Source organism: Mus musculus, chromosome 1 (genome assembly GCF_000001635.26).
Source record: "Mus musculus strain C57BL/6J chromosome 1, GRCm38.p6 C57BL/6J".
Taxonomy (NCBI): Eukaryota; Metazoa; Chordata; class Mammalia; order Rodentia; family Muridae; genus Mus; species Mus musculus.
In genome coordinates this window covers 93884874-93956962 of record NC_000067.6, presented here as the reverse complement: position 1 = coordinate 93956962, position 72089 = coordinate 93884874, and the positions used below count along the sequence as shown (strand labels likewise).

Sequence of the window (72089 nt, the reverse complement as noted above, 5' to 3'; positions counted from 1 at the left end):
CGCCAGTCCCGAGTTTTTTCTCGTCCCGGAATTCGGCACCAATTGTTATTAGACGCGTTCTCACGACCGGCCAGGAAAGACGCAACAGACCAGAATCTTCTGCGGCAAAACTTTATTGCTTACATCTTCAGGAGCAGGAGTGCAAGAAGCAAGAGCGAGAGAAAACGAAACCCCGTCCCTATTAAGGAGAATTCTCCTTCGCCTAGGACGTGTCACTCCCTGATTGGCTGCAGCCCATCGGCCGAGTTGACGTCACGGGGAAGGCAGAGCACATGGAGTAGAGAACCACCCTCGGCATATGCGCAGATTATTTGTTTACCACTTAGAACACAGCTGTCAGCGCCATCTTGTAACGGCGAATGTGGGCGCGGCTCCCAACAAACATGGTGTTCAGGGTCTATTTCTTTCACTTCTCTTCCAGAGGACTCAAGTTTATTAAGAGCAATTTTGTCTAAATTCAGTGGGTTGAATTTTTGTTTGATTGGGCTTTTAGTTTGTTTGTTTGTTTGTAGTTTGTAGCCACCCACAGCTACACAAACTGGGTTCCTGAAAGGGAGGCTGGGGCTGCATGGGAGAAAATGTTGAGAGAAATAAGGAGGCAAAGACAAAGATACTGATAAAGGCCCAAAGTTTACTTAAGAGCCTGAACTTATAAAGGGGGGCATCCCATCCTCCACCAAGCCAGGATCTTGAGTCATTGGGATAGTGTCAGGAGAACAGGTTCAGCCTCTCAGGTGGTGGCGTCTTGGAGAAAACAGCAGAGGTGGCAAAACAATAGACCTATCTAGGTCAGAAGACTCCACCCTGGATGGTCTTGTTCACAATGGCGGAACAGGTCTGAGTCAGCCTTCTCAAGGCTGGGGGGAAGCTACAATTCCTCCCTAATTATATAATAAAAATTAGCTGGACTGAGACATAAAAATTTACTTATGCTCCATTGTCCTGTCTGGGAATTATGGTGGCTGGTGGCCCTATCTGTCTTAGACTGCGGGTCTTCAGTTAACTTATTCTTATCCATCCTGAGGAACACATGCAGCTTGTTTGTGGTTAAGTGCACAAACACAGCTCTATGGTGTTATTAAGAACAAACCATGGCCTCTTAGCACAAGCCTCTGTCTTAGATTGAAAATAAGTCATAGGCCCAGTGGCCCATCCTTGGCTGCAGGCCCTCACTGCACACCTTTCTCCCAATCAGACCAAAGCCACAATATGCACTCAATGCATCTCTTCTTATTGATGAATTTCTGCCATCTGCACTTGAAACACAAAGCTGAAAGTTGGAAACCAAAAGGATTAAGGTTGTCTGTGGGGAAGTCCAGGTACTCTATTCAGTTGCAAATTAGCAACTCTCCAGCCCAAGCTCTCACCTCCTGCTGTGTGTGTGTGTGGGGGGGTGACTTTGAGAATCAAGAGAAAAGCTGTTACTTTTCATATAAATAGACTATGCTCCAAGTTAACTCTGCTGGGTAATAAAGATTTTTAGCTATCTTTATATTAGGAATCTCTAATATTGGATTTATTACTAGACCAGTCCATGATTGAGTCAGAATAACTGGTCATATTAAGAGAAAGAGAAGAGTCAGTATAACTCCTCCTTTTGAAGAATTTTTCTAAGTCAGTTTCCACAGTCTCTAATGTTCTCTGTCTCAAAAGGTTAAAAAGCTTGAAGCAAGGCAGCTGAGCTTGTCTAATCTGGGACAAAGGCAAGCAGAGATGGGTCAAGAACATATACCCAATACAGCTTTTCTTGTCACCATTGTCAGGGCACTCAGGAAGCTCACAAGTCAGCCTGTTACATGAATCATTCTGGCAGCTGGCATGCTCCTGCAGCATTCTGTGGAGAAAACACAAGCATGCTCTCTTCCCCAAATAAAATACCTGTTCAGGATCATGCCATATGACAATAAGTGGATCCTTTTCATCTCACCTAGGCATGAGTATGCCTAGTTTTAAGACACTGTAAGGAACTCAGCAAGGAATTCTTAGGCATCCAAATTTTAAATTTTTAGAAATAAAAAGTGTGATTTAAATGATGTGCATGGGGATATAATTCCTCCCCTTCTCTGTTTTCTAAGAAGATATAGTTTTTAAAGTTCCACGATACCTTGTCCTTGAGAATTATAAAAAATCTCAGTAACATGGGTAACATTAAGTTGTTGACATAACATCTCAAATACTTGATTGTACTAACTAGTTCCAATATCTATTTTAATCTGAATTGGAACACCAAGCATAAAAAAAAAAATTAAAAATGGTGGCTAATTACACTTTCAGTTGCTTCTCTTGTTAGAGCAGTTGGAACTAGAAAACCTAAAATGGAATTAATAGTCATATGTGCATATTTTATTTTTTAAATCAGAAATATGAGTATCCATTAGCAATAATTGATTAAGTATAAGTCCTCATGAATTAACACCATTATGTGGAACAGGTAGAAACTGAGGACACTGAGAACAAGTCTTTACAATTTGACATGCACATTCAGTAAAAATACCAAATTATTATCTCAAGCCATTACTGTTTTGATGATGTAAAGAATGAGATTATATGGCCAATTATTCTTGTGTAAGGCCTATAATCTGCCTGGAATATTTATCTAGCATGGCATCCTTAAGAGGACTTGTCCAGGCAATCTAGAATGAAATCTTAAATGTCCAAAGACAGTCCTTTACAGGAATAGTATCTTTTCTTAACTTGAATTATATATGCATAAACAATTGCAAATTTCAGAATTCATAGTATCTAAGAAACAAACAATTTCAAGCAATTGTAAACCCATATATATATATATATATACATATATATATTAGTAAACAAATTAAACCTTGATTTTTTTTTTAACATTTTAAAACACTAGCTAAAGCATACAATTTAATTATCTGTTCTGAAGCAGGAGGAAACTCAAAAGAATAAACATGTAATCCAATCACATATACTTTTCTCCCATAGAAGAGCTGTTTTTAAATACAGTAGATGTATTCTTTATGGGATACATGCATGAATAAATTTAGAGAAAATACAAAAGCATGCATAGAAGCAATCTTTAACAACTTATCTTTTGGATAATGATTATCAATTTTACCTGAAAAGTTTGCTATGCAAGAGGTCAAATATCAATATTCTGTAATAACCAATTTAATTGTTGCTTGGAACAAGAAACAGACTCCATGTCAGGTTTTTAAGAAACAATTTTTGTTGTTTTTTTAAAAATACCTTCATGATTTTATTTCACAATTCTTTATTAACACCACAGCAACATCATAATAGGATATTGAAACTTTACTTGGAGAGGAAGAAAGATGATTTTACATTAATGATTCTCTTTTGCCAAAGAAATTGATGTGGGCACATTGAGTAACAATAACTAAAATAAGCAGCTAATATTTAATTACCATTGATTAAAATTGATAACAATTAATTATAAAAACTTCCTCTATTTACTGCAAAGCCAACTAATTTGCATCTCTCTTGATAACATTCAAAAAAGGCTTAAGTCAACTTAAGACCTTAAGGTGAGGTCTTAGCCAATTACCATCTCCTGGAAGCTTTTGAAAATAATTTGAAGGAAGCAAATCATCTTTTCTTTCTTAAATTTTTTGTGCCACAATTTTCTAGGATAACTAAGACCCTAAATATTAAATGATAGTGCCTCTGAATCTTTTCTGGAGCAACAGCTATGCCCCAGAACTTTAAAGCTCATTATGTGAGAGCAAAGATTTGAAGTAAACTTCCCTTCAGAGGCATTTGCAAATAAATTACTTCTATTTTAAGAAACAATATACACTGAAAGATTAAAGTCTCAGCTTCTTGTATTGAAGCAGAGACAGGGAAACTTTATATATATACATAATGTGAGGCTATTAGCCATACTAGAGGCAAAACTTTCCAGTGATTACAAGCTCACTGGAAGCAAATCCTTTACAATTATCAGGATGAAAAAAAAAACAAAACAAAACAAAACAAAACAACCTTCCAAATCTATAATAATTCTATATGGAGTAGGCAAGCCAGATTATAATGTGCATATAAGTTCTACAGCCTCATTGACTTTTCATAAATCTTAAACTTAAACTTTATTTTGAACAACGCCTGGATAGATCTGTAATAATGTGGTTTTAGCTTGAGAAAAATTATTCCCCAGAGGCAAGGAGAGGCAAGGTTCCAAGAACTTCCCTAAGCAGGGTTTGCAAAACAAAAGAAAAGCCACACAAGCCTGCTGAGGCTCTTCTGTGCTTAGCATTAACTCAAATGTAAACATTTCTTAATCTGAGCATACAGTCTGAGTTCTGACCCAAAGATTATCGCTCCTGTAGTGAGAACAGATTCCAGAATTTTTAAGTTTCTTTTGCAATATTAGACTATATCCATAACTTTTGGAAAGCAAAACCCAAATTTTAAACAATTTATTCTCTTTAAAAATCAATACCAGAAACATCACTTTCATGTTACAAAGTTTGGCTGCCATTTCATATATACAAATGCATGACAGTGCAAATTTTAATGCTTTATTAAAGGAACATTGTTTTAAATCTTATCTCTTATAAGTTTACTTTCTAGAGTAAGAATTACATAAAATATTATCCCAATTTAGAAGTATCCTTAAAAACACCTGCTCCACTATGTTCATAGCAGCCTTATTTATAATAGCTAGAGCTGGAAAGAACCCAGATGTCCCTCAACAGAAGAATGGATACAGAAAATGTGGGACATTTGTACAATGGAGTACTACTCAGCAATTAAAAACAATGGATTTATGAAATTCTTGGACAAATGAATGTGTTGAGGCCGGCCTGCGGCTCTCATGTCCAGGTTCAAGCCTGGGAGGCATCTTGGAGCTGAAAGAGAAGAGGGAATCTAGGTGGGTAGAGAAATAATGGAACCAAGACATGCTAGTCTGTTCAAGGTTCATATGTTTAATGATAAAATCTGTGCTTATAAAGAGGGAAGCCCATCCCCAGTCACGCCAAGCTTCTTGATGTGAAGTTGTCAGAACAGCCTTTTAGCAGAAACTCGCCAAATTCACAGTTTGTAGTAAACTCTGGAAAATCTTGGAGAACTGGTTTGACCTCAGGGCAGGTGGCAGAAGGTGTAACATCAAAGGAGAGTGATGAGAAGCAGCACAGTAGGTGCTCCTGCCTCAACGGCTGCCTAGGCTGAAAGAGGGTACCCCCTTTAAATAATATTTTAAAAAACTGGATTGAGGCATAAATTTTATTTATGCTCTATAGTCCTTCCTGGGGGGTTATGGTGGCTGGTAGCCGTGCGTGCCTTAGGATCTCAGATTTCCCAAACCATCCAATTCCATCTTGGAGGCTACATGCAGCTACTTTGTGTTATATTTCACACAAACATGGCTCTATGGTGTGTTATCAACAGCCACGGCCTTGTGGCATGTACCTCTGTCTTCGATTGGTATGGCTCTGAAGTCTGGTTCCCATCATTGACTAACTGGCCCTCATAGGACACCTTATTTCCAAATCAGACAAAGGCCATAATATGTACTTAAAATGCTTCTATATGAAGATTAATATGTGCCACCTGCGCTGATGGAGGCAAGGCTTTACATCTGCTGCAGTCAGGCTGAAAGGCATGGCTGACCTGCTTGAGAATCAAAGATGGGGCAGTGAAAAGCAACAGTATAAAAGCTTCTTTGTGGAAGCCCAGGTACTTTATTCAATTGCAAATTAGCAACGATCAAACTCAGGCTCTGGCCTCCTGGTGTGGGGGAACTGGCCTTTAGAATTAGCTGAAAAGCCAGAGATTCTCTGGAAGTGGAGGCTGTGCTCCAAATTAACTTTGCTAGGTAATTAAGATTTTTAGCTATCTTAAAATAGAAATCTCTAATATTGGAATTATTACTAGACCAGTCCAAGATTAAGTTAGAATAACTGGTCACATTGAAGGAAAGAGAAGAATCCTTATAATTCTTTCTTATGACTAATCTTTCTAAGTCAGATTACACAGTCTCTGATGTTCTTTTTACCATAAAGTTAAAAAGCTTGAAGCAAGGCAGCTTCACTTGTCCAAAATGGAAAAATGGCAAGCAAGGATGGGTTGAAAACATGTACCCAATTCAGCTTCCTTGTCACTACAGTTAGGGCACTGAGCGAACTCACCTGTCAGCTTGTAACACAAATTAGCCATCATGCTTCTGCAGCGTTCTGTGGAGAGAACCCATGCTTTTCCCTTTCCTAATAAGGTAGCTGTTCAGAATCAAGCCATATCCCAATAAGTAGATCCTTTTAAGATACTATAAGGCATTTATTAAGTTCTTTGACATCTAAATTTTAAAATTCTAAAATAAAAGTATGATTTAAATAATGTGCATGGGAATACATTAAATAATATGCACTGGGATATAATCTCCCCCTTCTTTGTCTTTTAAGAAGTTAAAGTTTTAAAGTTCCACATTACCTTGTCCTTGAGAATTAATAATTTGTTGACAAAACATCTCAAATACTTGACAGTTTTAGTCAGTAGAAATGTAACATGGGCAGTGACTAATTGCACTTTCAATTGTTTCTCTTAAAGAGTGGTTGTAACTAGAAAGCTTGAAAAGTTATTAATAGTCACATGTGTATAATTTATTTATTTATTAAATCAGAAATAAGAGCATTTATTTGCAGCAATTTATTAAGTATAAGTCCTCAAGAATTAACACTAGTATGTGGAAACAAGTAGTAACTGAGGACACTAAGAGCAAAGAATGTTTTACAATTTGACATGCACAATTTCCAAGAATACTAAAATATTATCTTAAAACATAACTGTTTTGAATATATAAAGAATGAGATTATATATCCAATCTATCTTATATGTAGGACCTATAGACTGCCTGAGATATAAATCTAGCATCTTTACTTATGAGTTGTATATGCATAAGCAATTGCAAATTTGAGAATTAATAGCATCCGAGGGACAAACAATCTTAAGCAAATGTGAGCTCTGAGGTATATATAATATTGACTATTAACATACAAATTAAGGTTTGATTGTTCAGCATTTTAAAACACCATCCACAGCACACAACTTAATTATCTGTGCTGAAACAGGAGGAAACTAAAAAGAATAAACGTGTGATCTAATTCACATCTACTTATTTCCTATAGAGGGGTTGTTTTTAAACACAATAATTGGGATGCATGCATGCATGCATGAACTTATAGAAGATACAAAAGCATACCTAAAAACAATTTTTTAACTTATTTTTGGGATATTGATTATCAATTTTATTTAAAATGATGGTATGCAATAGATCAATTATTAATATTCTGTAATAACCAAATTAATTGCTGTTTGGAACAAGGAAGAGACACTTAGGTTTTTAAGACACAATTTTTGTTATAAGTTTTCTAAAATATATGAATTTATCTTACAATTCTTTATTAGCACCATAGCAATTTTAATAGGATGCTGAAACTGTGCTTTGAGGTGAGCGCCACCTCGGCCTCGCCCACCCTCGGCCTTCCTCTCAGGCAGAAGAGGCTGAAGGCAGCCCAATCTGTTGTAGGCTAGAAAGCCCAAGCAAGGGTGGCAGAGCACCCCGAGTCTTAGTAGGGAAAAATATGGCTACCCTGGCGGATGGGCGGAGTCTTATGGGGGCAATGGTGAGCGCGGCCCTCCCCTGAGTTTGCTACAAAGCCACCCGCTTTCTGGTAGCCTTCCGCACCACCACGCTCATGGAAAGCTGTGTGCCCCGAGGCCCCACCCCGCAGCAGCCAGCAGCCGGCTGTCCAGAAGGATAAGAATAATATTTTCTCTTGCCAAAGAATACAGAAAATAAAGGGGGTAGGAAGTCACAGCAGGCAAAGTACATTGAAGTTACCTAACAGGAAACAAAGGAATGACTCCAAAAGGACTACAGGAACCAGATAAATGTTTACAGTAAAGATAAAGCAGGTCTGCTTAGGGTCAGCTTAATGACAGCTAAGGATTTCACACCCTTAGTTACAATGCAGCCTGCTAAAGAATTGCTGTGGGCACATTTAATAACCATTAACTAAAATGGGCAGCTAATATTTAATTACCATTGATTATAATTGATAACAATTATAAAAGCTTTCTTTATTTTCTGCAAAGCCTTCTGTAGTAAACTAAAACCTTAAGTATTAAAAAGATATTGCCTCTGAATCTTTTCTGGAGCAACAGCTACTCCCCAGAACTAAAAAGCTCCTTGTGTGAGAGCAAGGATTTTAAGTAAACTTGCTTTGAGAGGCAAGGAGAGGCAAGTTTCAAGAACTTCCTTAGGCACACCGTTTGCAAAACAAAAGAAAGTCACACAAAGCTCACTGAGGCTGCCCTGAGCTTTGTATGGCTGTATAGCCACAGAGAGCTGTGTTAGTGCTCTCATAAGATGATTACTCTTGTAATTATCTTAATTAACAATATGTGGGTGATTATAAAATCTTAAATTTGTGATCAAACTGCCAGCTGCACGTAAAGGAACACTGGCAATTTTTAACCATGATTTTTATGTTTCTTACGCAACGTTAGAATATCTACAGCCTTGGGAAAGCAATACCCAATTTCAAAGCAATATATCACTTTAGAATCAACATTAAATCTTCACTACCACATTGCAAGATTTGGCTGCCAATTTATACCTATGAATGCATAACAGTGCAAAGCTTTAATGCTTCATTAAAGAGACATTGCTTTAAACCTTATCTTTAAATTTACTTTCTAGGATAAGAATCACATTAAATATTATCTCAGCTAGAAGAATCTTAGGAGGCCCAGTTTTTTGGCCCACTTATGCCACGTGTTTGAAAAGACTCCTGAGTTGCCAACTTAAGGCTAACCTTCTGTTACCAATATTACAATGATTTAATCCTAACCAATTACTTATGAACTGATACCAAATGAAGTGGCTACACTTAGAACAATCAGAGAATTTTAATTTTTCTAGCTATAATTATAAAATAAAAAGCACTTTGTCATTAGCTAAATGCAATAATCACGAATACAGAGAATTTTCTTAGGGAAAAAAAACATCTATCAGCTTTTTCGCCCCAAAACCATGAGGCTGCAGACTCCCTTTCTTAAAAAAACAGTTTTTCTAGCAGGGGCCCTCCTGCTGTGCCTGATTCTCAGTCAAAGTGTCAGCCACTCTCGCTTTGCTATACCAGCAGAGAAAGTTTTATTTTATTTTCCAACATGAAACACAGAACATTCAGGCGACTAGACACGAACACACATGAATTGAACACGTGAACAGACTGGTGCACCAGACATTAGACAAGACCTTAGACAAAAACACAAAGATGACAGAGAACTTGTGCTGTAGGGCCCAGAGAGAATAAAGCAGGGCATCCCCGATTCTCTCTGTCTTTGGGAGAGTTTCAAAATCCAACTTTCCTCCTGCCTGATGCAGTTTCTGACTGCGGCCATCCGCCTGTTCATTCTTTTAAACCCTTATTCCTCTCGCCTAAAAAGCAGCTTCTGGAAGCTGTGGCCGACTGCCTGTAGTGTTCTTAGATCCTGATATAACTGCTGAACCTGAGCGAATCCAGCGCACGGGTTATCACGCTGTTCCAGCTCAGACCGTACCACATGTTAGCAACCATTCGCCCGTTGCTTCTCCGTGTTCCAGTACAAATTTTCTAATTCTTTCCTATCTGTGGAGCTCCATACCAGCAGTGTTTCTTCCAGCATCTTCTGCCATTCCCAGGTCCCGAGTTGGTTCGCCAAATTGTTGGGGCTGGCCTGCGGCTCTCATGTCCGGGTTTAAGCCTGGGAGGCATCTTGGAGCTGAAAGAGAAGAGGGAATCTAGGCGGGTAGAGAAATAATGGAGCCAAGACATGCTAGTCTGTTCAAGGTTCAAATGTTTAATAATAAAATCTGCACTTATAAAGAGGGAAACCCATCCCCAGTCATGCCAAGTTTCTTGATGTAGAGATGTGAAGTTGTCTTTTAGCAGAAACTCACCAAATTCACAGTTTGTAGTAAACTCCGGAAAATCTTGGAGAACCAGTTCAGCCTTAGGGCAGGTGGCAGGCAGTGTAACATCAAAGGAGAGTGATGAGAAACAGCACAGCAGGTAGCCCTACTTCAGTGGCATAAGGTCTGAACCAGCCTGCCTAGGCTGAAGGAGGGTACATGGATGTACCTGGAGGATATCATCCTTAGTGAGGTAACCCAATCACAAAAGAAGTCATTAGATATGCACTCACTGATAAGTGGATATTAGCCCACAAACATAGAACACCCAAGATACAATTTGCAAAACACAAGAAAATCAAGAAGAGGGAAGACCAATGGGTGGATACTTCATTCCTCCTTAGAATAGGGAACAAAATACCAATGAAAGGAGTTACAGAGACAAAGTTTGGAGCTAAGACGAAAGGATGGACTATCCAGAGACTACCCCACCCCGGGATCCATCCCATAATCAGCCACCAAACCCAGACACTATTGCATATGCCAGAAAGATTTTGCTGAAGGGACCCTGTTATGGCTGTTTTGTATGAGGCTATGCCAGTGCCTGGCAAATACAGAAGTGGATGCTCTCAGTCATCTTAAGATGGAACACAGGTCCCCCAATGGAGAAGCTAGAAAAAGCACCCAAGGAGGTGAAGGGGTCTGCAACTTTCTATAGGTGGAACAACAATATGAACTAACCAATACCCCCAGAGCTCTTGTCTCTAGCTGCATATGTGGCAGAAGATGGCCTAGTCAGCCATGACTGGGAAGAGAGGCCCCTTGGTAATGCAAACTTTATATGCCCCAATACAGGGGAATGCCAGGGCCAAGAAGTGGGAGTGGGTGGGTAGGAAAGCAGGGCGGAGGGAGGGTATAGGGAACTTTCCGGATAGCATTTAAAATGTACATAAAGAAAATATCTAATAAATAAATAAATAGAAATGGGATTAAAGACATCCCTTATAAAATATTTAAAAAAAAAAAAAAAGCATCCTTGGAGGCCTAGTTTCCTGGGCTGGTTTATGCCACATGCTGTTGTTTAAATTAACTCCAACCTTGAGTTACCAGTTTTAAGCTAACTTTCTTGTTACCAATGTTACACCTTTTTAATCATACCCAATAACTCATAAGCCAATACTCTATGACCAAGACATGCAGAGCATTTTTTATACCTTTAAGACTGATCAGAAACCTAATGAAGTGGCTACATGAATCTTATAAATTTAGACCAATCAAAGGATTTTACTTTTTCTAGCTATAATTTCAAGATAAAAAGCACTTTCTCATTTGCTGAACCCAATAATTACAATTGCAGAGATTATTTTAGGAAAACAGAACTATCAGCTTATTTGCCTTAGAACTAAGAAGCTACAAACTCCTTTTTAAAAATCAGTTTTCATCAGGACCTATCCTGGTGTGTGTGACTCCTGGTGTGTGTGACTCCTGGTGTGTGTGACTCCTGGTGTGTGTGACTCCTGGTGTGTGTGACTCCTGGTGTGTGTGACTCCTGGTGTGTGTGACTCCTGGTGTGTGTGACTCCTGGTGTGTGTGACTCCTGGTGTGTGTGACTCCTGGTGTGTGTGACTCCTGGTGTGTGTGACTCCTGCTGTGTGTGATTCCTGGTGTGTGTGACTCCTGCTGTGTGTGACTCCTGGTGTGTGTGACTCCTGCTGTGTGTGACTCCTGGTGTGTGTGACTCCTGGTGTGTGTGACTCCTGCTGTGTGTGACTCCTGGTGTGTGTGACTCCTGGTGTGTGTGACTCCTGGTGTGTGTGACTCCTGGTGTGTGTGATTCCTGGTGTGTGTGACTCCTGCTGTGTGTGACTCCTGGTGTGTGTGACTCCTGGTGTGTGTGACTCCTGGTGTGTGTGACTCCTGGTGTGTGTGACTCCTGCTGTGTGTGATTCCTGGTGTGTGTGACTCCTGGTGTGTGTGACTCCTGGTGTGTGTGACTCCTGGTGTGTGTGACTCCTGGTGTGTGTGACTCCTGGTGTGTGTGACTCCTGGTGTGTGTGACTCCTGGTGTGTGTGACTCCTGGTGTGTGTGACTCCTGGTGTGTGTGACTCCTGGTGTGTGTGACTCCTGGTGTGTGTGACTCCTGGTGTGTGTGACTCCTGGTGTGTGTGACTCCTGGTGTGTGTGACTCCTGGTGTGTGTGACTCCTGGTGTGTGTGACTCCTGGTGTGTGTGACTCCTGGTGTGTGTGACTCCTGGTGTGTGTGACTCCTGGTGTGTGTGACTCCTGCTGTGTGTGATTCCTGGTGTGTGTGACTCCTGGTGTGTGTGACTCCTGGTGTGTGTGACTCCTGGTGTGTGTGACTCCTGGTGTGTGTGACTCCTGGTGTGTGTGACTCCTGGTGTGTGTGACTCCTGGTGTGTGTGACTCCTGGTGTGTGTGACTCCTGGTGTGTGTGACTCCTGGTGTGTGTGACTCCTGGTGTGTGTGACTCCTGGTGTGTGTGACTCCTGGTGTGTGTGACTCCTGGTGTGTGTGACTCCTGGTGTGTGTGACTCCTGGTGTGTGTGACTCCTGGTGTGTGTGACTCCTGGTGTGTGTGACTCCTGGTGTGTGTGACTCCTGGTGTGTGTGACTCCTGCTGTGTGTGATTCCTGGTGTGTGTGACTCCTGGTGTGTGTGACTCCTGGTGTGTGTGACTCCTGGTGTGTGTGACTCCTGGTGTGTGTGACTCCTGGTGTGTGTGACTCCTGCTGTGTGTGACTCCTGGTGTGTGTGACTCCTGGTGTGTGTGACTCCTGGTGTGTGTGACTCCTGCTGTGTGTGATTCCTGGTGTGTGTGACTCCTGGTGTGTGTGATTCCTGGTGTGTGTGATTCCTGGTGTGTGTAAGGTGAGAAGCTACTTAAATCAGCCTTTGCTGGGTAAACTGAGACTGAATCAGGAGATGGAGAGCCAGCAAATGAAGTTTTAACCATTTTTTTTCTTTTCAACATGAAACCTAGAACAACAGTCCTTCAGACAATGAAACAAAAACAGATATGAATTGACACATGGACAGATTGGTGCACCAAACAGAAACAATACAACAAGGGTAGAGAACTTGATGCAACCAGGCCAAAGAGAAAGCAGGACTTCTCTCAATTTCCCTCTGTCCCTGGGAGACGTGCAAAATCCATTTTCCTTCTCTCTTTCTCTCTCTCTGTCTCTCTGTCTCTCTCTCTCTCTCTCTCATGTCATTTGTATATCTAGCATCTCCCTTTTTTTTTTTTACTCTTATTTATTTTATTTTATTGTATTATCAGCGCTGGGCCAAAAATGACTCAATCTAGCCTGTATCCTTTTTGCACCCTTGAGATCAACAGCCTTCAGAAGATGGCATTTGCAATGCTAATATTTATTATTATTATTAGGTATTTATTTCATTTACATTTCCAATGCTATCTCAAAACTCCCCCACACCCACCCACTCCCACTTCTTGGCCCTGGCATTCCCCTGTACTGAGGCATATAAAGTTTGCACGACCAATGGGCCTTTCTTTCCACTGATAGCCGACTAGGCCATCTTCTGCTACATATGCAGCTAGAGACATGAGCTGGCAGGGGGGGGGGGGGGGGGAGGTACTGGTTGGTTCATATTGTTGTTCCACCTATAGGGTTGCAGATGCCCCCGAAGCTCCTTAGGTACTGTCTCTAGCTCCTTTCTCTTTTCTCTAGCTCCTCCATTGGGGGCCCTGTGATCCATCCAATAGCTGACTGTGAGCATCCACTTCTGTGTTTGTTAGGCCCCAGCATAGTCTCACAAGAGAAAGCTATATCAGGGTCCTTTCAGCAAAATCTTGCTAGTGTATGCAATGGTGTCAGCATTTGGAGGCTGATTATGGGATGGACCCCCGGGTATGGCAGTCTCTAGATGGTCCATCCTTTCGACTCAGCCCCAAACTTTGTCTCTGTAACTCCTTCTATGGGTGTTTTGTTCCCAATTCTAAGAAGGGGCAAAGTATCCACACTTTGGTCTTCGTTCTTCTTTAGTTTCATGTGTTTCACAAATTGTATCTTATATCTTGAGTATTCTAAGTTTCTGGGCTAATATCCACTTATCAGTGAGTACCTATCATGTGAGTTCTTTTGTGATTGAGTTACTTCACTCAGGATGATACCCTCCAGGTCCAACCATTTGCCTAGGAATTTCAATCTAGCCTGTAATGATAATATTAATGCTATATGTTGCTTACTGTGCAGGGATACATCTTCATCTTACTCTTCTCATGGAGCTCCACCAAGACAGAGTTCCCTCAGTCAATCCTTCTGTATTCAGGCTGCACATTCCAGGGGCCACTTGTGGCCACTCAGAGCTACACGAACCGGGTTCATAAAAGGGAGGCTGGGGCTGTATGGGAGAAAATTCGAGAGAAATAACAAGACCAAGGCAAAGATGGTGATCAAGGCCCAAAGTTTACTTAAGAATCTGAGCTTATAAAGGGGGGCATCCCATCCCCCACCAGGCCAGGATCTCCTTTCATCTGGATAGTGTCAGGAGAACTGGTTCAGCCTCTCAGCAGGTAGTGGCATCTTGGAGGAAACAGAGGTGGCAGAACAATAGACCTATCTAGATCAGGAGACTCCACCCTAGGTGGTCTTGTTCACAGTGGCAGAACAGGTCTGAGCCAGCCTGCTCAAGGCTGGGGGGCTTCAGTGGTTTTCTGTTTTGTTTTGAGGCAGGGTCTCTTACTTTGTAACCTGGTTGTCGTGGAACTCACTATGTAGTCCAGGCCGGCCTTAAACTCAGAGATCTGTTTGCCTCTACCTCCCCAGTGCTAGGGTAAAAGGGCTGAGCCAGCATCTCTCTAGCATTCTGAATACCTCTGTTCAGTTTGGGAGAGTCAATTCTCAATTTACAGTGTTCTTTTGGATTGACAAACTCATTGTACCATTGTACCATCTCTAAACTCACCAACAATTACTTTTTCTTTGACAATTACTTTTCATATTGAATTGATGTCCATATTAAATTGAGGTACAAAGGAGCATGGTCTCTCTTTTCTGAGACATCTGACACAGAAGAAAAGCCTCCACCAAAACTCAGTGAGCAAGGCTCAGGAAGAAAGGCTGTGTATGTGACAGTGACTTCTTTTCCCAACACCTCAGGCACCCTGTTTGAGTAACCCAGGGAATCAGGTACCTCATCCTGAGAGCTGGGTGCTAGATACTTAGTATCTCTCCATGAATGACTAAGAGAGGCACCCAAAAGATGATCCCTGAGATTATACACAACATGGTTTCCAAGGCAACCAAAGGTACCTGAGCCTCTCAGAGAACCTGTGGCAAGTCAGGCACTTTCTCCTTCAGGACTGTTCAACAGGAAGCTAAAAAGTAGACTATGTCTGTGCTCAGGCTAACCAACAACGTTCACAATTCTCAGTCTGCACTGATCTTCGTAAAATGGAAGGCTGCCTACTCATCCCGTCTCTCCCTGGCCTACCTCTGAGCCTCCGAACCCTGTACAAGCATGGCATTGTCACCGGTGCTGAACCAATGTGGCTACAAAATCCCAGGGAACCGTTCTAGGTCTCTTCTTGGATCCACAGGCCCGATGTCTATGCCCCGGTGTTCCCCTGGGCTGATGTTCACCTGGTGGGCTGCTTAGACTGTCTCTGTGAAATAATTTAAGGGCACAAGCATTCTTGCCTGTCCATGTCTCTACAGTGGGTGGATTCAGATATGGAACAGCTGTGCGTGTTGTCTTAGGTGGAAGGCCCTCTCCCCAGAGATGGAGACGGATGGGCATCTTCACAGTTTCACTTTGGAAAGGTAGGCTGGGAAGAGAGGGTCACTTAGCCAAACCCTACTTTTTCAGGAATGGGATATCCTTGGGAGTCTTGTCGGGAAACTGCAGAGAGTACATATGGGCCATGTGCTGGAGCTCGGGCATCGCCATTCTCTGACAGATATGCAGTGTGGTGGTGTCCAGACCATGCCTAAGGTTGTAGCCCAGAATATTGGCCTTCCCACCCTGGTAAGGACGCAGATTCTGGTCATCTATGTGTGTCAGGTTCTTGGGCTCTGGATCCTGAAGACACAGGGCCATGAGCTCGCGCTGCCTCTCCCGCAGCTGCTCCACCTCTTCTGTGAGCTGGCGTGGGCTTAGCTCCGCATGCAGCTGGGTCCAAAACGTGCGATTGAAATGCTGGTAGAGCTGCCAGTCCAGCGCACACCAGTGCTGGACACGCTCCTGGCTCTCAGGCGTCAGGTGGGAGACAGTGCTCTGGCTGCGCACGTTCAGCTTGAAGGACACGACGTCATCTAGCTGCCAGCGCAGCCTTCTGCGCAGCAGCACCATAGACTCATCGAAGTAGTCTGCAATGAGCACCAGATGGAATCGCTGCTCCACCTCCGCAAGGCGCTTGCGAACATAGTCCATGTCTGCTGGGGCGTTGTTGTCAAAACCAAAATCAAACCACATGTTGTTTTTCGCATAGACATTTTTCAGGCTCACACTAGCGTTGTAGTACTTCCACGGATCTGCCAGGAATTCGTCCAGGCTCTTGGCTCTCTGGAAGGCAGGTGCATAGTCCTTATAGTAGATGAAGGAGGACTCCAGCTGGAAAACTGGGTTCCGGAGGATGGAGAAGTAGAAAGTGTCCCTGGGCATGACTTTCTGCACCTGTTTGGAGAAGAAGTAGGTGGGACTAAAGACGCTGTTGGATGGACTGTGCAACTGCCCACGAAGCCTCACCTCGCACCTGTCCCAGCTCCCTCAACAGAGCTGGAGCCTCATTCCTACACCAAGGGAGCAAGTGCCAAGGTTGAGGGGGCAACAAAGCCCAGTATGTTCTTCCAGAACCAGAAATTCAGGGATGTGAGAGAGGGTTGGAATGCCCTCAGGAAGACAGCCTTGGGGCTATGTGTCTCATGCCAAGAGCAATTACAGGCCATTGGCAGCCTAAACAGAATGGTCTGACAGGGTCTATAGGCCACCCCACGCCAACCCCACCCCTGGGAGCCCCATAGTTACACCCACAGACCCAAGCACTGCAGCTCTAGCCCCACCACACCCCCACCCCACCCCGCCACCATGTTTCTCACCTCAGGATAGTTGAACCGAAGGTGGTTGCACATGATGTTAAAGTGATGCTGCAGGTGGGCGTCCTGCTTCAGGCCCTCCACATACCGTGTCACAAAAAACCAGGGGTAACCCAGATGGACTCTAGAGCCCTCGGGCAGTGCTGTGGATAGGTTGTGAGACTCTGAGAAGCGGTAGAGGATGTTGAGGATTGTACTGCTGGCTGTCTTGTGAGTCTTGAGGAACATGATGTTTGTGACCGGTGGTTCCTGGACCTTGTCCCTGAATGGAAGAGTACAGCGAGCATATCATCAGTAACAGAGCCACAAGCCTTCAACAGCACCCCCAAGAAGTACCCCTTGACATGGGTCCTTATTCTATTTCCTCTCGCCATCTCACAGCACTGTGTCCCCAGCCCAGCCCTGCCACTCTGTAGTCTTTAGGTCCAAGGGATTCTCTGTGACTGATACAATTTCCCCTCATAGCAAGATGTCCTCCACAGCTATACTGTCTGTTCCCATGCCAGGCATGGGATACCTCAGACCCCAAGAATCACCCTTGGATCCAAAATCTGCTGTCTGTCTCCCAGCGAACCCTGTGTGGCAGTGACTCTGTGACCTCAGCCAAGGTCAGCCTAAGACATGCTGGGATGGACTCGGATGCCTGGATCACCAGCCATACTCCTGTCTTAATGTAAGCCAGCAAATTTAGCAAGGATGCTGAGGGGCAGGATCCAGTGGACCTTGGGACACAGCATTTTCTCAGAGGACAGTTTACTCCTCCTTATACAAACCTAACCAGGGGAGACATGAAGGAGAAGAAACTGAGACCCTCCCAGAATCCTGAAGGAAACACTGGCTTGGGAGGCAGTTGGTTGTGCATAGATGGCCACCCCCTGGATGATGTAGTCTTGGCAGGCAGGGGGAGAGAATGTTCTGGAGTCTGGTGACAATGGAGCACAGTCATGACCTTACCACCTGGAAGTCATACTAGAAGCCAGGCCATCTTTGTAGGCCAGAAGGTAGCCTTCCCAAGGCTCCTACTATATACCCCATTCTTCTCACTTCCCTTCCCAGTCAAGGCTGGACAGGACAGGCCTGTTCCCCAGAGTCCCCTAATAAGCCTTCCTAGTGGGCCTGTCACTACAAGAGACAGGCCCAAGACAAGCATAGCTCACTACCCTCTCCTAGAGAGGACAGTGATGCTCAGAAGGGAAGTGAGTGAGTGCTTCTGTTCATAAAGCAGGCAGGACGGGGTCCTGGTACTGAGCTTGGGGCTGCAGGGGACGAGCTCGGCCCCCAAGAGCATAACACATCTGCACAGGACTTACGGTATAAGTAGTCTGAAGTCCACATGCAGGAAACCAACCAGGAGGAACACAGCCAGGACCAGGAACCAGAGTGCCACCTGGAAGGACCTGTGGGCAGTACCTGCTTAGTGCCACTTGGATACAAAGTCCCATAACTGCTCAGCAAGGAGCCGTGTGATAACTGGTAATAAGCCCAGAGCAGGGTGACCCAGGCCTGCTTGTCTCAGAACCTGGAGCACCTCGGGCCGGGGTCATACAAGCCCTCCCAAGCCTCTGAGCTGCAGAGGAAAGACTGAAGAATAGACATATGTGCTGAGCCCCATAGTAAGGCCCCAGCCCCCAATAGAAAAACAGTTTGAAATGAGCCTTGGAATATGATAGTGTCCTACTAAGGACACAAGTGGGAACATTGGGGATTAGGATCCTGATGAGAAAACAAGCACCAAGCTTCCTTCCTCACCACACCCAACTTCACCCTGTGAGGACAAAGAGAGGTGCTGTCTTCAAGCCCTGGAGAGATCCAGCCCCAGGAATGCACACATTCACACATGCTCACAAACACACACCACTCTCACTCTCACTCTCACGTACTGACAGAACACAGTCACACATGGACACTTACACACACACACACACACATGCACATGCACACACACACACACACACTCCCTTCTTTCTCACAGACTCTAGCTTCCACAGTACTGAAAGGAACTGCTCTTGCTTAAGCCTCCCTGTGTGGGAGGTGTTAGGTCAGGCAGCTGGCTGACAAGTAGACATCCTGAGACAGAGTGTGCTGCCATTCCACCTGCTGAAGCAAAAGCAGAAGCCTTTCAGGGGATTTGCTGCTGCTGTGCATCTGTCCCTGGCTCAAGCCAAGCTATAGTGAAAAGCATCATGGGATGTTAGAGCTGCCAAGAGGGCAGGGCTCCTCAGCTGCCTATTTCATAGCCCAGGTTAATCTGGGACATGGAGCCAACACAGGAGGCACAGCCACTCTGGCTGAGGGCACCCTCCACCTGTGGTAAAGTACAATAAAACCATGTTTTCCTTGTAGCTGGCCTTTGCTAATTTGTGAGTTCTTCTTTTTCCAACCCTTTATCCCCCCACCCTGTTTTCTGCCCCATTACTAGATAAGGAAGAAAGGAGGGAGGGAGGGAGGTTGGGAGGGAGGGAGGGAGGGAGGGAGGGAGGGAGGGAGGGAGGGAGGGAGGAAGGGAGGGAGGGAGGGAGGGAGGGAAAGAGAAAGAAGAGAGAGAAATCTATGAATCTAATTTCCTTCTTGTCTCTTCTTTGCTTCTCTTTGCTACTTTGTGTGTTCTTCCTTTCCCCACACTCAGTCCACCCTCCCCTCACCCTGATCAATACATAGGGGAGAAAAGAGAATAGAGAGCAAAGAAAGATCTCTGAATCTAACTTCTTGTTTCTTCTTTGAACACCACTACTAACAAACCACAAAGAACCCCCAAATGATCAACAACCACCGACCAGCTTATGAGGCCCTAGTATTTATATACCCTTTGAAAAATTCCCAGAATTCCAAATGTCACACAATCGCAAAAACTCTCTGCTGCTGGCAAAACCATGCAGTCAGCAGGTATGGACAGTCTTAAGCAGCTCCATACACCACGTCTGGTATTCACACTTGTACCCGATTCTGTTACTATTTGTGTGTTGTTCTTGGGCTGTTTGTTTGTTTGTTTGTTTATTTTAAAGAAACCAACATTCCAGAATTGTCCCTACAATTCCTGGCCTTGGAGATCTTGTGTTTTGGCTGTTTTCCTGTCTCCTTGAGCATTCTCTGCTGTAGACTAAGTGCAGTGAATGGCTCTAGCTTTCCAGTGAGCAGCCAGTACTCTGTGAGGAATAACCTGCTCCCAACTTCCAAGCATCCCGCTGGCTCCTCAACGCAATCGTGGGTGAATTTTTTTTAGCTCTCTGATAAGCTATGAGAGGACATTTTGATAATACTGGGAAGGGCGGGAACTCCTCCTGAGATGACTGTGCCCCATGAACCAGGTGACATAAGAACAGATGGTGCCCAAGCTTAAGTGGACAACATGGGGTGGCTGTAAAGATGGCTCAGTGATTAAGAGCAATGACCACTTACTCTTCCAGTAGGTCCTGAGTTCAATTCCAAGCAACCATGTGGTGGCTCATAGCCATCTGTAAAGGGATCCGATACCCCTTCTGGTGTGTCAGAAGACATCTACAGTGTGCTCATATAAACGAAATAAAGAAATCTTTCTTAAAAAGAGGACAACTGAACAGATTTGGATTATAGTTCTCTGAGACCTCTGTCCAGCATCTGTCTGGGCCTGGATACCCTCCTTTGGCTTTGCTGAAGACTATGTGACTCTTGGATGCTCAACCTGGGAGTCTATAGGGTCTGCTTGGTCACAGTTACTATGTCCAGAACAAACAAGTGTATCACCCATCCCAAGACAGCCTGGCCACCTCTCCACCAATTCGTTCTTTCAGAGCAGACAAATGGTAGCCAGCAAGGGGGGGTGGGGGGCTCTGTAACACCACTTACTCTTACCTACATGTGAAAACTCACGAATATCCTATGGCTTGAGGCCCAGTTGTGGGTCCAAACTTTTGTTTGGAGAAGGTAGAAAATATTTAGGGCCAGGCTGGCTAATTAAAACACTTAGTCCCTTCTCTAAAGCCAGAATATGCTTGGCAAGGCCTGTGATGCCTTGGGGAAATTTCTGTTTAAGATCCTGGGAACTGGATTTTTTCCCTCCATGAAGGCTGTGGTACTTGGTCTCCATGTCACTGAGTGCTGGCCTATGGCTTTTGGTGCACTTGAGATATCCAGTGTTCCCTATTTTACAGCATGACTTGATCATTTCTTGCTGACTTCGTCCCAATACATGATAGCCTTTTGCTGACTCTGTCTAAATACCTCCTTGCAAATGGTAAATAAGATGCTTGATTGTCATAACCTATCCATTTATACAAGACCTCTTACTCCCAACTTTCCTACCTTTTTTTTCTTTTTAATTTTCTCATCCCCAGTCATTCCTCTCAAAGATTTGTCCCTGCAGGAAAAAATGACCTTCTGGTGTATGTCAGAAAAGAAGAAGAGGGGATAACAGGGCCAAAACCTGGCCAGGCTGAGCTTGCATACACAGCAGGAGCTGGAAAGGCAGGACATTCCACAGGCCAGAATGGGATGCTGGCATGGATAAAAAGAAGCAGTGCTTTACTAAGCTGCTGCCTATCTACCCAGGGAAGTGGTGGATCTCATCCCACAGGACACGGTTCCTCCAACCATGTCATCAACAAGAGTTTTCTGTCCTAGCTTCCCTGGCATTTGCTTAGGTTTGCTGGCTTTTCTTACCATTGTAGACAAAACACTTGTCTATGTTCCCCTTCCAAATGCTCATTGCTAGAGCTTTCCTGGGTACCGGCTAGTCTCTGCTCTTTTCTTACCAGGACATTTAGGACAATAGCCACAGAAACAGATGACACACATCCTAGCTGGCTCCAACTCAAGGCTCTAGGCTGAGTACCTTTTCTGAGCTGTTTACAACAGTAACATCTGCTGCCCATGTTTCAGGCTGATGGGTCTCAGTGGCCAAAGTTCAAAGTGGGTGTGTGGAAAAAAGGTTGGCAATCTTCTGTACTGTGGGAATCATGAGTTGTTCTTCACCCCTAAAACTCTGTCTCCCAACCAAGCAAGGCCAACCAGACCATAGCATCCCACACCATATATGGGGCTGCAAAACACTCTTGGCTGCCACTACAAGGCTTTGGTCAATGCACGAGTCCTGCCCACCACTGGCTTCCTATCCCTGGTCTTTGTAAGATTGTTGATCCACCAAACTCATCTTCTACTTTCTTGGCCCAGGCCTAGAGTCATCCATGTCTCTAAGGAACACTGGGCACCTCTGATAGGAAACAGTCATTAGGGACTCTAGTGTGGGGGCTAAGGATGCTTGCTCCTCCAAGAAGGCTACATTTTCCAGGTCTTATGCATGGACAAAGATGGGGCTCCACCTACGGCAGAAACCCTCTTGAGCCTGCACCTAAATATATAATTCAGAAACTACAGCTACTAACTGAGCTTCTTCCAGTCATATTTGTCTCCTGCCTTCCCCAAACACACAAGCCATCGTACATGTGGGCATCCCATAATGACATACAGCATAAAACCCCTTAGTACCCTGAATAGTTGGAATATGCTTGTCCCAGGGAGTGGCACTATTAGGAGATATGGCCTTGTTGGAAGAACTGTGTCACTGGAGGGGGTGGGGGGGTTGGGCAATGAGACCTTTTTCCTAACCATGTGGGAGCCAGTATTCTCCTAGTGGCCTTCAAATGAAACTTCAGACATCGAATGCTCAGCTCAGCCTGCACCATGCCTGCCTGGATGCTGCCAGGCTCCAACCTAGATACTGGATTGAACCTCTGAACCTATAAGTCAGTCCGAATTAAATATTGTCCTTATAAGAGTTGCTTTGGTTAATGGTGTCTATTCACAGCAGTACAATCCTAACTAAGACATACCCCAATGCAGCACCACTACCCACTGCAACTTCACAGTGCCATTCAAAGTTCTACCCTAGCTAGGATGGGACATGTCACCTCTGATGTGTGTCAGTCGTGTCCCCACCACACTCCCTGAAAGTCTGTATAGACAAAGAGCTCAGGAGCTCCCCAGAGGAGATGCCTTGGTCCCTCTGTAGAATGAAGGAATTAAATATGAATCTAGTCCCTATGAAATGAAGGAATGAAATGGGAATCACAGCTGCAGTGGTCTAAAATGGGTCAGATACACTCAGTTTCCGGGTGATCTCTCTCCTGGATGAACAGAGGAGGTTGAAAAACAGAAGATAGAAATGATGTTGTAGAATGTCTACTGAACACATGTCATTGAGTTAGAGGCCATGAGTCTTCCCATTACCGACCTAGGCTCCACCCCATGTGACTATGTTTAGCACTCCCTGGGGAGGTGACTGCAAAGGGCTGGACAGTTTACAGCCTTCTGTACTTAGAATAACATCCCCACCTGATAAGAACAGTGCAGAACATGGCCAAAGGAGAGCTCACCTTCTTCTCTTCCCTGACATCCTTTTATTCTTCTCCATAAAAATCCTTCCTTAAACATGCTGTCTCTTACTGGCATCCTCTCAGATTCATAAAATTTCAGCACACACTAACCATCTGTCTTATGGCTTTCCAGGAATGAGTCTTTACAGGGACAGTCCTAACACCAAGTCAGGGTCCAGGGCTCCCAAATCACAAGCTGAAAAGCCCACCAGCTTGCCTCTGACTCAACACAGCCCACAACCCTCCACACATCCTCCCTGCCTGAACAGGGGGACCAGGGCAGCCATAGTCCAAGACCCTGCCTGCACCAAGCCCATCCTCTGCATGAGGACAAACAGAAGTTTGAATTTTAAAAATGAATCTTGATTCTTATGTACAGAAAGAGAAAGGACTCTTTCCTTCTTTCTCACCGCATTGACTTTAAAAACTTTGCACTGAGCCGGGCGTGGTGTCGCAAGCCTTTAATCCCAGCATTTGGGAGGCTGAGGCAGGCAGATTTCTGAGTTCAAGGCCAGCCTGGTCTACAAAGTGAGTTCCAGGATAGCCAGGGCTACACAGAGAAACCCTGTCTCAAAAAACCAAAAAAAACAACCAAAAAACAAAACAAAACAAAACAAAACAAAAAAAACTTTGTACTGTGAGCCAGGTAATGGGGGTGCACACCTTTAATCCTAGCACTGGGGAGGGAGAGGCAGACAGATCTTGAGTTTGAAGACAGTCTGAGCCCCAGGACATCCAAGGCTAACAGAGAAACCCTATCTCAAAAAAAGCCCAACAACAAAACAACTACAACAAAAAAAACCCTTTCCACCCTGAGTCCCTTTGCCATCCTCTCAAGATGTATGCAAACATTTCTAAGTCCTTTATAAGCCTTCTATCAGCTTCTCCAACCAGCACTATGGAATCAGGATATCCCCATAAATATATCTATAATGTAAGACCATCTGGCTTTTGGCTCTAAAGGCCAGCTTAGAGAGGCAAAAAAAAAAATAAGGGACAATTATTTTTCCTTTAAAATTTTTGATACATATATTTGTTTGTTTGTTTGTTTATTTTACATATGTGCACTTGCTCATATGTGTATGTGCATGCATGCATGCTATGACATGCATGTGAAATGTCAGTGGACAGTTTGCAGGAGTCAGTTCTCTCCTTCCACCACAAGAGTTCTCAGAACTAGACTCAGGTTGGTAGGCTGGCCAGCAAGCATGTTCACCTGCTGAGCTACTTTGCTGGCCCTAATTTTTCTGTAGAAGAAGCCAGTTAACTTTCAAGGCTGGCTGCTTTATTTACCAGCTGGATCTTAGATGGCCTCAGTGAGACAATGGTACTGTTGAGTCTTCTCGTCTAAGGACCAAGGACTGTGCATGTCAAGAACATGGGTGGAAAGGGCACGTTTCCCATGATTCCCAAGAATCCCCGATGTGGACACCACCTTCCAGGACCAGGCAGTCCCAGGCAGACCTAGGCTTTTGTCTATTCTGCCCTTAGATGGAAGCCATAACCTAAGGTCTTTGCCCAGAACCTGATCCCCTGATATACATCCAAGCCCTCCAACTCTACTTTTTCCACAGCTTGAGTGATCCACACAGGTCCTACTATCAAGGGGCTTCCACACTGAAGGGGACACAGGAATGGGAACCGTGAAACCCACACCTGCTCTGCGTGAAATGGTCACAGGGGCAGTATAAAGAGATCTTGTGACCCAGTCATCAACTACCAAGAAAGGTACAGAGCCCATCTGGACATCAGAGATGACGCCCTATCTGCCACTAAGCTCAACTCAAGCTGGTCATTTAATACACACATTAGCCAGGGCAGAGGAGGGAGGCAGGTGGAGTGTTTGCTTCCTGGTGGAAGCAGTCCCTAGAATGTTCCAGTTCCCTTCCCCAGTGTAGCTGTGAGGCTCTTGTGAGCTACCAAGAAAAACAACACTTTCTGATGAATGGCCCCAGGCCTAACCATCAAGTCTCTTTACCCAAGCACCTGGTCCTACCCCCTCACCCCACTCTGCCTTTACTGCAGAACCTGCAAAAAGCTGAGGCCACAGCTCTCATAGATCCCAACATAATTTAGAGAGAAACAGTCGTCACTGCACCTGTCTGCCAAGTGCAACCCCTGCTGATGGCCAAGCACTGTGCAACAAAGATTATTCCTGGTAGCAGCAAATGGTTCGTGGTCCTGGAAATATTACAAAACTTGTATCTTTCTTCCAATCTGGACCACCTAGAAACTCGGGTAGTAAACCTTACCCAGACTGAGATACCCAGAAAGGAGGCAAAAGCAAAGCTACTTGTAAGAAAGCATGCACCATGCTCCTTCCCACATGCCCACACCTCTGCCCCCAACTGAGGCACCTCTCCTCCACCCTCCACTTATCCACTTTGGGGATAGTCCTAGAGGGCAACCTGTCAGTCCCGTGGCCTCCTGCCATGCTAGTCAATGGGTAACTTGACCTATACCTACTCATATAGGAGGTAAGTCCAACTTAGGAACCACCCGGAAACTCAGAGCAAGTATCACTAGCCAGTGATCCAGCAGGATGGCTGTGCCCGGATCAGAGAGTTTCATGTGCTACCTCCCAAAAGGTAGGCAGGCAGATGATGTACAGTACTAACCGTTCCTGAAATCCTCTTTCTGTTAGTTTCTTGCAAAGGGTGGTTGGTCCACAAATGACCTGGAAACTCCACAAATTGCAACTCCTGTCACAAAGGATTCTATACCACCCTCCCCTCCATGTCCCCTCCCATTCCGCAGACATGGCGGCACTCCAGTCAGCCAGCCAGGTTCTATGAACACAGGTCTACAATATGTCAGGTGACATCTACAAGCAAAACAGTATACCATCTAACCAGGAACTGGCCAGGACCTGATTGAATCATGAGGCGGCCTGTTATTTTTTAGGATTCCTGACAGAAAGAGCCCTTCCCAGGCAGTGTCAAGCCAATATGCCCCATAAAAAGATAAAAGAACAGTCAACAAAGGAGGTCCCCCATGGACAGAACACTGATCTCGGTCCTTCCTTTCTTCCTTCTTTCCTTCCTTCCTTCCTTCCTTCCTTCCTTCCTTCATGTTTGTTTGTTTGTTTGTTTGTTTGTTTTTTTCTTGAGACAGTCTCTCTGTAGCTCTGGCTGTCCTGAAATTTGTTTGTGATGAGAATTCTGGAGATGGCTCAGCTGCTAAGAGCACTGACTGTTCTTCCAGTGGTCCTGAGCTCAATTCCCAGCAACCACATGATGGCTCACAACCATCTGCAATGGGACCTGAGACCATCTTCTAGTGTGCCTGAAGACAGCTATAGTATACTCATATACATAAAACAAACAAAACTCTAAAAAGACATAGAACTATTATAAGAATGTTTTGTTTTAACCCCAGGTGTGGGATGTGGGGCAGCTTCAGATTGTCCACAGCAGCTGACTACCATTTGCCTCCTGTGCTGGCAGAGGCATGGTTTTGCCAGCTGCAGATAGTTTCAGCAACTGTGTGACATTTGGAATTCTGGGGACTTTTCAGAGGTTATATACATGTTAGGGCCCCATGAGAGGTTGTCTGTGGTTTGTTAAGTAGTCACACATAAGGAAGAAGCTTGAAGAAATTTAGAGATCCTGACCTCGAATATCAAACTTGTGCCAAGGAATTCAATGTCCTGATCAGCAGAAAGTAGTCTAATGATAACGTCCACCACCACCCCTTTCCCCTCTATCCCTTTTTCTCTCCTATCTAGTGTGAGGGGATTGAAAAGGTGCAATAAGGGCAGAGAAGAACTCACAAAGTAGGCAAAAGTTGGGTTACAGTTGCTATGTAGTCCAGGCTGGTTTGAAAATCAGAGAGGTCTGCCTACTTCTACCTCCCCAGTGCTGAGATTAAAGGTATACACCACCACACTCAGCAGGTAATTTCACTTATTTATTTGCTTGCTTGATTAATTATTGAAATGTGATCTCACTTGTAACTGCGGCTAGCTTTGAATTCACAAGAGATCTTCCTGCTTATGCAGCCTCAGTGGTGGGATTAAAGGCATTGTCCTGTAAAGGCTTCCTCAGAGAATAGAACATGCCATCTTGTGGGAAGCTCCTTCAGCTGGCAGATAAACAACTCAAAATACCTTTAGAAGTCCCTGAAATTGAGCAGATTCAATAGACACCACTACCTCACCTCCAGAGTAAGCAATAAAAGATGAGGGTCTCCCTGGATCTTTAAGACTGAGACCAGAACAACTACCTAGAAGAGGTTTAGATCAACTGAGGCACCTGGAAAGGACAGTCTCCAAACTGCTGAGCTGCCTGGAGGTTGTACAGTGAGCTCCAGGTCCTCAGCTCTGCAAGCTGACACCCATGCTCTGGGATGGGCTTTGGTGATGCAGTTAACTCTGAATCATTTCTGTTTCTTTAAGTAACCTCTCACCCACAAGTAAGTGACCCCAATAAAACTAATTCCTTATCAAATTGGACTTTAGTGGTACACTATCTGTACTTTGGTTACTCTAGGGTTCCTCATCTGGGATGAGTAGATGATTTAAGTATTGTCTCCCCAGAGAAAAGTTGTCACGCATCAGACATTCTGAGGCCACCACACTTAGCCTCAGTTCTTATCTCTCCCACCCTGTTGGGCCAACACAGTGGACACCAGCAAAATATACCTAAGCTTCCTTACTTTACCCACTCCTCTGCAAAGCCAGCCTCCAGACTGGGATACAATAGCTGGCCTTAAGTGACAGCTTACCACAGGGACACACAGAATCCATGCCCACATCGGCCTCCCATGAAAACCACTCACAAGGTCACATAGACCCCCCATGGACAACTCAGTCCCTGAGAGAGACTTCCCTTGAGCTCAGTGCTCTAAAGCACAGGTTTTCATCAAGCTTTCCACCATCAGACTAGGTGCGGAAGAGACAACAGGAACCTGGCTAGTATGGAATGCCCCTAAGCTAAGGGCAGCCCTGAAGTTTACAGAGGTCTGTGCTTTGACCGTCACTAACCAGAAAACCTCTGAGCCTATCTATTCTTTATAATATTCCAACAATACCCCTGAGAAGGGAAGGGTAGATAATTCAGGGCAGAGGCCAACCTTCTCTCTATGGCTGTGAACAAGGACAAGTCTGTCAGGGCCTCAGAGCCCAGACATTCTTATAAAAACAGGGTCCCAGTCATGAGCCAGGACCAAATCACTGAACCAAGCCAGTAAGCCCCTGATCCCAGTGCCCCCACCAAAAAATCTTCAGCCCAAATAGTCCAGGAAATTCTGATACCTCTGTGCTGGGGTGGAACTTTCTTGCGGGCTTTCCAAACTCCAAAAGGCTCTCCTGTCCCAAGTGAAACTGGGCTTGAGGTATAATTCTATGGTTGAGTGCTGCTTCAGCCACAGACTGAAGGGCAAATCCCTGGGTTAATCCTCAGCATCACAAACATTAAGAGGCTGAAACAAAATCTAAAAAGATTGATTTCAATGAAACATGAGCACTAATTCCCCAAATCCAAGCCAACTTCCTTTCAAAGACGAATACCGTCAACATGTTTTGCCAGCTTCTTGAACTATTTTAGAAGACAGGCAAGTGCCCCCCTCGGCTGGCCACCCAAGCCACCTTACCTCTGTGTGCCTCTCAGGATGGACATTATCCTGCCTCAGAGCCGCCAGGAGATGGACAGGGAAGTGCCAGTCAAGACCTTCCACTTCCTTGACTACAAGACAGCCAGTTCTCAGCATGCCAGATGGGGCATAGGTTCAGTGAAAACTGAACTTAAATCCCTAGGAAGCTTACCTACTGGCTCAGGTGTGGTGCCCAATGCCCCACCCTCTACCCCCCATCCCAACACACACACACACATAGGACACACCAGTGACCTAGCTTAACTGTTGAATCCTAATGAGAAATGAGACCTCCTCCAAGGCTCAGAAGGGACAGCTGGCCCTTCCCTCCTCTCCCCTTCCTGTATCACCAGGCGGGCGGAGCCCTGGCAGCTGGAATGTCTGAGCCATGAAGATTTCCTTGGTCAAGTCAGACTTTCTCTTTCTCCTCACCATCCATGTTAGCCCTCTCAGAGAGGTCTTGGAGGGAGTGGCTCCAGATGGACCTATGAGGAATCCACAGATTTCCTAATTTTTGTGCCTAATAGCAATTTGAGGGCGGGCTAATAGTTCTGTAGATGTGTAACTAAATGTCGGAAATACTTTCTTCTTCAAAGCTTTATTTATACTAAGAAGGAAAAAAATTTTTTTACAAACTTGGGATAAAAAAAGAGACCTTTGAAAGATGACTGTGATGTAAGAAATAAATACAAGAATGTATTTTTGTAGACTTTTACTGTATGAAAATTTTATTTCTAAGGAAATAAAATAAAGAGCTTTTAATCTGAATACTCTGGAGGCAGAGACAGGCAGAGCTGCGTGAGTTCAAGGCCAAGGCATACCCTGTCTGGTATAAAACGAAACGGGGGTCGGTAAGGCAGGTCAGCCAGGTCATACATAGTAAGAGCCTATCTCAAAGTTCCTTCCTTACTGACTGAATTAATTTAGCGCTCTGAGAACTGCTGAACATAGTTAACACGGGAGAGGGCAGGTCCCACACAGACTGACAAGATGGCAGCTGACCCACACAGCCATAGCAATCCATGGTATGGCTCCCTAATCCTGTCCCTCGTGGCCAGCTCTGGTTCTTAGCTTAGGAGAAAGCCTTGATCACCGCCCTCCTTGTGTGGCTAAGACAACAGAACACTAAAATCCTTGCCTCTTTGCTTTGGCCAGTGGTATGAAGGTGGCTGTAAGCCAGGGTCGGCTGCTTGTTGGAGGACAGTACCCTGGAGTCTCTCACCACCCAGATGGCAAGGTCGACACAGGCTCCAGAGATGCTGTCTTAGTTACTGTTCCATTGCTGTGAAGACTCCTTATGTGATAAGGGCGACTTATGAAAGAAAGCATTTAAGCAGGGCACTACTGGTGCACAATTTTAATCTCAGCACTCCAGAGGCAGAGGCAGGTGTGTCTCTGTGAGATTCAGCCTGGTCTACAAATCAAGTTCAAAGACAGCCAGGACTGATACACAGAGAAACCTTATCTCAAAAACAAACAACAACAACAGAGAGAGAGAGAGAGAGAGAGAGAGAGAGAGAGACAGACAGACAGACAGACAGACAGACAGACAGAATATTTAATGAGGGGCTTGCTTACACAGAGGGTTAATCCATGGTCATCATGGCGGGAAACATGGCCACAAGTAGACAAGCAGACAGGCACTGTGCTTGAGCAGCAGCTGTAAGCTTACATCTGATCCACAAGATGGAAGCAGAGACAGGGACGGACATACAGACAGACAGAGACAGAAACAGAAAGAGCCTGCCTGGCTTTTGAACCTCAAAATCTACCCCAGTGACACACCTCCTCTAATAAGGCTATACCTCCTAATCTTTACCAGTTCTACCAACTGAGGTCCAAGCATTCAAATACAGGAGTCTGTGGGGAGCCATTCTCATTCAGACTTCCACATATGCCGGGTAGATTCAGAGCCATCAGAGACTCTGAGTGAGGTAGCTGTTAGCCCCATCCACTGAGGGTCTTGCCCTCAGCATAGCAATTCCTGTTCAGCTCACCAGTGTGTCCAACTACTAAGAGATGGAGCCCACAACCAAACCCCTCCCCCAAATTGTGTTATCTCAAGAAGCAGTTGCTCGGAGCTTGTTGGCTGAGAAACTTCAGTATAGGTGTGGTGTTTTGAATAGGAATGGCCCCCGTACGATCATATATTTGAATGCTTGGTCACTAGGGAACAGAGCTACTTGATAGCCATTAGGGCATGTGGCCTTGGTAGCTAAAGAATGTCACTGGGGATAGGCTTTGAGGTTTCAAATGCTCATGCCAATCTAGGGGTACTCTCTCTTCCTGCTGCCTGCTGATGCGGATATAGAACTCTCAGCTCCCTCTCCAGCACCATGTCTGCCTGCATGCCGCCATGCTTCTCTCTTTGTTGTTGTTTTGTTTTGTTTTTTTGTTTTTTTGTTTTTTAGGTTTTTCGAGACAGGGTTTCTCTGTGTAGCCCTGGCTGTCCTGGAACTCACTCTGTAGACCAGGCTGGCCTCGAACTCAGAAATCTGCCTGCCTCTGCCTCCCAAGTGCTAGGATTAAAGGCGTGCGCCACCACACCCGGCTCATGCTTCTCTCTTATGAGGATAACAGACTAAGCCTCTGAATCTGTAAGCCAGACCTTGTTAATATTTTCCTTTATCAGAGTTGCTGTGGGGCTGGCAGGTTGGCTCAGCAAGTAAGAGCACTGACTGCTCTTCTGAAGGTCCAAATCCCAGCAACCACATGGTGGCTCCCAAACACCCATGATGAGATCTGACGCCCTCTTCTGGTGTGTCTGAAGACAGCAACAGTGTACTTATATATAAAATAATAAATAAATCTTAAAAAAAACAAAAGAGTTGCTGTGTTCATGGCATCATTTCATAGTAATAGAACACGGACTAAGAAAAAATAGATAAATAGAGATATCACCACTAATCAGGGCAACAAGTGACCTGGCCACAATGGATCCCAAGTCCATATAGAAAATCACCTTGGTGGTGGAGACACACTTACAGCAGGTACAAGACAAGTTTTGTCACAGAGCACCCCAGTCAGGTATCGGGGTCCCTGGAATGAGGGTCCTTAAAGCTAGGTGAGGTGGGTAAGAATTTGGCTGGGACAAACAGAAACAAACACAGAAGCAGTTTGAATCTGAGTGTATTCTGCAGCTCTCAAGCAGGGGATTTTATACATTAAAAAAAATTACAACTCTTAAAAACTGTATCCAGCAAAATAATCACAAATACCAACAAAAGTCATTTGGCAGAGTAAAGCACAAAAATCATCCAAATGTTACAACTCTGAAACTATGTATTCAGTGAATCACAAGCAGAACAGGTAAGATCATTATTAATATAAAGCATCCAAATATAACAATTCTAAAAGGATTTATTCAGTGAGGCAGACATCCAAGGCTAGTGGCATATTTCCAAGAGCAGGTTAATAAATCCTTATGGTCACTGCTCTTAACCGCCGGGCTAACTCTCTAACCCCATATGTTCATTTTTTATTTAACATCTAATGCCTGATTTTTTAATAAATGTTTGATGCATACATTTTAACTATTTTAGTTCTTTCTAATTAAGGCTTTCTTTACCATATACCAAAACCAACTGCTGATGACACATGTGTAGCTATATGAAATTTCATTGTTGGGAAAGTTTTTTGTTTATCACAACAGTTTTGTAAATGATTTAAAAAGCAAAGCATTGATTTCCCCTGGGATAAGGTCATGCTAGTGACCCCATCTCAAGGGATAGTTTCGTACCCACTATTCTCGCTTAAGAATCTGGCCTAGGATACCCAGGAACACGTAAGTAAGAAAAGGAATAAGAGAAAACAAAACAGATAGATTGCCATGAGAACTACGGTTCAATAATTTTTCAACAGCAAAGAGTCCCACAACCGGTTCCAGGAGAGCTTCCAGTTTTAAGGTCGATCGCTTCAGTCTGGGGAACTTGTCACACAGATCCTATTGGAGGTGGTGTGGCAGAGTTTCAACCATTTCCCAACTAGAACAGATACCAAATGAGTAATCATATTGACACTGTGGATTAAAAAGAACACTGACTTCAGGCCCACACTGTGATGGAACTTGAAGTCATAAAAAAGACAGCTGCCACACATAAGCGGTGAGAGCTGCCGATAACTTACACTGAAATCCAAAATGCCATTTACCCAAGCCGGGAAACAGCCAAACTGCTTCATTCATCTAATTACTATGTGGACACAGGATTTATTTGGGTTTGTTGTTGTTGTTGTTGTTGTTTCATTTGTTTGGTTTTTTGTTTTTTGTTTTTTGTTTTTTTGTTTTTTTGTTTTTTTGTTTTTTTGTTTTTTTCGCAAAACAGGGCTTCTCTGACAGCCCTGGCTATCCTGGAACATGTTCTGTAGACCAGGCTGGTCTTGAACTCAGAGATCCACCTGCCACTGCCTCCCAAGCGCTGGGATTGAAGGCGTGAGCCTCCCCTGCCCATCAACAGTGATACTGGAACAGGGACTTGAAAGTACTTAGGTTTTATAAAGCATGTGCTCTCACCACAGCTGATATCGTTAGGTTTACAAAGTGTTCCCCTTCCCCTCCCAGTTCTTCACGTGAGTTTTAGAGTCCTCACATCCTGGCAAACTGTCTCCTAATTATTAAACATTAAAAGTTCTGTGGTTCCTGACTTAAAAGAGAAGAAGGTAGTGGGGAGGCCTCACCTCAGTCCTTTCAACAACTTTCTTCACTGGGATCAGGTGCTGGGCATGATTCCCTAAGGCCAGCACGCATCTCAGAACTTAGAGGAAGTGCAAGGGGTCTGCCAAGTAGCTCTCCAGGCTAACAGCAGGTGATCTGATGGATAAGCAGTACCAGGCTGTTCTCCACCCTGTGGCTCACCTCCCCCACATTCCACTCAGAACATGGGAAGGGCTGCTTCTCTTCATGAGAGACTCTCACAGATCCTCCTGCCCAGGCTCCACATGTTCAGAGACACACAGGGTCAGAGTGGATCTTCTGTGCCCACCCCCCACCCAAAAAAAAAAAAATCTGATGATACTTTAGCTGCTCCATAAGGGCAGTGGCCCAGAAGGCAGCAGATTGCCCAGGACACATATAGTCAGGTCCCCAAACTTGCACCCTTCTTCCAGACTGTGGCCCTAGTTCCGTGGATTCTCTGTGGTTTACAGGGTCTAAACAGGAAGAAGACACCATCTACTTTCGTGCCACTGGGAACAGACAGGACAGTGTGATATGGCGCTGAGCAGTGGCCCCTAGCCACAGGCTCCTCCAGAATGAGGATCTGGAAGGAGTGGCCAGCCAAACAGAAGGGGCAGTCTGTCATGACCAAGGGGCTCTACCTAGAGGCTGCCTGAGACAAAGAGATTGTGGGTTCTAGCCCCTCCCTAAGGTTTCAAAGACTCAAAGTTCAATTCCCAGCAACCATATGGCAGCTTACAGCACCAAACACTCCTCTCTAGTGGAGCATGATCCTGCCCAGAAGACACAGCAATCCCCAACTGGTCTTGCTGTCCCATGCATTGCATAAGGACAGTTCCATCTACCTAGGGTTCCGCCTTCTCTCAGACCAGCCCTGCCAATGTGATGTAGAAAGTGGAGCCTCCCATGATATGCACTCACTGACAAGCGGATATTAGCCCAGAAACTTAGAATACCCAAGATACAATTTGCAAAACACATGAAACTCAAGAAGGAAGACCAAAGTGTGGATACTTCATTTCTTCTTAGAATGGAGAACAAAAAACCATGGAAGGAGTTATAGAGACTAAGTTCGGAGCTGAGATAGAAGGAAGGACCATCCAGAGACTGCCCCACCCTGGGGATCCATTCCATATACAACCACGAAACCCAGACACTATTATTGCATATGCCAGAAAGATTTTGCAGACATGACCCTGATATAGCTATCTCTTGTGAGGCTATGCCAGTGCCTGGCAAATGCAGAAGTGGATGCTCACAGTCATCTATTGCATGGAAAACAGGGCCCCTAATGAAGGAGCCAGAGAAAGTACCCAAGGAGCTAAAGGGGTCTACAACCCTATAGGAGGAACAACAATATGAACTAACCAGTACCCCCCAGAGCTGTGTCTCTAGTTGCATATGTAGCAGAGGATGGCCCAGTTGGCCATCAATGGGAGGAGAGTCCCCTGGTCTTGTGAAGAATCATATACCCCAATACAGGGGAATGCCAGGGCCAAGAAGCAGGAGTGGGTGGGTTTGGAATCAGGGTGGGTGGAGGAGGGTATAGGGGACTTTCAGGATAGCATTTGAAATGTAAATGAAGAAAATATATAATAAGAAAGAAAGATCAGCGGGGCATGGTGACCCATGACTTTAATCCCAGCACTCAGGAGGCAGAGGCAGGCGGATTTCTGAATTCGAGGCCAGCCTGGTCTACAAAGTAAGTTCCAGGACAGCCAGGGCTATACAGAGAAACCCTGTCTCGAAACCACCCCCCCCCCAAAAAAAAGAGAGAAAGAGACAGACAGACAGACAGACAGACAGACAGACAGACAGACAGACAGAAAGGATGGAAGGAAGGAAGGAAAAAAGAAAGTGGCCCCCCTCAGCCAGAACACAGCTAGCAGGAAAAGTGTGCTACCAAGGCTGATCAAACACTAGTTTGCTTTTCTAGTTGGTGCTGCCTGACCAGCCAGCATCGAGGCCAGGCAGATGTGACCAGAGAACAAAGGATCAATTCTTGATTTCTGGGTTTCAGAACCCAGGCCAGGGGTTGAGGACCAGGAGACTACCTGTTAAGCAGAAGGCAAGGGCAGCCAGGGGCCAGGCTGGAGTGACCTGCAGTAGGGAGGGCTCCAGTCCAGGGGATCCCTCTTATGCACCCCTTTTAGCTCAGGGTTCAATGAGAACCAACAGGAGGACCTATCTGGATGCTAATGGGTTTTCCTTTTTCCAGAGTTGGAGGCAAATATTCCCATCCAAGTTAAATGCACGGTACACATCCCATGAGTCACCTGGAATGTATCCTAAAGACTCACACTGCACTCACTCCCACTGTCCCAAAGACCCACGGGCCACATAACCAAAAATGTAGCTCTCACAACTACACTGCCTGAACACTAAGGCAGGGCCCAACAGCCACCCATTCTATAGATAAATAGGAGTCCAACTTCCCAGGGCAACTGTCCCAAGGCACACCTGTCTAAATAACAGCTGGATGATGACCAACACGGAAAGACTACTGCAGTCCTGTAGATAAGAACATCATGGGCTTAATCCCAGCACCCGGGAGGCAGAGGCAGGCGGATTTCTGAGTTCGAGGCCAGCCTGGTCTACAGAGTGAGTGCCAGGACAGCCAGGGCTACACAGAGAAACCCTGTCTCGAAAAACCAAAAAAAAAAAAAAAAAAAAAAAAGAACATCATGGGCTGGACTATATGCACCCAGGCAGGCCATCACCCAGCACAGGCCACAGTCAAGCCTCTTCTGAACACTGTCCAAGACTCAGAGCCCCTTCTTCTCTACTACCCTGACAAGCACTGTTCTAGAAACCCTGCAGCTAATCTCAAACTAGTCAGGAAGATGCCTCCCATCAAGAGAAATTGAGACAGGTTTTACTGGGCATTACCCCCTACCCATAAAGACATAGCCCCAGCCTGACAAGTTCCACTCCAGCTGCAGAAACAATATGCCCAGGTACTGGGAACAACCTACCCTGCTTCCCACCAAACCACAAAAGAGGGGCTGGTGAGATGGCTCAGCGGGTAAGAGCACTGACTGCTCTTCTGAAGGTCCTGAGTTCAAATACCAGCAACCACATAGTGGCTCACAACCTCTGTAATGAGATCTGATGACCTCTTCTTGTGTGTCTAAGGATAGCCACAGTGTGCTTACATCTAAAAATACATCTAAAAATAAATCAATCTGATTGGGGCCGGAGCAAGCATAAGTTCTGAGTTCAATTCCCAGCAACCACATGATGGCTCACAACCATCTGTATAGCTAGAGTGTACTCATATACATAAAAAAAATAAATCTTAAAAAAATCCCACAAAGAAGAGCTGTAACTTCTGGTAGGTGTACGTGTGTGTGTGTGTGTGTGTATGCACTTATGTACTCTTGCACGTCTGTGTGTGTTCTATAGACAGGAAGTGATTCATGAATAATAATGGCCATGACTATCCCATTACCCAGCTGTGAGTCTATGCAGGACATGTCCCAGTCTGTCCTCAGACCTGGGACAGGAAATGTCAAGCACTTTTCAGGGGCAGACCCGGCCCTAACCAGTGATAAGGGCCATGCTGAGGAAAAAAATAGTTACCTTAGGCTATTCGTACATTTATTAAGGAAAAAAATGACACCAGGTTCAGAGCTTGGATATTCTACCATGAAGGAGCACACCAGAGCACAGGTCAGTGACCTCAACACAGCAGCTCCACTCCAACTGAGCTTGCCCCCTGCTCCCATAGACCCTCTGGGGCAAGGGGTCCTCTTCTAATGCCTATGGGTCACCTACCCATCCAGGCTTTGAGATTCTAGATGGGCAGCAATGGGCAGTTGCAACCAACGTACCCAGCAGTGTCTTCTACATCACCTATATCCAGGGGCAGGAGCTGGTTCACAGTGGTTACCAGTGGGTAGTGTGATGGACCAGGAGAGCATAACCTGGACCAGTAAGGTGTCCATGTCTGCAACCATACAAAGCACTGTCTCCTAATCATCTCGTATGACAGCTGTCCTCTTTCTGTGAAGCATGCTGCTATGGAAGACCACATAGCCCCTTGTCGTCCTGGGCAGGGTCTGCACATGCCCAAGCCACCTCCCTAGGGCTGAGACTCCAGGCCATGCTTGCTCACATCACAGAGAAGCTGTTGATCCTCGGTATACTCCTCCCACCGTCCTGGTTAGGTAACGATGTCTCATATTGCAATGGTTTAGATATCTGGCAGTGGAATCCTAAACTTCTAATCCAAACACAATACCCTCTCCCAGCTTGCACACTGGAGACTTCCCGTCTGTGTGGGATGGGAGTAGAGTCCTCATGGTCACCTGTTCTAGCTTTTTAAGACAGGATCTCACTATGGAGCCCTGACTGGCTTGGAACTCTCTATATCAGAGATCTGCCTGTCTCTGCCTCCCAAATGCTAGATTACAAACCAGCATCACCACACCCAGCTCACACACACCACCCTGTGGGAGAGACATCTGACTATAGGCTTACTCTTCTGTGTTGAGGTGTGAGAGACTACAGGCATTAAGGAGATGGCTGTGTCAGAGGCCTGAGGAGCCTGGAGGAATCTCATTGGTCAGTTAGCAAGTCCATTTTCCCATCTGTTTCTAACTAGGTTTTCTGCATGGGTGAAACTCACTACTCCACTGGTCAGTGGTAACATTAGATGGTTTGTTTTACAGCTACACGCTGCTATACCAACCATGCTCTATTTCACAGGCTCTAACTTCAAAATGCACTCTCTTCAAAACACAAAAGAAAAGCTAGAGGCGACCTAAGAAGAGACCCTTCCCCTGGGATGGATGAATCAAAGGGGGCTTCACATAGCTCATCAAGAGCAAATGGCAGCCCCTTCGCTTACCACATACCCTGTGAGCTTCACAGAACAATGCTCAGAGGAGAAAGAGGAAGGCTGGTCCTGGCAGGAAGGGCTCCACACGTACCTGTGTTGGGATCCCCACATTCGCTGTAACCTATCTGTAGCACACTACAGGCAGGAGCTACAGCCTCTCACTCTTTGCTTGCTCACATTCCTAACACTAACTTTCTAATCCATGTGTGAAGACACATTGGGAATTCAGAGCACACTAAATGTGTGGAGAGATGTAATGAGCCACAACTTTACAATTAACTTTATGTGAATCATTTTCTAGCAGCAGCAGCAGGTTGTAGTTCAATTTTTTTCCAGAAACTGATAGCAGGAAAAAATACGGTAGGTGTATTCAGCCTTCCAGACTGCCAGGTCATGAGACAAGCCAAATGATAGAGAACAGTGTGTAGACCACATGACTGAAAGTCGCTTCTATTGATTCAGTTAGGGAACTGTCCCATACCCAGAAAGGTCAGGCTCTGCAGGCAATCATAGCCCTCCATATCTTCTTAGAACCAGACAGGTCTTTAAGAACAAGGTAAGCTGGGTGTAGTGGCACTTGCCTTTAATCACATTGCTCAGGGGGCAGAAGTAAAGGCAGAGGCATGGAGGAGCTCTGTGAGTTAAAGGTCTATCTGGTCTACATCATAAGTTCCAGAACAGTAAGAATTACGTAGAGAGAACCTGTCTTAAAACAAACAAAACCTGAGGGAATGTCCTAGCCAGGTGGACCACAGTTACCAATTCAAGGCCTGCTTGATATGACAGCAAACCCCACTCAGGCCCTTGGGAATGAGTTCTGGCATTCTCTGTCACTGTGGTAACTAATCTGGGGCTAGACAACTCTGCTGCAGCCCTCAGAGAATACATGCCACAGGGCAAACTGTCCAGTAAGATCCATCCAAGAGATCACATGGTTCTCTTCCCAGAGATGTGGAGTGAGAGGTATTGGTTCCCTAATTGATTCTTGATTGTGTCAATAAAGGAGGCAGAAGCTAATTGTTGGGTGAAGGGAAAAAGATTGAAGTTGTAGGTCCCAGGCAGAAGAAAGAAAGAAGAAAGCAGAATTTGAACCAGGCTTTGGAGCGAGTAGGATGCTGTAGACATGTAGGTCTTGGGGCTCACAGAGTTTATAGCTTCTGCTGTGGGCAGAAGGCCAGGCAAGATTGAGGGAGCTAGTTGATAAGATTGGGGCAGGAAATTCTTCACCCAGCCATTGAGTTATCTGTCTAGTTTTAAGATAATAAAACTGGTGTTTTCTATCCATTGGGGCAGTTGTTGGCGACAGTTTGACAAAGCTAGCCATGAGGGGATGGGGGAGCAATCACAGCTCCAGGGGAAAATGGCCAACTGGCCATTAGCGAAGCTGAGTGAGAGTGAGAGACTGGTGGCAGCCTCGCGAGTCACCAGGCAAGTAGGGATCTTTTAAAATTACACGCTATAGAGATGCAACAAAGCAGGTCTCCACAGGCCACCCACCCTAGAGCTGGTGAGATCTGGCCTGTTTGGGAGTAGGGCAATTGCCCACCCACTTATTCTGTCCACAGGACACAAAAGAAGGGCCTGGCAGCTCTATCTGATCTGTTCGCCCCCACAGAGAGGCAACCTTGTCCAGAGGGTGCTCAGAGCTGGCTCCTGGCTAACAGTGAGAGTCAGTAACCTGGTCTATTGTGGATGACATCAGCTGGGAGGCCTCCAGGCCCACCAAACCTTCCTTCGCCTAGGTCCTAGCATCTTGCACAAGCTGAAAAGCTCCATTTAGGCCTGGGCAGGTAGAGTCTTATAGGGGTTCAGGATGCCTTCGGGGTCCAGCATGGCCTTGAGCTGTTGCATAAGCGTCACGGCCACAGGTGGCTTGCTATAGCCAAGTACATCCTTCTTCTTGAAGCCCAGGCCGTGCTCCGCACTGACACTGCCCCGCTGCTCCGCTGTCCAGGCATACACATAAGGTTCCAAGGCACCGAGCAACTCCCGGCTAAAGGCCTCTGCTGTCACGTTCAGGTGAAGGTTGCCATCCCCTGGGGAACAAGGGAACAGTTAGGCTGAGCAGGCCTCAGATCTGCCCAAAGAGTCCTCCTCAGACATCACTGCCCCAACCCCCAGTCAGGTATCTGCACCCCATGCATCCTGGTTCTAAGCCACCACCCTTGGCCCATCCCTTCAACCCTCCAAGGCTATGAATGGCAGCTGCTGGGCCCCATCTTACAGGAATCTGGGCACGTGAGCCACTTTTTAGTCCTCCCCAAAATGACTGGGAACTCCCTCTGGGAACCCTAAAGTCTAAAGACACAGGCTGGTGAGAACCGTTCCTGCACAGCAAAAGGCTTTTCAAACAATACTTGAAATGACAGAGTGCAGCAGTGCACGTCTTTAATCCCAGCACTCAGGAGGCAGAGGCAGGAGGATCTCTGTGAGTTTGAAACCAGTCTGGTCTACAGCGTGGATTCCAGACCAGCCTGGACTAGAGTCCAATGATACTGTCTCAGCCACAGAACTCAAATGACAAGCTCAGATACGGAGGTCACTATAGAGACAGGGTTTTAAGAAAATATCTCTTGGAGTCTAAGAAAATGGCACTTTTGCTGGACCTCACAGCCAAGTTCATATAAGACGACATAACTGACCTGATATGCTGCTAAAGTACTCAAGCCTGTTTATTCAACCCATCTTGAAGAAAACAACTAACCTTGACTTTCCATGAGTAATCAGCTTTTACAACCTAAGCTAATGCATGGGTATAAAGTTGTTACTCTTCCATGCCCCTGACCCAGAGGGCAGTACTTATCTCTGTGTATGTGATGGTAATCATTTGCTAAAAAATAGCAAACAGGTTGAAAAACAACCTTGAGCGCAGGGCTTGGTGGCACGTGCCTTTAATCCCAGCACTCTCGAGGATGAGGCAGGCAGATTTCTGAGTTCGAGGCTAGCCTGGTCTACAAAGTGAGTTCCAGGACAGCCAGGGTTATACAAAGAAACCCTGTCTCGAGAAAAAAAAAAAAAGAAAAGAAAAAAGAAAAGAAAAATGACCTTGAATAACAAATATCTGCCATAAATGTTGAAATCAATAAAACTTGATAGTGTATATTTACAGTTCTGTTTGCTTACGAACTGAGTGGTTTGGGGCCAGTAGGGTTAAGCTGGGGTAAATAATCCAATCACTTGTGAAATTCTGTGGGGCACTGGGCTATACACAGACAGTCTGGTCTTCATTTGAATTGAGTCTGAACCCCGGGACCCAGTGGTGATAATCCACCTACATGGGGTGAAAGGAGTTCCCTCATATCTCCGGGAACTCTGGCTCCTGTTTAAGTTACTGCCCCCACCCCAAAGCCACCACAGGAGAAGTGTGTGGCTAGTAGTCATGTAGACAACATCCCAAGCTTCTGAGCTTCAGGCTAAACTCCTCCCCAGTTACCTAGCAACAGTAAAGATAACAGCCTACCATAAGAAGGGCTGCTTGGCCTCACCTCGCTCTCTTACTCACCTCACTCTCTCCTCTTACTCTTGTCTCCTCACTCTCTCCTCTCCTCTCATTCTTATTCTCTCCTCTCACTCTCCTCATTCTCTCTCTCCTCTTCTCTCTCTGTCTCTCTCTCTCTCTCTCATTCTCCATCTTTTCCCTTTCCCCCTGCCTTTCTACAATACAGCTCTAAAATCACAGAATGTCTCTATTCATCAAGGCCCACTGTACTTATTCTCACCTGCATGGGAAAGTCTCTCCCTCAGCCCTCTATCCCATAACCCCGGGACTACAGGGTGTCCCCCCAGGGCCCTCAGTCGGGGACTGCCCCTTGTCCATCACCCACCCCACACCCCCATCGAGTGGGGTCAGTGGCTTAGATGCAAACCTGGGCCGAGTGGAAAGTGTCTGACAGCCCTCCCCCATCTGCCTGCTCAGAGCACAGGAGAAACTCTGGCCAGACATGGGCTATCCTTCCTCTGCCTTCTTCCCACAACATACTCATTAGTTTCCACAAAATTCTGTTAAAGATTTCTATAAATTATCCCTCATCCCTTCCTCATGTGACCTCTCCTGGCCTGTTCAGTAAATATAAATTTCTTTGTTAGGGACGAATAGCTAAACAGCAAAATCAAAGTTATCAGGCAGGCATGGGCAGACACATGGCAGACATAGGAATTCAAACTTTAGCTTGTTCTTGGTTGAATTAATTCAAGGGCAAGTTAAGCTTTCTCTCTTTCATGTGACAGCAATATATTTGAATGACTCCGATGCTGTCTTTAATGTGTTTAAATTAGTTCAGTTCACCACAGTGGAGCTGTGCCACCCACAGGGGCAGGGTAATGTGCTGGCTCACCCAGGTGTCCATATCCCACCACGTGCTTGGCACGGGGGCCAAGGCGGGTGCGTAGGTCGATCACAAGGTCGTAGAGCCGCTCCACAGGGAGAGATAAGTCATACTTGAACACATAGCCATCTCAGCTGAGTGCCTCTGTGATCCTCTCCCGCAAGGCCCATAGCATCTAAGATCATGAAGACATAGTCAGAGCACACCACAACAGGGCACTTGTGCTGGGGTCACTGAAATAGTGCTGCTTTCATCCAGGTCTCTGGAAGAGACAGAGGTGGGCAGGGGGTCTGGAAGTATAAAGGTCAACTGGGCTCCCGGAAGGACCAGCTCTGTGATAATGCTAGGACAGACTTTGAAAAGATAGACTAGCGGGGCGAGGGGGGGGGCGCACACCTTTAATCTCAGCACTTGGGAGGCAGAGGCAGGTGCATTTCTGAGTTCGAGTCCAGCCTGGTCTACAAAGTGAGTTCCAGGACAGATAGGGCTATACAGAGAAACCCTGTCTCAAAGAAAAGAAAAGAAAAGAAAAGAAAAGAAAAGAAAAGAAAAGAAAAGAAAAGAAAAGAAAAGAAAAGAAAAGAAAAGAAAAGAAAAGAAAAGAAAAGAAAAGAAAGGAAAGAGAAAAGAAAAGAAAAGAAAGAGTACTGCAACATGGTAGTGGCTGGTGGTAATGCACCCCTTTAATTCCAACACTGGAGAGGCAGAGACAGGCAGATCTCTCTCAGTTCAAGGGAGGCTTGGTTTACAGAGGGAGTTCCAGGACATCCAGGGCTGCACAGAAAACCCTGTCTCAAAACAACAAGTAAAAAGGATCATATTTTCTCTCACAGGTAGAGTCTATATTAACTCTGTGTGTGTGTGTGTGTGTGTGTGTGTGTGTGTGTGTGCGTGCGTGCGTGCGTGCGCGCACGTGCGTGTGTGCACGCATATATACATGTGGCATGAAAGCAGAAGAGAACCTTTCTGGGGCAAGGACTACCCAGCATTCCCAGTACTCCATTTAACATGAGAAGTCAGCAGAAACATCAGAACCAGCCTTGCACCAGACAAAGGTGTTCAAGGAGCAGGCCCTGTGATCTCATTGAGCTTCAGCTCCAAAAAAGTGAGTTTCTTAACCCAAATCCAAGCCCAGCACCAGCCAAGTGTACAGTGGGATGCTGGGACACTCCAGCCTCCCCCAGATCATTTCCAGGAAACCCCAGAGGGAGCCATCAGAGGCATGACAAGGACCTGGAAGACTCAGACTGAGCGCCTTTGCCATCAGGAGTAGCTGCGGAGTCACCACCAAGCATAAAACTGTCAGATCACGATGAAAGAAGGAAGCTGAGGACAAAAGCAGGTGGAGAGGACCATCTTCATCACTGCAAGCTCCAAACTCAGTCTGTGGCATAAAGGCTTCCTCATGGGATCAACAGGCCACAAGGGCTACCCCACTCCCCTGAACACCTTCGCTATGAAGTAAGGGCTGCAGTTAGTAACAGGTACCACTTCAGTGGGCACGGACTCTAGGGCTGCTTTAGAGCTCAGCTTGTACAGTTCTCAGCCAGCACCATAAAGCCTTAGGATCCCCAGGACCACATGAGCCAGGCATGCAAGCACATCTAAGCATGCATGGAGTGGAGGATGGAGATCAGAAGTTCACGGACACCCTGAACTATGCAGTAAGTTCAATGCCAGCTGTGGCTATACACAAACATATCTCAGAAAAAAATCTGGCCAGGCTGAGGGTTTGGGAGATGGGAGGGGTACATTTTTAATCCCAGCACTCACAGAGGCAGGTGGATCTCCAAGTTTGAGTCAGCCTGGTCTACATAGTGACTTCCAGGACAGCTAGGGCTACACAGAGAAACCTTGTCTCAAAAAAAAAAAAAAGAAAAGAAAAGAAAAGAAAAAGAAAGAAAGAAAGAAAGAAAGACAAGAAAAAAAAAAAAAAAGAAAACAACAAAAAAAAGAACCAACCAACCAGAAAAACAAGAACAACAAACCCCAAAGGCCAACCAACCTTAACGATAAGGAAAATGATTTAATAAACTGGATAGAATATATAACAGGTTGACTACATAGGACACAGCTCAATGATTCAATGTTTTTCACACTCCACAGTCTCCTTCCTTTTCTCTCCAAGGATCAACCCTGGCAGCTCCCTGCAGCCTCTCTGCCCTCTGCTGGCAGCTCATCCTACTGCAGACAGCAGGACCAGGGCCAGACACCAGGAAATAAAACTCCCAGATTAGGTGAAGAACAGCTCCCAAACAGAAATGCCTCCTGTTCCTATGTCCCCCAGGAACCCAGACAGCTTCCCTGCAACACAGTCAGGGCTGTCCCTCAGACACCGTCTTCTCCTGAACTTCTCCTTTGGACAAGTCTGTGGAGAGCTGTGGCCAACTTATTATAGAGAGCACATGGTCAGCCATGGAGCCCAGGAGAGGGGAGATGTGTGGGGGAAATTCTTTAGTATTAGTGAAAACGATCTAGATACCAAGAATACATTTTTCACTCCAAAGAAGTTCCTCTAATGGGGGCTGGAGAGATGGCTCAGTGGTTAAGAGCACTGACTGCTCGTCTAGAGGTCCTGTGTTCAATTCCCAGCAACTACATGGTGGCTCACAATCATCTGTAATGGGATCTGATGCCTTCTTCCGGTGTATCTGAAGATTGCTACAGTGTACTTTTATAAATAAAATAAATCCTTAATAAAAATATCCTTTAAAATAAATAAATATTTTTTAAGAAAAAAAGATGTTTCTATCCATGCCATGGAACCCGAGGTGTCTTGGCCATCTACCCCATCTCTGCAGGACAGACTAGGCCCCGGCTATGTGAACAGGAGGGAAGGCAGGGAAAAGGAAGGTTACAGTACCTGGACTTTCCTCTGGTCGGTGGCCATAGTGCCATCTGTCACCAGGCCAGAGTTCAGCACCTGCTCCAGGACGTTCGTCAGCTTCTCAGCATCATGTCCTGCACTGGAGCCTGAGGTCTCAACCAGGACATAGAATGGACTATCTGAAAGGAAGCAGGAGAGGCACTGTGAGCCACAGTCTGGACTGCCAGCATCCACAGTTAGAACCACTTTCCTCCCGGTCATACAACTAAGACAGCTCTTCCCGGGTGCATGACGTGACCTACAGAACAGGAAGCATTCAGGCTCGCTAAATTTCACATGGGTTAAATATAAGTTTTCTGCTGACAGAGAAATAGAAAAAGGTGACTCTCTGCAGGAAGCCCCACCCTGCTCACTTAGCCCCATGCCTGGTTCCAGTTCCATACATCCCAACAGCCTGATGAGGGAAGGGCTGGCACAGCAAGATAGCTGTGGGCTCTAAGAGATGGCTTGTCTCTTCTTACAGACTCCAGAATCCCAGGGAAAGAACACTGTGTGGATGATCAGCTCAGACATGGCTATTACATGCTAAAGGAGGCAATTTCTATCACAAGAACTGACTGTTTAAACATTCAAAAGGTTAAAGGTGTATAAATAACTCACTGAGGGGCACTGTCCCATTCCTTAATACAACATTATGGCTTCTTCCAGAACAATCATACAAGTTCATCCTACTACAGACTGAATGCAAGTGTTAAAGACAGCAAGGCTTTCCTATACACAATGGTGGCCCATAACTCCCTGTAGCCATAGTCCCAGAAAATCTGACTCCTTCTAGGATCCACAGGCATTGCATACACATGGTGTACAGAGATACATACAGGTAAAACTATATACAAACAAAAGAAGAAGATGAAGAAGGAGGAGGAGGAGGAAGAGGAGGAGAAAGTAAAGAAAGCAAAAAATAGCAAAGCAAAGTGAGGAGAGGAGAAGGGAGAGGAGGGGAGGAGTGGAGAGGGAAGGGAAGGGAAGGGAAGGGGAGGGGAGGGGAGGGGAGGGAGGGGAGGGGAGGGGAGGGCAGGGGAGGGGAGGGGAGGGGAGGGGAGGGGAGGGGAGGGGAGGGGAGGGGAGGGGAGAGGAGAGGAGAGGAGAGGAGAGGAGAGGAGAGGAGAGGAGAGGAGAGGAGAGGAGAGGAGAGGAGAGAAGAGAAGAGAAGAGAAGAGAAGAGAAGAGAAGAGAAGAGAAGAGAAGAGAAGAGAAGAGAAGAGAAGAGAAGAGAAGAGAAGAGCCAGGCACAGTGTGCACACCCTGAATTCCTGCATAAAGGAAATGAAGATAGGTGGTTTCCTGGGCCTCACTTACCTTTTAGCTTAGTCTAATCAAAGATTACCAGGACAATAAAAAGCCCTCTCTCAAACAAAGGGGGACAATGCCCAAGGTTGATCTCTGATTTTTACAAGCATGCATATAAATGTGTACCTACACCTCCACAATAATTAAAATAAATAAATACAATAAAGGGACACAATAGGAATCATTAACTGTGAAGAGACCATCAAACCTACAGCCCTAGTCCTGTGGTGTCTATGTGGGTGTTTCCAGAATTATTTAACTAAAGTAGAAAAACTTACCTTAAAAGTAGACATCAACAGGCCCCAGCTTGACTAAAATGGCCTGAGCCATAACTGATCTCTTTCTGCCTCCTGACACAGGTAACCAGCTCCCTCCCTCTGTTGCAAACATACTGTCCCAGCCTTGGAGTGAGTCAAAGCAAACCTTTCTTCCTTCTAGCTACTTCTGCCAGCATTTTATCACATCAGTAAGAGACGGGGCTCAGGGAAGGGGATTCAAGGGTCCTGGAGGTGAGCTGGCGGGTGCAACTCCACACCAAGTTGGCCTTAGCTAACCTTCCTCATTTTCCAATTTCTGAAAGTCAGGTACAAGGAGAGCATCACTGCCTGAGAAAAGTGCCCCCTGGTGGCTCCTCTGTGAACTCCACGTGTCCCTGAAGCTCTTAGAGCCAGAACCATTACAATAGGTTCAGCAGCCTCAGACTGAAGCTAGAACACCCCCGGGGCAGGCTTTGCACCCCTTTGGAATCTGGCTCACCACTTCCAGGCCCAGGACAGTCCCTCGAAGGGAGCCATATCTCAGGAATCGCAGGCCACCAGCATTTGTTGCCACATTTCCCCCGATGTGGCAGCTGCCCTTTGCTCCCAAGTCCAGTGGCATGATGAAGTCCCGCTCCTGCACGTACCTGCTCAGCTCCTCCAGCACACAGCCTGCCTGGCAAACCAGGATTCCTACAAAGGGCGACTGAGTTACCAACAACCTCTGGAAACTCTAGGGGTATGAAAACTCACTGCTGAGAACTCCCTTGTAGGTAAGAACCTCCCAGAAGGAATGTTCTCCACGGAGCCATCTCTTCCTTCTAGACAGAATCAAAACACTTGGTCCTTTGAAATTACAATATAAAACAAGAAAAATCAGAAGGGCAAAAGTGGAGGAGAATCTTCTTGCATGGTTAAGAGGAGAGAGGACAAGAAAGGTCTGTGACACAGCAGTGTCTCAGCCTGGGGAGCACTGCGCTGCTGAGTTACAATGTTCCCATGCTTTTGGTGTTGAGAGTGTTGCTGACAACTGCAGACAGCAGTCCTCTACACAGCTAAGCAGCCTCGCTACTGAAGAAAAGCTAGGAAGCCCCTTCACGGGTGCCACTGTGTGGCCATACATGTCCAGGAAGAACTGCTACGGCAAGGACTGGATGCAAATGGAACTTGTGTGATATGCCCACTGTGAAAGCCACCTAGTGACTTACAGCACACAGAGGATGTCCTTGACACAGCTGCCAGTTCTGTGCCTGACAGGAGCCATCTAGAAAGGCTAAGACTAGCAGGTGACCTTCCTGGAGGTGGCCCACCTTTTTGCATGGCCTAAGATGGGTGAGCTCTGAGAGGCAGGGTCCCAAGAGACTTCATCTCAGGATGGCTTCTTGGAGCTGATATGCCTTTTCTGTCACTCTTACATAGCCTAAGGATTCCTGGGCATTAGCCCACCCTATTGAGCAGACTTCCTGCAGGTCAACATAAAGATGAACTGTCATGAATTAATGCTGTTTAGATGAATTAATGGTTTTATACAATTCCTGATTTGATTCAAATAATCTTAGGAAGAAGAGATGGTTTTAGTTATTTTCTAGAAAGATGTAATAAAGTTAGAATCAAGAATAGAATGTGCCCACTCCTCATCATGTAAGAAAAGGCTGAATAAGAAACATAATGAGGGTGGAGAGATAGTTCAGTGGTTAAAAGAACTGACTGCTCGTCCAAAGGTCCTGAGTTAAAATCCCGGCAACCACATGGTGGATCCCAACCATCTGTAATGAGATCTGATGCCCTCTTCTGGCATGTCTGAAGACAGCTATGGTGTACATACATATAATGACAAATAAATCTTTTAAAAAAGAAATATAATGAGCTTTCATAATTACACTAAAAGGAGCAATACAATTGGGACAAATTTGTCATCAAAGCAAAACACTCATTCTAGACTAGATCCAAGGATAAAGCCACAGGTGTGTACTATGATAAGGCAAGGCCATGTGAAACTGTTGCTTTGAACTCATAGTGAGCTTACAGAATGAAACATTGCCTTAAAATTAATATCAGCATCTTTCTGTAGTTCCCCTTTTGTGTAATATTTTATCTGTGAGTTAATTTTGCAAAGAACTTTTGTCTAAGAAGGTTAAAAAAAAAGGCTAGAGAAAAGAAATAAAGTTGGTGGCTTGGAGAACTCTGCCCTATCCATCTGTCATTCATCCATCCATTCTTCATTCATCTATCCATCATCCATCCATCCATCCATCCATCCATCCATCCAAATGTACGAGCGCAGCCATTTTCCACTTTAACACATACACACACATACACACACACACACACACACACACACACACTAGCCTGGTGTATATGTGTTTGTGTAAGAGACATCTTTTCTTTTTCTCACTGGTTCAAACAGAGTAGAGAGCTCCCTTGCCAGAGAAAGGAGCACTAGCACTAAGTCTTTTACCCAATTCGCTGCTTCTAAGCTGCAGGTATTAATTGCCTGAAGACATTGGATTCTGACCCCCAGAATAACCAAGAATTTAAGAAAGGTAAATATTACCAAAAGTCAGCTTCTTTTGGCCTAGCAATCACAACTTCTGCAACCACAACCACTAATGCCCCCAACTCTGCCTTCCAGACCTGGAAAACCTATAGATGCCAGGAAGATATCCAGAATGTCCCAGTCAGGACCTCACACACGTGAGCACACAAAAATGTCTGAATGCATTTCTAGCCTAACCACAGTCTCAGTACTACCAAGGAAAGACAACCTCATCTGGCGGTAGGACAGACAGAGGAGTTTGGAGCAGACACACACACACATACACACACACACAAGCTTACCAGATACATTGTGAAAGCTGATGACTTGATTCATGAGGGCAGCGGACAGGATGACTTCGTCAAAGACAGGAACACTGCCACCCACCATGCCAGTGTTCCCGCCCTGTGGGTTCACAGCCAAGTTCCTCTTATAGCAGTGCCTGGGACAAAAATAGTGTCGATAGCAAGCCACAATCCCTATGCTCATACAACTATCCCCAAAGGACATGCTACCAAGGTGACACTAGTCTCCCCAACCAGATCTCCTTGCAAGACCTTTCTGCTAGTTTTGACAGGGGCTCTTCCCTGGTACCCCATGAAGAAGTCTAAGAGAGGATCCATCCCAAAGCTATACATAGGGGAAGAGAGGCTGACACTGTCTCGGGGTCTTGTGGAAGTGGTACACGTGACCTAATTCTAGTACCTTCAAAGCTCTCATAGTCTTTTTAAGAGTCAGCACACCATCTATATCTCCACAAACCTCACCCCCTCCTCTGCATCCTGAGTTCTGAGCACAACCCACCAGCCCTGGGCCTATGCCTGTGACTCATCCTACAGCTGGTTTTCTTACAGATGTGGATGCAGAGAAAGGGATGCTTTCAACCCCCTATCTTCTAATGGGTAGGTATGAATGTAGCCCCTGGTACCCTGTCTGCAGACATCTTCTTACCTAAGAATCTGGGAGACTTCCTCTGAGGTCTGGGGTCTCAGCAACACCTTACTACAACCTGCAACAATAGAATAGACTTATCAGCAAATGTGGAGGGAAGTGGCCCAGTCACAATCCTTCCTCCCGCCCCCATGCCCACCCTCCACTGTAGTTTATCCAAAAGAATGTCCTCTGCTGCATTTGCTCTTCCTCAGTGAGGTGACCAGCATAGCCACCAGACCCACAGCCACTCCAGTACAAGAGGAAGATGTCAGAGGGTCCTGACCTGCCTTGGAGATATGCACCAGCTGGATCACTACAGCAACTGGTAGAGCCAATGGCCCCTCCCCACCTGGCCTTGTGGGAGGGAAGGTGGTTTCAGCATCAATGCGCAAATGAGCTCTGGTGGGCTTCTCTGCAGACTCAAGAATCCCTTGTGACTTGGAAACATCCTGGTGTTTCTCAAACTGTGTGTTGGTTTTAACACAGACTCTCCTTCTTTAACCAAGTAGTACAGTGGCTAAAAACCTAACTCACAGATCTATCTGTCCACCTTATCGTAGGTCCCAGTGGAGACCAGATTTCTTCCTGAATTGTTCCACTCACTTTCACTTGTCCCCCAAACCAAAGCTCCTTTCTACGCCTTTCATGACTTCTTCACTGTTTACTGCCCTAGTCTGTCTGATGCCCAGTGAAATTGGGCTTGGGGCAGCATTGGTAACCACAGCCACCCAGGAGGATCAAGCTTCTTTCTACTTCCCAGCATCCCCTGGAACCCTAAGGCAGTGGTGGCTGCAGAGACAATATGGTGTAGCTCTGTTCTCTTACCATGTCACCCTAAGACTCAAGCTCTACACATCTCCTGTCCTGGTGATTCTGAAAGGCATACTGCTTCTTATCAGAAGAACCCCTTTTCTGAGTAGGCTGGCTGTCCTAACTCAGAGACCCTGGTCACCAGGGAAATTTCTGTTGTAATTTCAGTGAAATTACACCACATGATAGGTGTAAGCAGAAACAAGCAGGCAACCCAAGCTCAGCGAACTCCGTGGCCCAGACCCATGGCACTCCACATCCTGATGGAAGCCCCCTCTCCTCCCATCCCTATCTCATATGGCCCCTCTTCTTCTCCTCTGAGAAAGAGGGAGTCCCCTCGGGGTATTTTCCCACCTGGCACATCAAGTCACTGCAGGATTAGGCACATCGTCTCCCCGCTGACACCAGTCAAGGTTGTCCAGATAGGGGAACGGGATCCACAGACAGGCAGCAGAGTCAGGGACAGCCCCTGCTCTACTTGTGGGGGACCTGCATGATGACCAAGCTTAATATCCCCTATATTTGTGCAGGGAGGCAAATGGGATTTTTTCATGTAGTGTATTTTTTTCTTTAGTGTTTATATTAAAAAACAGACTAATGAATTTTATATAGAGAAACTATCTCCTAAGTGTTAGAGGGCAGGAACAAAGCTAAAGAAGGAAGATCATAGGAGATGGTTATCAGAAGTGATCTTACGCTCTGACATACCCTCCGGATATTTTCTAATACTTTGTTAGCTTTTTATGTATTTTGATGTCTCTTAACTTAGATGTCATTTTTTTAAAGCTTCTATTAACTCTTGTAAGTTACCAATATTATTATTTTGGTGGGTGTCTTAGTCAGGGTTTCTATTCCTGCACAAAACATCATGACCAAGAAGCAAGTTGGGGAGGAAAGGGCTTATTCAGCTTACGCTTCCACATTGCTGTTCATCACCAAAGGAAGTCAGGACTAGAACTCAAGCAGGACAGGAAGCAGGAGCTGATGCAGAGGCCATGGAGGGATGTTACTTACTGGCTTTCTTCTCCTGGCTTGCTCAGCTTGCTTTTGTACAGAACCCAGTACAGAAGCCCAGGGATGGTTTCACCCACCATTGGCCCTCCCTACTTGACCACTAATTGAGAAAATGCCTTACAGCTAGATCTCACGGAGGCATTTCCTCAAGGGAGGCTCCTTTCTGTGTGATAACTCCAGCTTGTGTCAAGTTGACACACAAAACCAGCCAGTACAGTGGGGGGTTTTCCCACTAAAATAAAAATCTGTTTTATTGAATCTGGAGAGGTTAAATTCACTTACTGCTCTTGCAGAGGACCCAGGATCCGTTTCCAGCACCCACGTGTCAGCTCACAACCACCTATAACACCATATCTAGGGCATTCAGCACTCCCTTCAAACCTCTATGGTCACCGGCTATCCACCCAGTGCACACATACACACACACACACAGACACACACACACACACACAGACACACACAGGGATATATTCACACACATAAAATAAAAATAAACAAATACTTTTAAAAGGAAAGAAAATAATCTATAGTTTATTCTTGGAGATTGTTTCACACATACATACATTAAACAGGCCAATACATAAATAAACAGTAATTTCATATACAAAAAAAGAGAGTGTGTTTGGCTTTTTCATCATTTCATACAAACCAACTAAATATAGCAAAGATAGGCAGGTACGCACAAAAAAAGTCACATGATTTTGTTGGTGGTGTTTTGCTTTCTTTTCTTCAAGGTCTTTTTTACCTCCATTTATATTATAATGAATTATACCAAAAAGAAAACCAGAAGTAAGACAGAGAGCTAGGTGTGTAATATCCAAAATAAATTCAAGACTACCCAGTACAGTCCCCCTTTAAAAAGACTTTCCACACTGTACTAGCAGGCCAAGTACAGAGCCAGATAAAGAAGCTGGCTGAATAAACAAATATAAAAACATAGTTTTAATGGTCAAAATGGCTAAGCTTACAGCTGCCAGAAAAAGATTAACAATTCCCCTGCCCTGCCTCACACTAAAAACCACAAGGACAGACAAACTGAGAGACACCCTATACAAGCCAACCAATGTCTAAAAAGGTTATTGGCTACACCAATTAAAATAAGCCAAACTACCCTAGTGCCTATATCTGGCCCTTACAAAGATAAAAAGTGTGTTCTTTCTTTGTTCTGGGTCTCTCCTCCTGCCTATGTGCTAAGAGGGGTTTCCCCAACATGTTGGAGAAGTAAAATCCTCATGCGTTTTGCAACAATGGTGATCTCTGTGGTCTTTGTGAGTGAGAGTCTTTTGACAAATGACAACATTTTGGTGTGTTGGCCAGGAGCACCCTCCTCAAGGGGGACACAGACACTGTGCATCGGAGGTAAAGTGGGATCCCTGTCTGTCTGTCTGTTAAGTCTGGTTTAAGTCCTGGTTCTGTTAAGTCCCAGAAGGGGACGTCTGGTTTCAGGTTTGGTTTTAGACTGGTCTTAGGTTCTGGGTGGTCGCTCTGACAGGCAGATGTGCCAGAAAGTCACAAGCCAAGAGACACAGAGGATGCTCTGGTCTCCTTGCTGGGAGAAGGACCCTAAAAAGGTCTCTTGCCATCTAGGCTGGGAAGTAATCGTTCCCCGCAGTCTGATTTGGTTTTTATTCTGTTGTGGTCGCCTGGAGGAAGGTTTCTCTGTGTGTTTCTGTGTTTGGATTAGTTTTGTTTTTGTGGTATTATTGTGATACTTTGGAAGGTTTCTGTGTGTGTCTTGTGTGTCTGTTTTACCTATTACCCTTTTATTATTGTGACTGCCGGGCTCTGACCCCAGATGTTGTGACTGCTGAAAGGAAAATGGAGGATTGGTTGGATTTCAGGGGCCACTGAGCTATGTCCAGCTCGTGGGAGCACAGCCATCTGCAAACACTGCTGGCACGGGGCAGCCTTGCCCCCGTTACCATCCCCCTTGAGCTCCCTTCAAGGCTTGTGGCACTCAGGGGTGGAGAAAGGCTGCTGCCTTCCTGTCCTTGAGGTAGTGGTGTTAGACCTACTGGGGAAACCCCCACCCAATTCCCGATTCGGCATGTACCCAAAAAATCACAAAGGACCGTATCCTGATGTAATTACATGAGGACATTTAATGACGGAGCTCCGGACCAACATGCATCCCACACAGGAGATAATGGATGTCGGCCACGAGGCTCGAAAGCTAGGGGTTTTTATGGGGTAAGGGACTTAGGGGTGTGGAATTCAGCATAGTGACACACTATTGGCTTATTTAAACATTAACAGAAAGATTACATGTTAGCAAAAGGGCATCAGGACTTTGTTCCTGTTGGCTGGGGGGCTTATCTTGCTCACATAGCAACCAGTTGAAGTATGCCTTTACCCGGCATCAAGGGGCAGTAGACAGAGGGGAGGTTCCAGCCAGGTGGTGTTGACCCAGACGAGATAGCCCTGCTTGTACAATCAAGCTGTTCTTAGGAATGTCTTAACAACAGCCCTGTCTGTTCTGCTTTGTTCTTGGCCCCAGGCCTCGGGCTCATAGACAACTCTTTTACATGAATCACAAGATACAAAATCTCATTTTCTTTCAGTGGACCATCGGCCCCGCCCACAGACCTAGAGTGAGGGAGTTCCACAAAAGGCCACAAGGCCCAGCCATGCCTTATCTGACCAAGGTAACAGGTTAAAACAAAAGGTAAAACCAGAGCAAAGCTTCAGCAGACTCAAGAGAGATAGATGACAGTGACAAGTAAAGAGATTAATAGTAAAAAATAAAAATAGAGATAAAGGAGATCAGAAAGAGGTCTGAGATGAAAGGCCCATTCCTGCAGAAGGTGGACACTGTGCCTTAAAGATTAATGCCCGCGAATACAAATAAAGAATTATAATTTTTAGCTTGCCTGATGTACATACATTAAAGCTATTTGCAAAGCTTGCTTCCCCTTGTTTCCTGCTGCAAGCTGTATACAGCAGCTTCTATCTCCTACTGTCTCCTGCTGCTTCAAGAATTTTCCTTTTCCCTGCCCGTGAAAACAAATTCAAGACCACCTGGCCCTTTCCCTATCTGTAGGGACAGAGTAGTGGTCATAAAGACCACAGCTGCCAGAAATAACAGTCCTCGAATAAACTTCCCTACCCCGCCTCAGTCTGAATTCCAAGGAAAACTACAAACTGCTTTGACCTTGCTGATTGCTGACAGAGGTTTCTGCCAGATTCAAATTATCTCTGGAGAGACACACTCTGGAGCCACAAGGCTAGTAAAAGAAAGAAAGAAAAACAATAATGCCCTGCTAGTATGTGATGATTTATTTATGATTTTCATTTCTGTTGGTTTGCTAAACATAGTTTCATATCACATGTGATTTAACAGAGTGCCAGGCTTTGCTAGTCAACAAGGGTCCCCTAGCCCTCCTTTGCAGCAGTGGCACCAGTGTTCCTCCCTTGTGAAAATACCAAATATAGTCCTACAGTGCATGAAAAGAAAGACCCTTGTGATTTAACCAGACATGGGCTGCTGTGTGTTCTGTCCTTTTTTATTTAACAATGTGAGCATTCATCATTCTGTCATTGTGACATACTCTGACACAGTAAAAATCAATGATGATAATTTATTAATGTGTGGAAAACATGAACAGTTTCCTAGTAGTTAAAAGCTAGCTATAAAATGAACAACCTACATATTGGATTCATTCATTCCAAAATTAAAATTATCACATAACTTGTGTGCATGTTTTAAAACACCCTAAACAGATATCTAGTATCCTTCTTGTCACACCTTAAATAATTTCTAGCCAAGTGATATTAATTGGATAAAAGTGTGTCTATAATAATGTTATTGCTTGCTTTTTATTTTCTGAGACCAATAGAATATTTTGAAGTTTCCTTCCCCAGAACATTAATTTGTGTACATGATCTTTAATGAAAATCAGTGGCTTATCTCTTTTTATGTCTGTTACCATGGGCTACATGCCATGTACCTTAAGACTCAAGTGAACTCCATCTAGTGGTCAGAGGTCCTGTGGAGTGACTAGTGCTTACATTTAAAACAGAGTTTTGTCTTCACAGTTCAAATGGTAAGATGACAAATAGAGTGTGTATTAGTCAGGGTTCTCTAGAGTCACAGAATTTATGGATAGTCTCTATATAGTAAGAGAATTTATTGATGACTTATGGTCAGCAGCCCAATTCCCAACAATGGTTCAGTCGCAGCTGTGAATAGAAGTCCAAGGATCTAGCAGTTACTCAGTCTCACGCAGCAAGCAGGCGAAGGAGCAAGACTCCCTTCTTCCAATGTCCTTATATTGTCTCCAGCAGAAGATGTAGCCCAGATTAAAGGTGTGTTCCTTGAACTCAGAGATTTAATCTTCTGGAATCCATAGCCACTATGGCTCAAGATCTCCATACCAAGATCCATATCAGAAACTTCTATCTCCAAGCCTCCAGATAAGGGTCACTGGTGAGCCTTCCAATTCTGGATTGTACTTCATTCCAAATATAGTCAAGTTGACAACCAGGAATAGCCACTACAGAGTGTTACTCATTAAAGCTACACTGTCATTCTGTTGGTTTCCAGTTGACAAGACAGAGATTGAAAAGGAGAATTTTTAAATCATGTGTCTAACTTGTTGCTCATTTTGTTTTTGCTATTATTTGTTGATTTTAGAAGAGTCTAACCCAGATTGGCTTCAAACTCCCTAGATAGTCCAATGACCTTGAACTCCTGATCCTCCTGCCTCCACTTCCTGAGTTCTGGGTTTAGCAGCATATCCCACTTCATAACTTCATACATCTACCTGATAAATGATTTGTATAAAGAACTTCCAACACCCAACAGTAGAAATTGTTTAAAAAGCGGGCAAAAGACTAGACACTTCACCAAAGAGGATACATATATGGCAGATAAACACATAACAAATGTTCAGCTCCCAATGGTGTGTATAACCTGCTTATGTTAAATTGTGTAAATTTGTTGTTGTTCAAAAGGTGTTTATGTAACTAAATGCATAGTAAGTGATGAGCAAGTCCTCTGGTGACTTGATATTTAGGCACCACTAGTTTTAGTCTATCAAGAGATTATTTAATTCGTATGTTCCCCTGAAACTACAGCAGATACAAAGATTTCCCTCTCTTAGCAGTAGCTACACCTTTTCCAAAATATATGTGTATGTACATGTGTTCATGCTCCCACACACAGTTCCAGACAAAGGACCAGAATCCATGCTTCTTGAGCCAGAGTAACAGACGTTGACAACATAAGCTCCGGTGTGTTCTGTATTATAGTCTCGCCAGCAAGAACACACACAGGACACTCGGATCCTTCTGCAGTAAAGCTTTAATGCATCTCGAGAGACAGATGAATCAGCTTCTGGGGAGGAGACCCAGAACACAGGAAACCCGGTCCTTAAATAGACCATGAAAAGCGGTTGGAGACGTGCATCGCCCTGATTGGCTGCTCACCATCAGCCCAGATGACACCACGGGACAGGCAGGGCACAAGGAATGGAAAATTACCTCAGCACATGCGCAGACTACTTGTTTACCAGTTAGAACACCAGATGTCAGCGCCATCTTGTAATGGCAATTGCAAGGGCGGCTCCTCACACTGGTGAAGATGATATAGTGTCCTCCATACAGCTGAGTCAAGATGGGCAAGCTTTTGTACTGCAGACCATGGAAGATGTGGTTGACAGCTTATCACTGTCAATCAGAGAAAAAAAAATCTTTGCAAAAGTGTTGATTCCTGTTAAATGAAACTACTCTACCTTTTAAAGTCCCTGATCTGCCACTGCAGCCTCTATTTCCTTCCACCTGGTCATCCCTTACTGTCCATGTGGGTCATGTCAGAAAATATGATGCTGGCTCTCCACAAACTTTCCAAGGAGTAGCAGGCTACTTTGTTTTTAATTCACACCAGGCTATTTACCTGTGTTTTTTTTTTTTTAACCCGCAAATACAGTGCTCTGATCATTTTAATGATATGTGTATAACATGTGAATAATGAAATTTTGTTTGTCTGCAACCTGCTTTTTTCATGTTGCTTTCAAGATTGTCTGTTATGGGAAACAATATGTACTGTTCTAGCATGCTTGTAATGAAACACAAAACAAAGACAGAACCTAGCAAAGTGACACATCCTGATAATGCTACCACTTAAAAATAATAAACAAAAGTAAATAAATAAATAAAACTAAAAGAAAGCCAGGAAATTAAAAAGGGATAAGAGACAAGAGAGAAACTTGTATAAATTATTGGCCTCAATAGTGAGGAAAACTCGGGAGCCTAGTAACATAGATAGTAGCTGGGCAGCTGGAGAGAGCCTTTGGCTAAAGATCAATGTGTTTACTAGTTAAAAAAAAAAAAAAGACACTGGTCGCCCCAACAAAGAAAAAGAAGAGGAGCAACAGTGGCTCTCTAAAGCTAAAAAAGAGACTGTGTTTCATAGTCACCCACCAACCAGTTCAAGATAAGTTAGAAAATTCCTGGGCACTGAGGGCTTTTACAGACTGTGGATTCCAGATTTTACTAAATAAAAGAGATTAAACAGCCCTTCAAATAGGGAAATAAAGAACAACAGGCCTTTTTGCCATTAAGACTGCCCTAATGGCCTCCTGGATGTGACTGAGAACAAAGGCATTGCCAAAGAGATTCTTACTCAGAGATTAGGACCCTGAAAAGGACCTTGTGACTGCAGGATGGCCTGCTTGTCTGCACATTGCGGCTACTGTCACAGTACTGGTCAAGGATGCAGATAAATTGACTCTGGGACAAAACTGGTACACGCCCTAAAAGTGTGGTCCATCAGGCTCCTTGATAGATGGCTGACTAACAATCACATGACTCTGTTGCTCAACTCTGATAGAGTCACTTTTGCCCCCTACAAGTCTGAACTCAGCTACCCTGCCCCAAGACCCAGACTGTAAACAAGTTCCTGCTGAAGATGGCATAAAGATCTGACTACCAGCCACTAGAGGGTGCAGACATTACCTAGTTCACAGACAGGAACAGCTGTTGTAAACAGACACCAAATTATCTGGACACAGGCCCTGACAGAAGATACATCAGCTCCAAAGACAGAACTGATCACCCACACTAAGGCCTTAAAATTAAAAGAAAAGAAAAAGACTCAACATCTACATGGATACCAGGTAAGCTTTTGCCACAGCCCACGTCCATGAGGCCATATATCAACAGAAGGTGTCTACTGACTGACATCGGGAAGAAAACTTTTAAGAACAAAGAGAAAATACTGGCTCTACTGAAGCCCTCCACGACCCTGCCAAGGTAAACATCATCCACTGTCCTAGTAACCAGGGAGAGATACTGTGATAACAAGGGACAACAACATGACAGACTAAAAGGCACAAGCGTTACAGCCATGGCTCTGCTGGTGCTCCTGGCAATAGAGCCCAAGTTTGCCTACACAACAGAAGACTTAGCCCTTGTATTAGTCAGGGTTCTCTAGAGTCACAGAACTTATGGATAGTCTCTAGATAGTAAAGGAATTTATTGATGACTTACAGTCGGCAGCCCAATTCCCAACAATGGTTCAGTCACAGCTGTGAATGGAAATCCAAGGATCTAGCAGTTACTCAGTCTCACGCAGCAAGCAGGCAAAGGAGCAAGAGCCAGAGCTAGACTCCCTTCTTCCAATGTCCTTATATTGTCTCCAGCAGAAGGTGTAGCCCAGATTAAAGGTGTGTTTCACCACACCTTTAATCCCAGATGAAAGGCACAGCCCAGATTAAAGGTGTGTTCCTTAAACTCGGAGATTCAATCTTCTGGAATCCATAGCCACTATGGCTCAAGATCTTCAAACCAAGATACAGATAAGGATCTCCAAGCCTCCAGATAAGGGTCACTGGTGAGCCTTCCAATTCCGGATTGTAGTTCATTCCAAATATTGTCAAGTTGACAACCAGGAATAGCCACTACAGCCCTCATTACCAAAGATTCCAGTCACCAGTTCATCAAAAATAAGAGGCTGTGATACATCTCCAGGGAAAGAAAATTCTACCACAAGGACAAGCAGAGGCTGTGATCAAACAGGTACACCAGTGGACTCACTTAGGAGTAAGCAAGCTCATTCAGACATTTTCCAAGGCTAAGTACCATGTACCAGGGTTAAAACACCTTACAGAGCAGGTGGTTCACAAGTGTGTGCCCTGCCAAAAAGTCAATGTCTGCCACACCACAGTAGATCCAGAAAAGAGTTATCGGGGAGACAGACCTGGCATCTACTGGAAAGTAGACTTTCCTGAAAGAAAAAATATGAGTATAAATACATTCTGGCTTTTATAAATACCTTTTCAAGATAGATAAAAGCTTTTCGCCGTAAAAAATAAGTCTGGGGCTGGTGAGATGGTTCAGTGGGTAAGAGCACCCGACTGCTCTTCCGAAGGTCAGGAGTTCAAATCCCAGCAACCACATGGTGGCTCACAACCATCCGTAACGAGATCTGACTCCCTCTTCTGGAGTGTCTGAGGACAGCTACAGTGTACTTATAATAAATAAATAAATAAATAAATAAATAAATAAATAAATAAATAAATAAAAGATTTAAAAAAAAAAAAAAAAAGAAGTTGTTAAAAAAAAAAAAAAAATAAGTCTGAAGTAGACCAATGGAATAGAATTGAAGACCCAGAAATGAACCCACACACCTATGGTCACTTGATCTTCGACAAGGGAGCTAAAACCATCCAGTGGAAGAAAGACAGCATTTTCAACAAATGGTGCTGGCACAACTGGTTGTTATCATGTAGAAGAATGCGAATCGATCCATACTTATCTCCTTGTACTAAGGTCAAATCTAAATGGATCAAAGAACTTCACATAAAACCAGAGACACTGAAACTTATAGAGGAGAAAGTGGGGAAAAGCCTTGAAGATATGGGCACAGGGGAAAAATTCCTGAACAGAACAGCAATGGCTTGTGCTGTAAGATCGAGAATTGACAAATGGGACCTAATGAAACTCCAAAGTTTCTGCAAGGCAAAAGACACTGTCAATAAGACAAAGAGACCACCAACAAATTGGGAAAGGATCTTTACCTATCCTAAATCAGATAGGGGACTAATATCCAACATATATAAAGAACTCAAGAAGGTGGACTTCAGAAAATCAAACAACCCCATTAAAAAATGGGGCTCAGAACTGAACAAAGAATTCTCACCTGAGGAATACCGAATGGCAGAGAAGCACCTGAAAAAATGTTCAACATCCTTAATCATCAGGGAAATGCAAATCAAAACAACCCTGAGATTCCAACTCACACCAGTCAGAATGTCTAAGATCAAAAATTCAGGTGACAGCAGATGCTGGCGAGGATGTGGAGAAAGAGGAACACTCCTCCATTGTTGGTGGGATTGCAGGCTTGAACAACCACTCTGGAAATCCGTCTGGCGGTTCCTCAGAAAATTGGACATAGTACTACCGGAGGATCCAGCAATACCTCTCCTGGGCATATATCCAGAAGATGCCCCAACTGGTAAGAAGGACACATGCTCCACTATGTTCATAGCAGCCTTATTTATAATAGCCAGAAGCTGGAAAGAACCCAGATGCCCCTCAACAGAGGAATGGATACAGAAAATGTGGTACATCTACACAATGGAGTACTACTCAGCTATTAAAAAGAATGAATTTATGAAATTCCTAGCCAAATGGATGGACCTGGAGGGCATCATCCTGAGTGAGGTAACACATTCACAAAGGAACTCACACAATATGTACTCACTGATAAGTGGATATTAGCCCAAAACCTAGGATACCCAAGATATAAGATACAATTTCCTAAACACATGAAACTCAAGAAAAATGAAGACTGAAGTGTGGACACTATGCCCCTCCTTAGAAGTGGGAACAAAACACCCTTGGAAGGAGTTACAGAGACAAAGTTTGGAGCTGAGATGAAAGGATGGACCATGTAGAGACTGCCTTATCCAGGGATCCACCCCATAATCAGCATCCAAACGCTGACACCATTGCATACACTAGCAAGATTTTATCGAAAGGACCCAGATGTAGCTGTCTCTTGTGAGACTATGCCGGGGCCTAGCAAACACAGAAGTGGATGCCCACAGTCAGCTAATGGATGGATCACAGGGCTCCCAATGGAGGAGCTAGAGAAAGTACCCAAGGAGCTAAAGGGATCTGCAACCCTATAGGTGGATCAACATTATGAACTAACCAGTACCCCGGAGCTCTTGACTCTAGCTGCATATGTATCAAAAGATGGCCTAGTCGGCCATCACTGGAAAGAGAGGCCCATTGGACACACAAACTTTATATGCCCCAGAACAGGGGAACGCCAGGGCCAAAAAGGGGGAGTGGGCGGGTAGGGGAGTGGGGGTGGGTGGGTATGGGGGACTTTTGGTATAGCATTGGAAATGTAAATGAGCTAAATACCTAATAAAAAATGGAAAGGAAAAAAAAAATAAGTCTGCTCGGGTGGTCATCAAAAAGATTATTGAAGAAGTTTTTCCAAGGTTTAGAGTGCCAAAACCAATAGTGACTATGTTGGCCAGGTAAGTCAGGGCATAGCCAAGTATTTAGAGGTCAAATGGAAATTACATTGTGTGTACAGACCTCAGAGCGCAGGATAGGTAGAAAGGATACATAAAACTCTAAAAGAGACCTTGACAAAATTAGCCATGGCTACAGACACAGACTAGATAGTGCTCCTTCCCCTTGCCCTATTTAAAACCAAATATACTCCCTCTTGATTCAGTCTTACTACTGTTGAGATCCTCTATGGAGCTCCCACACTCATAACTGTTTTAAAGGAAGTAATTGAACCCACTTGTTGTTATAATAATGATCTGTATGCTAAGTTAAAAGTCTTGCAGATGGTACAAAAAGAAGTCTGATCACTCCACTAGGCAGTGGTGGTGCACACCTTTAATCCCAGCACTCGGGAAGCAGAGGCAGGTGAATTTCCGAGTTCGAGTCCAGCCTGACAGCCTGATCTACAAAGTGAGTTCCAGGACAGCCAGGGCTACACAGAGAAACCCTGTCTCGGAAAAAAGAAGAAGAAGAAGAAGAAGAAGAAGAAGAAGAAGAAGAAGAAGAAGAAGAAGAAGAAGAAGAAGAAGAAGAAGAAGAAGAAGAAGAAGAAGAAGAAGAAATCTGATCACAACTGGTGACAGCAAACAAGCCAGATACCCCAAAGACATCTCACAGGTTCCAGTCCAAGATCTAATCTGCCTGCACCTGCATCACGCCCAGACCTTCAAACATCCCTGCAAAGGTCCCTACCTAGTCGTGCTTACTACCCATTCTCACCATGTTTTCTGTTCTTAACCTTTGGCTTATACATTCTTAATTGCTTAAGTACAGTACAACTTTTAATGCTCAGACAATTAAAAGAGTAATAAACTCAATGCTCCAAGGTATGCTAATCATAAAGCAGATAGCGACATTTCTTCTTCTACCCACCCGCTTCCTGGGTTCAAAGAGTGTTCATTCAAAGAAAGTCACCCTGACCCACCCTGACCATTGCTGGAACCCACTATGCAAAGGTGCTATTGCTAGGGGCTCTTAGATTGTTAGGGGCTCTTAGAAACTGTCTTGAGAGATAACCTGACACTTGTGACTTTGTACTTCCTTGTGACTCTTAACTGGTATTTTTGGTATTTTCCAACAACGCCCTTCCCACCTCCTTGAGTTGTGGTTCCTTCCTTTAAATACCCCCTTACTCAGCTACTCGGGGCGCCACAGTCCTCTACCCCTACGTGGTGTATGACCGTGGGCCCGAGAGCGCTCTTAAATAAAAATCCTCTTACAATTTGCAGCTAGACCGTTTCTCGTTGGTGATTTTGGGGTGTCGCCTCTCCTGAGTCAGAACGTGGGGGAGTCCTCATGTTGTGGGTCTTTCACAATAATATCAGTAGCAGCAACAAAGTGAGACATCATTTCAGGATTGAAATGTACCAGAGAAAAAGGGGGCAAGGTAATATCCAAAATAAATTCAAGACTACCCAGTACCGTCCCCCTTTAAAAAGACTTTCCACACTGTACTAGCAGGCCAAGTACAGAGCCAGATAAAGAAGCTGGCTGAATAAACAAATATAAAAACATAGTTTTAATGGTCAAAATGGCTAAGCTTACAGCTGCCAGAAAAAGATTAACAATTCCCCTGCCCTGCCTCACACTAAAAACCACAAGGACAGACAAACTGAGAGTCACCCTATACAAGCCAACCAATGTCTAAAAAGGTTATTGGCTACACCAATTAAAATAAGCCAAACTACCCTAGTGCCTATATCTGGCCCTTACAAAGATAAAAAGTGTGTTCTTTCTTTGTTCTGGGTCTCTCCTCCTGCCTATGTGCTAAGAGGGGTTTCCCCAACATGTTGGAGAAGTAAAATCCTCATGCGTTTTGCAACAATGGTGATCTCTGTGGTCTTTGTGAGTGAGGGACGTTTGACAAACTACAACGGGTGCAGTGGTACATGACTTAGATTCTAGCACTTGGAAGCAGAGGCAGGCAGATCTCTGCGAGATTGACGCCAACCTGATCTTCAAAGTGAGTTCCAGGACAGCCAGGGCTATGTAGAGAGAGACCTTGTCTCAAAAGGGCCAAAGGTGGGGGTGAAGAGCTAGCTCAGCGATTAGGAGCACTGACTGCTCTTCCAGAGATCCTGAGTTCAATTCCCAGCCACCACATGGTAGCTCATGTGATTTGATGCCCTCTTCTGGTGTGTCTGAAGAGAGTGCCAGTATACTCATATACATAAAATAAATAAATCCGAAAGAGAGAAAGGAAAGAAGGATGCAAGCAAGCCAAAGGGAGAATAAGGACTTAGAATGCTCCTAAGGTTGGGGTTGGTTACTTTGTATCATCAAAAGTGGCTGATGCAGCTGGGCAGAGACTGTACAAGCCTTTAATAACAACACTTGGAAGGGAGAGGAGAGTTCCAGGCCATCCTGGTGGAAAAGCAGTTTCAGGGCAGCCACAGCTGTTACACAAAAAACCCTGCTTCAAAAAATAGTGGCTGCCACCAAACAATTCTTACAAAGATATAAAATGTAAATTGATGAATACAAAATTTCCTTTTAAAATGCTTTTTCAAGTTTACTTATTTTTATTTATGTATATAAGTGTTTTGACTGCATGCATGTAATTCATGTGTATACCTAGTGCTAGCTGAGTTCAAATGACAGCATCAAATTCTCTAGAACAGGAGTTGTAGATGGCTGTGAGCCATGTGGGTACTGGGTACCCCAAAGCTGTGGCTTCTGCAAGAGTAGCAAGTGCTTTTAACTTCCAAATCTCTGCACCCTCTCTTTTTAAAACACGTGTAGGAAAAAAAAAAAAAAAAAAATTAGTCCTTGGAAGATTTGGGGTTTTTTTTCCATCCTGTTACAAATTCAGAGTGGTCAACAGGGGGCAGCACTGAGTCCTACAGACAGGCAGTTGGGTTGGCCTCTCCAATCAAAGGTGATTCTGAGATCAGCAGTGAAGGGTTGGCTAAGTTACACTGGCCTTTTAAATCTAACATTTCTTTTTTTTTTTTTTTTTTTTTTTTTTTTTTTGGCTGTCTAGTAGTCATCCTCAGAAGCCCTTTGATTCTTGGTCATCTTCAACTGCCCATGAGCCTGTAGTTGCCTCAGCATCTTCATTTTCATCTCCATCCTCCCATCCTCTTCCTCTCCACCTTCCTCCTCCTCTTCATCTACCTCATCGTCAGCCTCCTGGTCCCTATCTTACTCACGAGCATCCCATTGGCAGGGGCATCTCTTCCTTTCTCTGCCACTCCAAGTCCTTAGTGCCCTGAGCCTGTCCCCCGCAGAACTGGTGTCCATGGTCTGATTTGGTGAGGCATGCCAGCGAGCCAATACAGGAGCACAAAGGAGAATGAGCACTCAAGGACTCTTGCAAAAAGGCTTCTGGAGTGAAGGGGGCTGCATCAAGCAAGAACCCTAAAATCAGAACGGCCCAAAAGTTATTTTCTGGAATATCCAATCATGATTTTAAACCATTCCCCCCCCCTTTTGTTTGAAATTGTCAACTATTTATTAGATACATATATTTTATTTTATATTATTTTTTACAATTCAATGAGTTGTTAATTATATGTTTTTCCTTTTTCTTTTTCTTTCTTCTTTTTCTCATATAGTACAACCCAAACCCAGCTTGCTCTCCCTCCTCTGCTCCCATCTCCCTCCCTCACCTCTCCCATTGATGCACTGCTCCTGTTTCCCTTCATAACAGAGCAGGCCATCCAGTGGTGTCAGCCAAACATGGCATAACAAGATGCAGTAAGACTGCTTCATCCTGCATTAATGTGAGGGTTTATGATTTAAAATCTTACTTCAGATAGGCTACCCGCTTGTGATTCTTTTTCTTACCTGAGACTTCTAGAACGTCTGTTTCATTAAGCGCACAAAATAAGTCTATTTAGAAATGTTGGGGGCTGGTGAGATGGCTCAGTGGGTAAGAGCACTCGACTGCTCTTCCGAAGGTCCGGAGTTCAAATCCCAGCAACCACATGGTGGCTCACAACCATCTGTAACAAGATCTGACGCCCTCTTCTGGAGTGTCTGAAGACAGCTACAGTGTACTTACATATAATAAATAAATAAATAAATCTTTAAAAAAAAAAAAAAAAAAAGAAATGTTGGGAACCAAACATTCAAGTATATGAACCATTCTGCTTCAACCTGCCACAGAGAATGTAAGCCAAACATTTTGAAAGAAAAACAAATTTACCAAATAGAGCCCTAAACAACCAGCTCAGAATGCATTTTTCCTTTAAATACCCTCTCTCCCAGCTACTCTACTTGCCACGGTCCTTACCCATGGCTGGTGTATGACTGTGGGCCAGACAGCACTCTTGAAATAAAAGTCTTCTTGCAATTTGCATCAAGACCCTTCCTCGTGAGTGGATTGGGGTGTCGCCTCTCCTGAGTCAGAATGTGAGGGAGTCCTCACATTGTGGATCTTTCATTCCCACTCTGGGACAGATACCCCTAACCCTCCCATCTTTGTCCATTATCCATATCCTCTGTTCCTCTAGGGCAAATAAATCCCCTTCATGCTGAGAACTTGGTCTGAGAACATGGTGTTCGGGGTCTATTTCTTTCACTTCTCTTCCAGAGGACTCAAGTTTATTAAGAGCAATTTTGTCTAAATTCAGTGGGTTGAATTTTTGTTTGATTGGGCTTTTAGTTTGTTTGTTTGTAGTTTGTAGCCACCCACAACTACACAAACTGGGTTCCTGAAAGGGAGGCTGGGGCTGCATGGGAGAAAATGTTAAGAGAAATAAGGAGGCAAAGACAAAGATACTGATAAAGGCCCAAAGTTTATTTAAGAGCCTGAACTTGTAAAGGGGGGCATCCCATCCTCCACCAAGCCAGGATCTTGAGTCATTGGGACAGTGTCAGGAGAACAGGTTCAGCCTCTCAGGTGGTGGCGTCTTGGAGAAAACAGCAGAGGTGGCAGAACAATAGACCTATCTAGGTCAGAAGACTCCACCCTGGATGGTCTTGTTCACAATGGCGGAACAGGTCTGAGTCAGCCTTCTCAAGGCTGGGGGGAAGCTACAATTCCTCCCTAATTATATAATAAAAATTAGCTGGACTGAGACATAAAAATTTACTTATGCTCCATTGTCCTGTCTGGGAATTATGGTGGCTGGTGGCCCTATCTGTCTTAGACTGCGGGTCTTCAGTTAACTTATTCTTATCCATCCTGAGGAACACGTGCAGCTTGTTTGTGGTTAAGTGCACAAACACAGCTCTATGGTGTTATTAAGAACAAACCATGGCCTCTTAGCACAAGCCTCTGTCTTAGATTGAAAATAAGTCATAGGCCCAGTGGCCCATCCTTGGCTGCAGGCCCTCACTGCACACCTTTCTCCCAATCAGACCAAAGCCACAATATGCACTCAATGTATCTCTTCTTATCGATGAATTTCTGCCATCTGCACTTGAAACACAAAGCTGAAAGTTGGAAACCAAAAGGATTAAGGTTGTCTGTGGGGAAGTCCAGGTACTCTATTCAGTTGCAAATTAGTAACTCTGCAGCCCAAGCTCTCACCTCCTGCTGTGTGTGTGTGTGGGGGGGTGACTTTGAGAATCAAGAGAAAAGCTGTTACTTTTCATATAAATAGACTATGCTCCAAGTTAACTCTGCTGGGTAATAAAGATTTTTAGCTATCTTTATATTAGGAATCTCTAATATTGGATTTATTACTAGACCAGTCCATGATTGAGTCAGAATAACTGGTCATATTAAGAGAAAGAGAAGAGTCAGTATAACTCCTCCTTTTGAAGAATTTTTCTAAGTCAGTTTCCACAGTCTCTAATGTTCTCTGTCTCAAAAGGTTAAAAAGCTTGAAGCAAGGCAGCTGAGCTTGTCTAATCTGGGACAAAGGCAAGCAGAGATGGGTTAAGAACATATACCCAATACAGCTTTTCTTGTCACCATTGTCAGGGCACTCAGCAAGCTCACAAGTCAGCCTGTTACATGAATCATTCTGGCAGCTGGCATGCTCCTACAGCATTCTGTGGAGAAAACACAAGCATGCTCTCTTCCCCAAATAAAATACCTGTTCAGGATCATGCCATATGACAATAAGTGGATCCTTTTGATCTCACCTAGGCATGAGTATGCCTAGTTTTAAGACACTATAAGGAACTCAGCAAGGAATTCTTAGGCATCCAAATTTTAAATTTTTAGAAATAAAAAGTGTGATTTAAATGATGTGCATGGGGATATAATTCCTCCCCTTCTCTGTTTTCTAAGAAGATATAGTTTTTAAAGTTCCACGATACCTTGTCCTTGAGAATTATAAAAAATCTCAGTAACATGGGTAACATTAAGTTGTTGACATAACATCTCAAATACTTGATTGTACTAACTAATTCCAATATCTATTTTAATCTGAATTGGAACACCAAGCATAAAAAAAAATTAAAAATGGTGGCTAATTACACTTTCAGTTGCTTCTCTTGTTAGAGCAGTTGGAACTAGAAAACCTGAAATGGAATTAATAGTCATATGTGCATATTTTATTTTTTAAATCAGAAATATGAGTATCCATTAGCAATAATTGATTAAGTATAAGTCCTCATGAATTAACACCATTATGTGGAACAGGTAGAAACTGAGGACACTGAGAACAAGTCTTTACAATTTGACATGTACATTCAGTAAAAATACCAAATTATTATCTCAAGCCATTACTGTTTTGATGATGTAAAGAATGAGATTATATGGCCAATTATTCTTGTGTAAGGCCTATAATCTGCCTGGAATATTTATCTAGCATGGCATCCTTAAGAGGACTTGTCCAGGCAATCTAGAATGAAATCTTAAATGTCCAAAGACAGTCCTTTACAGGAATAGTATCTTTTCTTAACTTGAGTTATATATGCATAAACAATTGCAAATTTCAGAATTCATAGTATCTAAGAAACAAACAATTTCAAGGAATTGTAAACCCATATATATATATACATATATATATTAGTATACAAATTAAACCTTGATTTTTTTTAACATTTTAAAACACTAGCTAAAGCATACAATTTAATTATCTGTTCTGAAGCAGGAGGAAACTCAAAAGAATAAACATGTAATCCAATCACATATACTTTTCTCCCATAGAAGAGCTGTTTTTAAATACAGTAGATGTATTCTTTATGGGATGCATGTATGAATAAATTTACAGAAAATACAAAAGCATGCATAGAAGCAATCTTTAACAACTTATCTTTTGGATAATGATTATCAATTTTACCTGAAAAGTTTGCTATGCAAGAGGTCAAATATCAATATTCTGTAATAACCAATTTAATTGTTGCTTGGAACAAGGAACAGACTCCATGTCAGGTTTTTAAGAAACAATTTTTGTTGTTTTTTAAAAATACCTTCATATTTTATTTCACAATTCTTTATTAGCACCACAGCAACATCATAATAGGATATTGAAACTTTACTTGGAGAGGAAGAAAGATGATTTTACATTAATGATTCTCTTTTGCCAAAGAAATTGATGTGGGCACATTGAGTAACAATAACTAAAATAAGCAGCTAATATTTAATTACCATTGATTAAAATTGATGACAATTAATTATAAAAACTTCCTCTATTTACTGCAAAGCCAACTAATTTGCATCTCTCTTGATAACATTCAAAAAAGGCTTAAGTCAACTTAAGACCTTAAGGTGAGGTCTTAGCCAATTACCATCTCCTGGAAGCTTTTGAAAATAATTTGAAGGGGGGGCTGGTGAGATGGCTCAGTGGGTAAGAGCACCGGACTGCTCTTCCGAAGGTTCGAAGTTCAAATCCCAGCAACCACATGGTGGCTTACAACCACCCATAATGAGATCTGACTCCCTCTTCTGGAGTGTCTGAAGACAGCTACAGTGTACTTACATATAATAAATAAGTAAATAAATAAATCTTTAAAAAAAAAAAGAAAATAATTTGAAGGAAGCAAATCATCTTTTCTTTCTTAAATTTTTTGTGCCACAATTTTCTAAGATAACTAAGACCCTAAATATTAAATGATAGTGCCTCTGAATCTTTTCTGGAGCAACAGCTATGCCCCAGAACTTTAAAGCTCATTATGTGAGAGCAAAGATTTGAAGTAAACTTCCCTTCAGAGGCATTTGCAAATAAATTACTTCTATTTTAAGAAACAATATACACTGAAAGATTAAAGTCTCAGCTTCTTGTATTGAAGCAGAGACAGGGAAACTTTATATATATATATATACACATAATGTGAGGCTATTAGCCATACTAGAGGCAAAACTTTCCAGTGATCACAAGCTCACTGGAAGCAAATCCTTTACAATTATCAGGATGAAAAAAAAAAAAAAAAAAAAAAAAACAACCTTCCAAATCTATAATAATTCTATATGGAGTAGGCAAGCCAGATTATAATGTGCATATAAGTTCTACAGCCTCATTGACTTTTCATAAATCTTAAACTTAAACTTTATTTTGAACAACACCTGGATAGATCTGTAATAATGTTGTTTTAGCTTGAGAAAAATTATTCCCCAGAGGCAAGGAGAGGCAAGGTTCCAAGAACTTCCCTAAGCAGGGTTTGCAAAACAAAAGAAAAGCCACACAAGCCTGCTGAGGCTCTTCTGTGCTTAGCATTAACTCAAATGTAAACATTTCTTAATCTGAGCATACAGTCTGAGTTCTGACCCAAAGATTATCGCTCCTGTAGTGAAGACAGATTCCAGAATTTTTAAGTTTCTTTTGCAATATTAGACTATATCCATAACTTTTAGAAAGCAAAACCCAAATTTTAAACAATTTATTCTCTTTAAAAATCAATACCAGAAACATCACTTTCATGTTACAAAGTTTGGCTGCCATTTCATATATACAAATGCATGACAGTGCAAATTTTAATGCTTTATTAAAGGAACATTGTTTTAAATCTTATCTCTTATAAGTTTACTTTCTAGAGTAAGAATTACATAAAATATTATCCCAATTTAGAAGTATCCTTAAAAACACCTGCTCCACTATGTTCATAGCAGCCTTATTTATAATAGCTAGAGCTGGAAAGAACCCAGATGTCCCTCAACAGAAGAATGGATACAGAAAATGTGGGACATTTGTACAATGGAGTACTACTCAGCAATTAAAAACAATGGATTTATGAAATTCTTGGACAAATGA

General features: G+C 44.3%; 1 protein-coding gene and 1 pseudogene across 2 annotated transcripts; both read right to left on the bottom strand.

Annotated features, from left to right (window-relative positions):
- Positions 1-14317: 14317 nt before the first annotated feature.
- On the bottom strand, positions 14318-38526 carry Gal3st2b (galactose-3-O-sulfotransferase 2B). 2 transcript variants are annotated; one of them, XM_006529052.3, is made up of 4 exons: positions 28901-29175; positions 18272-18358; positions 16965-17223; positions 14318-16542 (listed from the first exon to the last, which is right to left on the bottom strand). In XM_006529052.3, the coding sequence occupies exons 1-4, from the start codon at positions 28924-28926 to the stop codon at positions 15724-15726; spliced, it is 1191 nt and encodes a 396-aa protein (XP_006529115.1). In that variant the 5' UTR covers positions 28927-29175; the 3' UTR covers positions 14318-15723. The 2 variants fall into 2 exon arrangements, with proteins under 2 accessions (XP_006529115.1, NP_001192178.1); NM_001205249.1 differs by lacking the exon at positions 28901-29175 and adding an exon at positions 38507-38526 and having other exon boundaries at positions 15724-16542.
- Positions 38527-39994: 1468 nt separating this feature from the next.
- Positions 39995-50154, bottom strand: Gm18666 (predicted gene, 18666; annotated as a pseudogene).

What these genes read in the sequence shown, in the direction of transcription:
- Gal3st2b (XM_006529052.3), bottom strand. Translation starts at nt 28,926, where the DNA reads ATGTCCATCCTGAGAGGCACACAGAG. An exon ending in ATCCTGAGAGGCACACAGAG is followed by an intron (nt 18,359 to 28,900) that starts GTAAGGTGGCTT and finishes TACTGCCCACAG; the next exon opens with GTCCTTCCAGGTGGCACTCT. An exon ending in GACTTCAGACTACTTATACC is followed by an intron (nt 17,224 to 18,271) that starts GTAAGTCCTGTG and finishes TCTTCCATTCAG; the next exon opens with GGACAAGGTCCAGGAACCAC.